The 72089-nt window shown below is 45.3% G+C and overlaps 1 long non-coding RNA gene across 1 annotated transcript; it reads right to left on the minus strand.

Annotated features, from left to right (window-relative positions):
- Positions 1-21444: 21444 nt before the first annotated feature.
- On the minus strand, positions 21445-39929 carry LOC137438489 (uncharacterized). The gene is made up of 2 exons (XR_010986725.2): positions 39815-39929; positions 21445-21710 (listed from the first exon to the last, which is right to left on the minus strand). It is a non-coding gene; the product is annotated as an uncharacterized LOC137438489 (long non-coding RNA).
- Between the last annotated feature and the right edge of the window lie 32160 nt (positions 39930-72089).

Genomic DNA, 72089 nt, shown 5'->3' on the forward strand with positions numbered 1-72089 from the left:
CTATCTATAATTCCAGTAATCTCTGTCTGTCTGTCTGTACGTTTGTTTGTTTGTCTGTGACCGCTGTTTCTCGACAACTACCGGTCCGATATACTTGAAACTTGCCAGGTATATTGCTGGGGACCCGAGGATGTGCCTTTTCAAGGTTTCATATTAATCGGACAATTACTTACCGAGCTATGTCCAAAAAACGATTCAACCAATCAGAGAGCAGCGAACGATCGCGTGTGCCGAACGTGGAGGACACACTCTGCCTCGGATGGCACATTTGAGAGCGTATTCATTTATTTCACGTTTGCAAACTATGTTGGCGTTAAACTATGTTTTACAACTAATAAAAACGAATTTGCGTTTCATTCGCTTTCCTGCGCGTTTGTGCACGCGATGGCGATTTCTTTACCAAACTCCGGAAGCCGTTCGCTTTGGACCAAACCATTGCATGTAAATAGAGGGGGGGGGGGATTGTCACCGTACTCGCAAGCCGTTCGCTTTGGACCAAACCATTGCATGTAAATAGAGGGGGGGGATTGTCACCACTCGCAAGCCGTTCGCTTTGGACCAAACCATTTCATGTAAATAGAGGGGGCGGGGGGGGGATATAATTTTAGATATAGATATAGTACGGGCATGCCCTAGTACAAATAATTCCATGAAGGCCTGTGCCACGACCACAGCTTATTCGTTTGTGAGGGCATAGGCCTCCGGCCACTTGAAGAAATAGTCCATAACCACGAGGATATACTTGTTACCTTGACTGGTGCGGGGTAGCGGTCCCAATATGTCCATAGCCACCTGCTGAAGGGGGGCCACTACCTGATGTAATTGAAGAGGGGCCCTCATCCTCGATGCTGGTCCCTTTTTAGCAGTACAGGCGTCGCATCTCCGAGACCAGTCCTGTATATCGCGCCCCATATTCACCCAATAGAACCCCCGGCGGACCAGAGATGTTGGCTTTGGTGGATACCATGCACCTGCTGTAAGATTGTGGTTTTGAACTGTTCCGGGATTATCACCAGCCAGGAAGTTTTCTCAGAGGGAATCTCTACCCACATGCGATACAAGATGTCTTTCAATTTGAGGGTCTTCCATTGAGCCCATTATGCCTATGTTTGTGCCCCGAGGGGGGTGACCTCTTCCCCACCAAGTATCTTTCCCAATCGAACCCATTCGTACACCGGTCCCAGTACAGCATCCTCCCGCTTGGCAGTGCTCCAAGCCAAAGTTCCGAATTGCTCATCAACGTTTAATAGCAAGATTGGCCCTCTCATCCGGGCTGCACGAACTACGGGAGCAGGGGTGGGTTCTGCCAAAAGTTCCCTGTCCTGTGTCTCACGCAGAATTTACAGTTTTCCCCCAGACGGACGTCGAGAGAGTGCATCGGTATTCCCATGGACCTTACCGGCCCGATGGGTCACACTGAAATCGTACTGCTGCAACTTTTCCAACCACTTTGCAATTTGGTCCTCGGGTTCCTTGAACTGTAGGAGCCATTACAAGGAGGAATGGTCAGTTCGAACCAAAAATTTCCACCCGTATAGGTACGGGTGGAAATGGTTTATGGCAGACAGCATAGCCAATAACCCTTGACGAGTGACACAATAATTTCGTTCGGGCCTACTCATGGCCCGACTAATACGCGATCACTCTCTCCATGCCCCCCTGTGTCTGGGACAAGACCGCCCCCAATCCCTCCTGGCTTGCATCGTGTCCAGGGTAAACGTCCCATCATCGGTGGGGTAAACTAGAACGGGTGCATATGTCAAACACCCCTTCAATGCTAGGAAGGCCTCATTGCACTCCCTTGTCCAATTAAACCTCGTCCCCTTCTCCGTAAGCCGGTGAAGGGGCCTGGCTATCTCCAAAAATTTTGCCACAACGCGCCTGTAATAGGAGCAGAGTCCCAAAAACCCCCGTACCTCTGATGTTATGAGGTGCAGGCCACTCCTCTACTGCTGTAATTTTTCCTGGGTATGTTTTTACCCCCTCACGACTCATGACGTGACTTAGATAGGCCACCTCCTTGGCGAAGAAAGTGGATTTGGCCGGATTCAACTTCAACCCTGCCTGTCTGAGGAACCCAAACACCTGGTCCAAATTAGCTATGGCCTGGGGAAATGTTTTAGCGTGTACCAGGACGTCATTCACGTACACCAGGCATGATTGCCATGGCATGCCCCCCAGCACACACTCCATCAATCGTTCTAAGGTGGCAGGGGCGTTCACAAACCAAACGGCATCACAGTGAACTGATACAGCCCCTTACCTGTGGAAAATGCCGTTTTCTCCTTCCCTGCCATATCCATCTCCACCTGCCAATATCCACTCTTGAGGTCCAAAGTTGAGAACCAATTTGAGCCCACAACGGCATCGAGGGCATCATCATTTCTAGGCAGGGGATACGAGTCCTTGAGTGTCACGTTGTTCAGTTGGCGACAGTCCATGCAAAACCGCGTGGTTCCATCTTTCTTTTTAACCAACACAACAAGTGACATCCAAGGACTTCCTGAGGACTCAATGATACCCGCACTGAACATTTTTGTACCCGATCAGCTTCCTCCCTCTTGCTCCAAGGGAGCCATCGGGCGGGCTGATGAATAGGCCGGGCCTCACCGGTGTGGATCTGATGTTTCACCAGGCATGTACGTCCAATGTCCTCGGAGGACAAGGAGAAGATGTCCAAATGGGTTTCGATTAATTTGTGTAAGGCCTCCCGCTGGGTCTCTTCCAGCTCGACACTACTCCGGTTTACCATCTCGCAAATGGGATCGGGCCAATTCCTATGAGTTTCTAGAGACTCCCTCCTGTAACGGTTCGGCTGGATGTTCTTGTCCTTCACCTCTGCGACTTCGCTAACTGGGGTGCAGCCGGCTACCTTCGTGCCCCGTCCTATAGTGCGTGGTTCTGTACTAACGTTAATTACCCAGACGGCCACTACCGGCGCGTCTGTTTTGACGACGGTACAGCCCTCGACCAAGCCCGGGACAGACTGCTCTGCCATCGGTTCGACCAGGCCGCAGGACTCCTGCCAGGTTGGGCGAGCCCACCATCGGGCCGGAAGTATTGCCTCGGCTCCCGGGGGAATGGTCACGGCCTCAGAAGCCTCCAGCTCCGTCCTTTCAGCCATGCTCACACCCTCTAATGGCAGCTCATCTATTCCCACCTGCAGGATCCCCCGGCACAAATCGATTTGGTACAAATCGATTTTGCAACCACTGGCAGTCAACAAGTCCAATCCGATTAGGCATGGGTCGCACACCTCCGCCACCCAAACCTCTATTCTTCTTTTAACCGACCCCAACTTGAGGGTCACAAAACCATGTCCTATGATGGGGCCTTTACCCCAGTAGCCAACTGCAAACTATGACTTTCCAGACGCCGGATGTGATCCCAACCGTCTGCACTCGAATCAAGGACCACAGGGCTGATGATTGTGGTGCTTGCTCTGTGTCCACTGAGGCGTCTACCCCCACGCCGGCAATTTTGCATCTAATCGCCAAGCTACCAATGCCAATTTGGCCACAATAAATGACCTGTCGCGTCGATGAGGGCTCTTTACCATCCTTCTTTGCCGAACACAGCCCTGCATGCTCGGCACCTATTAGTTTCACGGAGCCTGGCGGGAGTGCGGTGGGGGGGGGGGGGGGGTTTGGGGTCGGCTAATCCGATCCATGTGGGGCTGGTGGTTCCAAGTGCCAGGGTCCATCCCCTCGTGGGGCTCTGCAGTCCCACGAACGATGACCCAACCGGCCACAGTTATAACACCTCACCTGGTAAGGTGCATGCCTCCGAAATTCCGAATTACCCCTCCTGTAGATCTGATTTGAGGTATTTGGTGATGGCCTACTGCGTGCCATTGCCGGAGTGCCTGCCATGGTCCGGGCCCCACAAATCGCTGGCCCACTAGCCGCCGGACCATGTCCTCCAGGTCCGGGCCCCTTTCAGGGGCGGACCCTCTCAGGGACCCGCCACTGGGTACGGGCCCAACCTGCCTCACCCACCGCTACCGGGTGGTGCTCGCCCCCCCAGGCCAGGGGTCTCGCTGCTTCCCAACGGACCGCAGTGCCGGCGGCCTGGCTCAGGGTCTGTGGGCGCCACATGGCCAGCTGTTGCCGAAGCTCAGGGTCCGGAAAGGCCTGTATAAAGTGGTCCAGCGCCAAGCTTTCCTGGGAGGACGCTGCCATGTTTACGTGGCGAATGTCATAAACCAATTCCCCGATGATTTCTTGGGGTTTCCGTTTTCGAACTGTGAGCTGAGCTTTAACAAGCTCGCTCTGTTGTTCCACACCAAATCGATTTATTAGGGCCGAACGGAGGTCTGACAGGGTGATAGTATCCGGTGGTAGAGCAGTCAAGACCTCTGCCGCCACACCACACAGTGCTGCTACAAGGTGCATCCCACCTTCTTCCGGTCCCCAAGAGTTACCTCTACACACATGGTCGAACTGGGCCAGATAAGCCCGCAAATCGCTCTTACCGTCGTACGGCTCCAGCGACACTGTGCGGGTGCCATAGGTACGAATATCGCACGCCGGTCCTTGCGGGACCGACACGGCACCGAAACCTTCAGGTCCCCACAGTGCACAACTTATTTGGGGGCACGCATCCCCTATCTGTCCCACTGACCATTACCCCAGTCGGTGTCAATGCCTGAGTTGTCTGATTACACTTCGCACCCCATTCCATACGCGCACATCCCTTTCACACACTCTGTACCATGTACACTGGGCCCTCCACAAACCCCCGGGTCTGTCCTTACCCCAAAACTCATCGAACACCCGATCGGACCATACACATTCCCGAAATCATCGCCACTCACCTCGGGACTCACCTTCTCCTGGCTCTCTTCAACAACCTGTAACCTTTTTATTTGATTACCAAGTACCTCATCATGCTGTGAGCACCACCCTTGCATACATTCCATCAATTCCTCCCACATTTCATTCCCCATCTCCCCTTGTCTCTTCTTAATATCACTAATTTCACTTTCCACATCCTCCATTTTTTCTTTAACTTTCGTTATTTCTCGATGCGCTCCCGATATCTCCCCCTCTAACGTTACCTTGGTCGTCTCCATTTGCATTTTAATTTCCCGTTCCTTTGTCCCCATCGTCTCTATTACATCACCTCCCTCTTCGTCAGCTCTACATGTACCATTTTACATTCGTTTTTTGTTGCCACAACTTCCTTTTTTTATTCCTTTTGAGCTGCCTTTAGCCCTCCGATGATATCGGTATTCCTACTTACTTGTTCCCTTCATTCATGTTGTCCCATCGTCAGTTTCTCTACCTCTCCCGTCAGTCCTTCTATACCCCCACACAGTCTGGCCACGCTCTCCTTCAACTCTCGCTGGATGCGTATCTCACACCGCTTCACCTCGTCACGCACCACCGCGACTTCCTCGCTCATCTTTCGCCCGATCTCCTCCCCCATTTTATCCATCCGATCACCCATTTTTTTCATTTCACCGCTTGATTCTTCCCTCATTTTTTTCATTTGCACCTCCATGTATGTGCTGAATTGCGTCATAAATAAATCCATATCGAACTGAGCCTGCACAGCGGGTTCAACAACGGCCGCCGGCCCCAACCGGGGAGCGTCGCCATTATTCCCACTCCCTTTCGGCACCCTCATTAACTCCATGGTCCATCTGCACGTTTAGGTCCTGGGCCATTAATGCATTCTCCTGCTCATAGTTTACACTGTCTACACCCACTGGAACCTGCCGGTCTTGGCCTGTCATCGTCCGAATTTTAAAAAACAACAATTCTTTAAATACATTTTTCACCACACTCGTAATTTTGAGGTACGTGGAACGTACCCCATGCCCGAATCCGACACTCCTGACACCAATTTTGTTGCAGATCCCGGGTATGTTGATGTACTAAGGGTGGGGTTAAGACCCCGTTTCCCCACAGACCCCGGGTCCACTGGCCGTCGACCGCAAGACGAAACTCACGGCCGGCGGGTTGCGTAGCAACTCCAATTCTCAATCCACCAATCACGGGTCGAAGGGTTATCGATCACGACTCGAATACCTTCAAGACCAAGTGGCCTGTAAGGCCGGGAATTGAATCCTTCGCGATTCCACACCTTTTTCCCAATCAAGTGCGCCGAGCGGATTGCGTGGTGTGAATCACAGTTTTATACTGCATGATCTACGGACCTAATCGAGCAGCCGAATTCGGTTTGAACGATGCTGGGCCAATGGATTAAAGGACGCACACAAGCAGGTTGAATGGAAACAAAATGTACACGTCTTTTATTTACAATGGCACAGAAAAAAGGACGAGAAGCAGACCTAACAATTCTTACCTATTTAATCTCAACATAGGCGCCCGGCACACTCATACACACACAGGGAATGAATCACACACCGGTTGGACCTGTACCGGTGGACGGGCCGACGATGACCTGGGTCCGGCAATTCCCGCGAGTGGCACAAGGATCGATCCGACAGACAGTACGAAGGAGGATGGGCACGGAGGATGATCCGCCGCTTGAAGGTCAGGTCAGCATGGATGACGAACCAGCTCAAGGATGAAGGAGCACAGCATGGACGAACCAGCTCGTAGGACAGCCAGCTTGAAGGATGAACGAGGAGAGAGAGAGCCCAAAGGGCGATGGGCATGGACCTTTATCGGGTGGTGTCCTTTTCTCGAAGATTCCACGGTCTCCCATTGGTCACTTTTAGTCACTCAGCCCTGCCTCCCTCTGGAATGTTCCACGACCTCCCATTGGCCGAGGTTTGTCACGTGTGGTCATTCCCCCCACCTTTTGGAAGGTTTCATTCCCTGCCTCCTTTCGGAAGGTTTAATTTCCACTGTCGCGGTTGATCACGTGGACCGTTTCTCCCCGCCCACGAACCAACATCTTCGTTCAACCATACGAGGGGTTGGAATCCTGCCTAACTCAACGCATATCTGTATTAATTACTACACAATGGGAAGGGAGCTAAACTTTACATTTAATAAGAAATAACTGACTACTACAGGCTACATGTTGTCATGTAATTAACTAGAGGGGTGTCCTTTATTGCAAAACTGTAACAATATATTACGCAGTAAAATAGCTAGCTACTCATGACAACCGAAATCTCCAAGATTCATATTGAAAGAATTGCAAGATGATGATTTTGCACTTACCGCACCAACGACGGATCAAACGAATCACATTGGGAGCGGTTTAACATTCACGTTTTTAAACTTTTTCATTCGAGTTTGTGTGTAATGGCGTGATTACATGCTCACAGTCGTGTGATTTTGGGCTGACAGACCACATGGTGTATTTGGATTTCCTCCATGCCCCTTACCATCACATCCCAAATTATACACAATCCACGTCCGCTTTTATTAAACTTTTTGAACATTGAAGATTTTATTTTTTATTTTTTATTAACAGGAAGAATTTCTGACATGTATTTTATCGTTATTTTCCCCTCCCATCACATTTTTTTTCAATTTACTCCTGATCCTCTGCCATCGATCGAACCTCTATACACAGGATTGTATTCGTTTCTGGTGAAAAATGAGTTTTGATGCTAATTTCATGTCTTTTTGTGTCAATCCACACACAAGGCGAAGATGATTCCCATGATGCCCCCACCCTTTGTGAGAACAATTATGTGTATCTTATTCAGAAATCCTGCTTCGTAGAGTTCTGCACTTTTTTGTGTTTTGGCGAAATGAAAGGATTTTTAACAACTAATCATTTTCCATCCCCAACTTGCCCTTCTTTGCCCATCTTTCTTCACAATTCATATCGAATACATGCACAAAGACTGGAGTATTTGACAAGGTTTTGTGTTGCTTCTTCAGGATTTCTTTTTAGAATTTCGATTTCGAATTTCTCTTTCACTCCATGGTGGAATGAATTGGTTGCTGGGGTGGCTCGGCAGCCATTAAAAAGTCGATTTATTTTCCAAAAGCCCGGCCGAATTTGCTCTCTGGACACTGCCATATTGGGCTGGCAGGATAGCTTGGAGGTATGCGCACTTCACCTGCGTTGGAGTTTTGGCCCGGATACCAAAACGGTCACCCCGGTGCGATTCGTCAATGTGTGTGCCATCCATCAGATGGATGTTTAACAGGGCATCCCTTATGCTAGCTAGAGAACAAACTCCCTCACTCTCTTCAATCCCACTCCTCCCTCCAGGTCTTTGAAACAGCTGTTCACCACCATCTCTTACCTTCCCCCATCCAAAACCTTGACCTCTTCTACCCCCGTTAATTCACCCAAGATCCACTTTTTTTTTTTGAAATGCCGACTTCTTTCTTTCCTGGAAGTTCTAGCAGTATCCATGTGTTTTATACCTCGATCGCCTTCCCATTCCTCCCCCTCCCCAAGCCCTCTCCCTCCCACAGATCTCCCGATGTCCATGTTCTCTGCTGTTGTACTTGTGTGCTTCCCTCTCTCTCCCCATCTTGTCTCCCGCTCCCTTTATTGTATGTTGTGTGTGTGTCCGTTTGTTGTTGTTTTTTTTTGTGATGTCAGCTCTTACACGAGCTTCGATCTTGTATACAAAAAATTTTAAAAAGTTCATGGATGTTTAGAGGATCTTTTGTGAAACCAGAAGCCTCGCTATGCTTAGGCCTTTTAGTTCGTGAACATTAGTCCCTCAATTTTGGGATAACTTTATCCTGAAATTATTCTGTGTGCTGAACGCTGGAACGGAACGTTCACCTTATGTTTTAGATGGCGGATGTGCGGTTCTGCGTTCTGCAGTTGCTTTTTTCCGAACAAACTCGCTTGGCTTTAAATCACAAGTATAAGAATGAGTTTTTTGGGATGGAGGACATGGTCCTGTATGGGTCCACCATCTGGACACCACTTTAATTCCACCGTACATGGTGTCCTACTTAACTGCAGTCCAATACCATGAGCGGTTCTGTGGTATTTTAATACATGGGCAGTATTGAACATTTCCAGACACGTCTAATGGCATTAAACAACTTATTGTTGGTTAAACATCACTCGAAAAGCGAGACCTTGATGTGTGTGTGTATATATATATATATATATATGAGTAATCTATGGGGGACTTCCCCTTCCCATTAGTGACCACACTGTGCATCATCATAGTACCAAGGGAAAAAACATCCAGGGTATTCATAGATGCTTTCGGACACGAGTCATTGCTTAACAAACCTCTCAAAACATCCTGTTCATATTTACAACCTTTTGCAACCCCGAAAACACGACTGGGACAGATTCTCTAAAATAAACAAACTCAGAGCAGAGGAGGGAAGAAAAGTTTATCATGCGAAATAAAATAAAATTCCTGATAAAAGCAAATTACAAACGGAGATCGATGGAAAAGTTATCGGAGTGAGATGGGTTTTTTTGTATACATAGTCGAGGCTTGTGGAAGAATTAGTATACTGAGCGGATCAGGAAGTAACAGACAAAAACAGGATGCAAAACATGCATGCATTGGGTGGGCAAGATGGATACAGAGGATGCATGGAGTGGACAAGATGGATACAGAGGATGCATGAGTGGACAAGATGGATATACAGAGGATGCATGGGGTGGAGAAGATGGATATACAGAGGATGCATGGAGTGGACAAGATGGATACAGAGGATGCATGGGGTGGAGAAGATGGATATACAGAGGATGCATGGAGTGGACAAGATGGATATACAGAGGATGCATGGAGTGGACAAGATGGATACAGAGGATGCATGGGGTGGAGAAGATGGATATACAGAGGATGCATGGAGTGGACAAGATGGATACAGAGGATGCATGAGTGGATACGATGGATACAGAGGATGCATGGGGTGGACAAGATGGATACAGAGGATGCATGAGTGGATACGATAGATACAGAGTATGCAAGGGGTGGACAAGATGGATACAGAGGATGCATGGGGTGGAGAAGATGGATAGAGGATGCATGGAATGGATAAAATGGATACAGAGGATGCATGAGATGGACAAGATGGATACAGAGGATGCATGGTGTGGACACGATGGATATGCAGAGGATGCATGATGTGGACAAGATGGATATACAGAGAATGCATGGTGTGGACAAGACGGATAGACAGAGGATGCATGGAGTGGATAAGATGGATACTGGGGATGCATGAGATGGACAAGATGGACACAGAGGATGCATGACATGGACAAGATGGCAAGATGGACACAGAGGATGCATGACACGGACAAGATGGCAAGATGGATACAGAGGATGCATGGAGTTGATAAGATGGATACAGAGGATGCATAAAATGGATAAAGAGGATGCATGGGGTGGATAAGATTGATAGAGAGGATGCATAAAATGGATAAAGAGGATGCATGGGGTGGATAAGATGGATATAGAGGATGCACGGGGTGGATAAGATTGATAGAGAGGATGCATAAAATGGATAAAGAGGATGCATGGGGTGGATAAGATGGATATAGAGGATGCACGGGGTGGATAAGATTGATACAGAGGATGCATGGGGTGGATAATGTTATATCGGTGGGTAGGGCATACATAGATTTAGGTAGATCTGTATAGGTATCATGCTCCGGTTGTCGTGGGTAGCTAGAACCATCTTGATGTCAATAAGTAGAGGACCTGTCTAGACCGGTTGTCGGATAAGTTGGGTATGTGTCCCCGCCACGAGGGGGCGGGGCTTGTTAACTAGCGTAGGGATTATGCCAATTCCATTGTGTGTCGTTCCCTCTGTGAACATCCCTTATGTCCCTTATGGCAATACATCCCATAGACATTAGATAGGCCCATTAACACAACACATTAATTAATCCCCCGCCACCACAATGACTGACCGAAAAGACCAACAGGAAGCAGCCGCGTACAACGGCACCATGGTGATCAGATATAGAGCAGGCAGGCTGAGGCCACGCCCACCTCACAATAGATTGACACCGATGGTTTGGTGGGCGGATCGCACGACTGGTGGGAGCTGACTCGTGGATTGGTAAGAGGATCGGATGACGTCAGAGTGGCCCGGACAAGATACTTGGAGCGGCAGACATTTTGTCTCTTTGGTCCGGACTTTGGTGGTGAACGGTTGTGTGCCGACATTTTCTCTCTTGTTCTGGATGTGAAAGCAAGTGGTCGGAGATCGACATTTGCGCTCTTCCCTTTGTCCTTCTCGCTTTGGTTTCGTTCCTGCCCGGACCTTCCTTCTGCCCTTGCCTTTCGCCCCGTTTGAACCTTTTTCTTTTGCGAATCACGAATTACCTGCTGGACGACGGACGTTGGAGCAACGTTGGAGCACCATCGATTCTCCTCCCTGGCGTTCACGTTCAAGCTAAGCTTGCCGCTGGAGCGGGCGTGACTGGGGCAAGCGAGTGGCTCAGTGGCCTATCAGTGCGCGAAGGGGGCCTTATCGAGGCCTAGTGGACAAGGGCGCACCGAGGCCTACTTCCCGCCAACACCGGAGCCTGAATGAACCTGACGACTACAGACGGATAAGATGCACCACAGAACACAACAAAACATTTATTTCCATATCCTTTCCATTTGTCGTGTCGTCGAAGTCTGTGTGTAAGAGCGCTCAATAGGGGGTTTAGTTTTTACCGGCGCGTTCAAATCAATTGACTTGATAATTTAACAGCAATTGAATAGTGCATCACTGAATTAGGAAACCAACTATTTTCAGGTCAAAAGATCAAAGGTCAAACTTCTAAATCATCAATATCCATCTGAAAAATAATCACTTTTCATCCGATTTACCTGAGCTTTGATTAAGATCGTCACTTTTAATCTTAATCCATGGCAACTTTTATTTGAGGGTGGGGTCGTGGATTTTGCAAGTATTGTGCTCTGCACGACGTCTTTCTTGTTTATTTGTTTGTTTGTTTTTTGTCTGTCTGTTTGTTTGTTTGTCAGCGAGCAGAATATCTCAAAAAATTTGTAGATGGATTTTGACAAAACGTGGTGTGGTTGTGTGACAAGGAGGAATTGATTCGATTTTGGTGATGATCTGGATCTAAATATGAGAATTTTAATTTTAAATGATTCTTCACCATTGAGTGATGTGGCCAAAAACGATATGCAGCATGATATCACAAAAGGTCGTGTATGGATTATGACAAAATTTGATGGACGAGTTGGTTAGGCGACAAGAACTAGCCAATTAGATTTTGGTTCAGGTCCGAATCCAGATCCAACCAATCACTGGGATATACAACGTAAAATATTCAGCATGGCGGAGGTATGCGCTCTGCTGAGTGAGATTCTAGTTTTCAGCATATAATTACGTATAATCATCTTTTTGTTTATATGAGGGGCCCTTCTAGTTTTGAGTAAACTTGTGAATTATAAATGATTACTTCAACATGCTGACTTTGGTTTATTTTCTTTTTCAGATCAGTCGAATATAAACATGGAGGACAAAGGTAGTTGATCTCACAGGCTGACCACTGAGAAGCATACGTTTGTTTGTTTTAAGGAGGAAGAGTAGCCGAGCTATTTTATTTGTTATTTTTTGTACACAAGATTGATAATAATAATAAATAATAATACATTTATTTTATATAGCGCTTTTCAAGAAGCCCAAAGACGCTTTGACAGAGTACAAAAAAACAAGTGCAAAAAGACAAAAATCAATAGGTAAATAATTAATCAAAGCAAAAGGAAGGAGAAGGAGAAGAGATAGACAGGGGTTAAATACTGTGGGTTAAATGTTGAATGCAGTGTTGAACAAGTGGGTCTTGAGTGATGTTTTGAATGTGGTGAGTGAGGAGGAGTCTCTGATGGTGTGAGGTAGTGAGTTCCAGAGGGTGGGAGCAGCGATGGAGAAGGCCCTGTCCCCCCAGGATCTGAATTTGGTCCGGATGAGGGGGGGGGGGTCAGGAGGTTGGTACCAGCAGAGCGGAGGTTGCAGGTGGGAGTGTGTCTGGAGAGGAGGTCAGCCAGATAGGATGGGGCCAGGTTATGGAGGGCATTGTAGGTCAAGAGGAGGATTTTGTACTGGATTCTCTAGGAGATAGGGGACCCAGTGAAGCTTGTAAAGGACGGGGGTGATGTGGTCACGGGTCCGGGAATGGGTGAGTAGACGGGCAGCGGAGTTCTGAATGTATTGGAGTTTATTGATGATTATTGAGGGTGAACCAGAGAGGAGGCTGTTGCAGTAGTCCAGACGAGAGGTGATGAAGGCGTGGATGAGGGTTTCTGCAGCCGTGGAGGAGAGGGATGGACGGAGACGGGCGATGTTTTTCAGGTGAAAGAAGGCTGACTTTGTGATCTGTTTAGTGTATTTGTCGAAGGAGTGGGTTTGGTCAAAGATGCAGCCAAGATTCCGGATGTGAGGGGAGGTGGATACTGGGAAACCGTCGATGTTGAGGGCAAAGTTATGGGTGGACTTGGTGAGCGTTTTTGGGCCAATGATGTTTATTTCAGATTTATCACAGTTAAGTTTGAGGAAGTTGATTTGAAGCCAGGATTTTATTTCAGTGATGCAGTTTGTCAGGATAGAGTGGGTGGCGGTGGAGATGGACTTAGTGGAGATGAAAAGCTGGATGTCATCGGCGAAGCAGTGGAATTGGAGACCATGACGGCGGATTAAGTGACCGAGGGGGGACAGGTACAGGATGAAGAGGAGGGGGCCAAGAACTGAACCTTGGGGGACACCTTGGGGGAGGGGAGCAGTGGGGGAGGGGAGCAGTGGGGGATTTGCTGTTATTGATGGAGATGAACTGGCGTCTGTCAGAGAGGTATGATTTGATCCAACAGAGGGCAGTGCCGGTATTGCTAAAGTGCCGGGCAGTGCCGGACGCTCGTGTAAGAGCTAACATTAATGACAAAACAAACAAACAAACGGACATATAAGACATAATAAAGGGAGCGGGAGACAAGATGGGAAGAGAGGGGGAAGCACACAAGTACAACATTAGAGAGCAGGGATATCGGGAGATCTGTGGGAGGGAGCGGGCTTGGGGGGAGGAGGTGTAGGAAGGGGAATGGGGGGTGGGGGCGGGGGGTGGGAGAGGTATAAACACATGGACACAGCTAGGACTTCCAGGAAAGGTCGGTATTTCAGAAAAGTGGCTCCGGGGTGAATTAACAGGGGTAGAAAAGATCAAATTTGGGATGGGGGAAGATAAGAGATGGTGGTAAACAGCTGTCCTAAATACCTGGAGGGAGGAGTGGGATTGAAGAGAGTGAAGGTAAGCAGAGAGTCTTGATTTTGGCAGTTTCACAAGAAGAGGGTTGCTGGCAGATCTTGTGCGACCTGAAGGAATATTAGGAGGACAGAGCACAGACAGAACTGGGGGAGCAAGGCTGGAGAGGAGTTGGTAGAAGACAGAAAGACCACCAACCTGCCTGCGGTGAGTGAGTGAAAGGCCCTCGGAGTTAGCTTCATCGCAGGAGATACCAATGATCCTGAAAGCTTTGGTTTCAACAGTGTGAAACCGAGCAAGAGTCAGGCAGGAGCACCAGCCCAGAGCGGAGAGCAGTATTCCATTGAGCTGCGGATGAAAGCCTTGTATGTGGTGAGGAGCTCAGGTGTGCCAAGGAAGGACTTCTCATGACGGAGGATGCCCATTCGGCGACTGGCTTTGGAGGCCAGCTTGGAAATGTGGTTTTCCCAGGAAAGATCCTGGCAGATTGTGAGACCCAAGAGCTTGAGTGACAGAACGTCTTGGAGAGGATTGTTGAGAACGTGGATGGGAGGGTTGTCCATACAGTCTTTTCGAAGAGACATAGTGAGAGTGTGAGATTTGTCAGGATTGAAAGACATGTTCCACTTGTTTGACCAGTCTGTGATTTTGTCCAGGTCTGCAGAGAGTGAGGAGGCGGCAGACTGTCGATCTGAGGGATGAGGTGTGGAGCGGCAGAAAGTGCAGTCATCATCAAAGAGATAGAGAGGATTTTCCAGAGAGTCGGAGAGATCATTGATGAAGACCAGAAAAAGCACAGGCCCCAGAACACTGCCTTGGGGAACTCCAGCCTGAACAGGAAGGGGAGATTAGAGAAATCCATTCAGGGCCACACGTTGACTACGACCAGAGAGGAAGTCCGCAAGCCATGCATGGAGATTTCCATGGATGCCATAGGAGGAGAGTTTGGTGAGCAGAGTGGGGTGCCAGACCGTATCGAAGGCACGTGATATGTCAAGGGAGACAGCTCTAATTTCCTGTTGGCATTGAGGACCTCCATCCATTGTTGAGACAGCAGAAGCAGCAGGTCCAGAGTGGAGTGACCTGGTTTGAATCCAAATTGATGATCAGAGATCACGCCATTGGAGAAGAGGAAGGATTTGATATCCGAAGCAATGATGGATTCCATGAATTTGCTGATAATTGGGAGCAGGCTGATTGGTCTGCAGTTGCAAGGATCTGTTTTAGCACCTTTTTGTGTAAAGTGGTAATGTTTGCTGATTTCCAAGATGCTGGCAGATGACCTTGAGCAAAAGAGAGGGTGAAGAGAACAGAGAGAGGGTGTGAAAGAGTGGCAGAGCAGGATTTTAGGACCCGTGGGCTGATGCCGTCTGGTCCAGTTGCAGAATCAGAGTCGAGGATTGACACAAACTTCTCCACCTTGTCAGGAGAGAAGGACACAGAGTCCATGAGCAGATGGGTACGACTGGGTACGGTGGGTACAGAGAGGGACGGGTTTGGGACACAAGATTTTGAGGCAAACACAGAGTTGAGGCATTCAGCTTTTTCACGTGAGGAGTCAGCTGTGTAGCCGTTTGAGGTAAGGGTGGGGATGGAAGGAGAACAAACAGCAGAAACAGATTTGACCAGATGCCACCAGGATTTGGAAGAGGGAGGTTTGAGAGTTCACTCTTGAGAGTGGAGAGATATTGTTTCCTGGCTCTCCTGAGGGTGGACACACACTTGTTCCGGGCTTTGTGAAAGGAAATGAGATTGCCTTCTGTTGGATTTGCCTTCCAGGAGGCGAAGACAAGTTGTTTTAGGGCAACTGCCTCACCGCAAGATTCCATGTACCATGGACGGGAGGAAGGGTATGACAACTGAAGGCGGGATGGGATAAATCTGTGCATGAGAGAGAGCAGTTTACTTTGGAAGAATTCCAAGGATGAGTTGATGTCAGAGGCAGTGGAGATGGGAGACCAGTCCAGATGATTTATGGCTGCTTGAAGACCGTGCCAGTTGGCCTGAGTGAAATGTCAGAGTCGTCTATGCTGTGGAGGCTCTCTGAGAATGGCCAGAGAGTTGTCCACTTTAACAAGCATATGGTCAGATGAACGAATTGGAGCTGAAGAAGAGCAGCAGATATTTGCAGGGAAGTTTGTCATAACCAAGTCGAGAAGAGAAGATGCTCCGTTGACTGAGATCCGGGTCGGGAAATTGACAGATTGTGTCAGTCCCAGTGAGTCGCAGAAGTCCTTTGCTGAGGAGCCATGGCTAGTGAGAGAGGTACCCACACCCAGCCAGCTGGCATGATGACAGTTGAAATCACCACATATGAGGAAGAGAGAGAGAGTTGGGATGAGTCGATAGAAGTTGGTCCATGTTATCAGACAGTGAGATGTAGATGGAGTCATCACTGTTTGGTGTACGGTACAACACACATATGAAGAAAAGGTGGGAGTGAAGGGGAAGCAGTAGCCAGAGGTACTCCTGGGGGTGAGGTGGAGAGAGGGCAGTGCAGGGAGAGTGAGGAAGAGTTTTTTTTATAAAGATAGCAACCCCACCTCCAGGACGAGGCTCAGGTCTATCGTACCGGAGGAGGGAGTAACCAGTAAGAGATATTAAGGAATCAGAGACATCTTGAAGGAGGAAAGTTTTCTGTTCAGCAGATAACATCTGGTTTGTCAGAATCAACCTGTATGGAGAGATCAATCAGGTTTGAGTGAAGACTCCACACCGTTAAGGAAGAGGTAGGGGGAGCATCAGATACAGGGGAGGGGAGGGGGGGGTAGGGTAAGATGAGGAAGAGGAGGAGGTAGGGAGAGCTGTTGATAGTGTGTCAGAGATTTCAGAAGAGCTAGGAGAAAGGGAAGGATGAGGAGGACAAAAGGTTTGATGGTGATTGGATGAGGCGCAGTGAGGTGTTGTTTGAGGGGGAGCAGAGCGAGGAAGAAGGTTGGAGCAGATGGAGGTAAGAGATGGAAGGGAGAGAAAGCAGAGAAGACGCTTTGAGGAGAAGGGGTGAGAGGGGAGAATTGGAGAAAAAAGGAGGATGGGGAGATTTGAAGGGGAGGGGGGAGTTTTGAAATGGAGGGGTGAGGGGGGAATTTAGGAGGAGAGGGGTGAGGGGAGGGGTGAGGGGGGAGTTTTGGAAGGTGTGTGTGAGGGGGGAGTTTAGGAGTGGAGGCACAAGGGGGGAGATTTGAAAGGGATGGGCGAGGGGGTAGTTTAGGAGGGGAGGGGTGAGTTTGGATTTTAGAAAATGTTGGACGATTAATGGAAGACGAACATTTATTGCAAAATGAGTTTCTTGTGATTTTCAAGTCGGAAATCCGTTGTTTGAAAACGTTGGAGGAGGGGTGGAATGCAGGTGAGTTTAGGGAAGGTAGGAAGAAAGAACTGTAAGAGATTGAATTTTTATTTGAAATGAAGAGATTTGGTGAGCAAATAGAAAACAATCTTTTAAAGAAGAAGAAGAAAAGTGTTTTATAATAAACAACATAATACAACACTTCAGGGGAAAGTTAAAACATTTTTAAACTAAACCGTGAAAATTATCTTGGGAAATTCCCTAAATGAGGACATGAAGGATTCCTAAGGGGGAATAAGGAATCCAGAACAGGTTCAGAAGCTGGAACAGAAGAATAGGAGATTGACAGAAAGGAGAGCAGAGAACGAAGGAACAGGGAGGTGTATAAGCAAATGTGTTCGTATGGGAGGAGAGGTCTACTTTTTAAATTATTCGTTAATTTGTTTTTTTGAAGGATAGGTGAAAGTGGATCAGAGGAAGAAGGATAAAGTTGAAGAAGTATGGTGAGAACTGGATTTGGAAAGGTGTCGGCTGGAGAGGATGGAGTTATGAAGGCAGGAGAGAAAAAAAAACGGGTGGGCCGAAACACGTGGGCGAAGAACGAATGAACACGGGGAGAGAAGGAAATTGGATTATTTTTTTGAGTTTTTTTTTTTGGAAAAAAGACTTTAAACAAAGGGTAAGATGTTCGGGAAGTATGGGGTCAAAAAAAAGACTGGAAAAAACAGTGAGAGGACGAAAGTAAATGGACCACAAACGACTGCCAAGAGGAGACAACAATGCCTCAAGGCCTGGAAAACCAGGCCTGCAAAACGCGGCAGGAACCAACCGACGATAATACACAGGCATGCACAATTTACACCGAGATCTAACTGGAAACACACAGTAGGCACTCGCACCATAAAATAAAAATACAGTTTCAAACAAAAATACAATTACCAGCACCCTGAACAAATTATAAATTTCTGCTCAAGCCTACAGGGGGCACTGCATCAGCTGCAATGCCACTCCTTGAACTAACAATAATGCAAATCCTCAGCCATATGATGCGGATGAAAGAACAAACTGACATATCCGTTTATTTGATCATTGGTCCACATTCTACGGTGTCTAATTATTCAAATAAATTTCATGTAACTTTCGTGGTTGACAACTCGGAATGGAAGTTCTAAGTTGGCTCGCTCTGTCACGTGACCTCGATGCTCATTATCTCTGGACATGAAGGCAGTGACGTTATTTTGTTTTTGAGGAACGTTTATGTCACAATATTTAAATCAAATTATATACCAATGTTTGAAACATGTTTATACTTTCTTATGAAGTTGGACTCGTCGAAAAATAAATTGCAGGATGTTGACAGAATTATATTATGGCATTTCGTGTCTGTGCACTAATTTTGATCACAATGAAAAACTAGAAAGCATCTGAAAATGCAAAACCCGTCCGGTCCGTTTATATTCAGACGTCGTCTTCTTCTTCCATATACTGTACTCAAAATAATGAAGCAAGTTTAAAAAAAATGAAAATTGATGATTTTATGCAACCTTCACCTTTGAGCTTTAAATCTATAAAAATAATCAGCTTCTAGCTTTTGATTGGTGAACCAATTCTATGACCCAGTATGCAAATTCTTAGAATTTCAGGTCAATTGGACGGAAATTGATGATTTTATGTGACGCTGATCTTTGACCTTTTGATATAAAACAAAAACAAAAAACAATCGACTCCTACCTTTTGATTAGTAAACCAATTCGGTGACCCAACATGCAAATTTTTTTAATTTCAGGTCAATCAGGTGAAAAATGGTGATTTTACACAACCTTGACCTTTGGCCTTTTGATATTAAAAAAAAAAAAATTAGCTTCTACCTTTTGATTGGTGAACCAATTCTGTGACCCATCTATCTATAATTCCAGTAATCTCTGTGTGTATGTGTGTGTGTCTGTGTGTGTGTGTGTGTGTGTGTGTGTGTGTGTTTGTCTGTGACCGCTGTTTCTCGACAACTACCGGTCCGATATACTTGAAACTTGCCAGGTATATTGCTGGGGATCCGAGGATGCGCCTTTTCAAGGTTTGAAATTAATCGGACAAGTGGTTCCCAAGGTATGGTCACCGTACTCGCAAGCCGTTCGCTTTGGCTTTGCGAATGGACCAAACCATTTCATGTAAATAGAGGGGGGGGGGGGGGTTCTGTGGTCGTTACTGCCACGTGCAAGCCGTTCGCTTTGGCTTTGCAAATGGACCAAACCATTTCATGTAAATAGAGGGGGGGGTTCTGTGGTCGTTACTGCCACGTGGTTTCAAAGTTTTTTTTTGTTGTTGTTGTTTGCACGCATGTTTTTTTGCACCCACGTACGGGCAAGCACGTACGGGCAAGCACGTACGTGCGGGCACGCCCTAGTTATGCAAATTCTTAGAATTTCAGGTCAATTGGATGGGAATTTATGATTTTATGTGACGCTGATCATTGACCTTTTGATATAAAACAAAAACAAAAAACAATCGACTCCTACCTTTTGATTAGTAAATCAATTGAGTGACCCGACATGCATATTTTTTAAATTTTAGGTCAGTCGGGTGAAAAATGGCGATTTTACACAACCTTGACCTTTGGCCTTTTGATATACAAAAAAAAGAATCATCCTCTACCTTTTGATTGGTGAACCAATTCAGTGACCCAATATGCAAATTCTTGAAATTTGAGGTCAATATGATGAAAATTGATGATTTGTGATGTTGACCTTTGACCTTTTGACCAAATTATTAATTTGCCATCTCCACATTCGCATAATAAAGCTTTGTTGAAAATTTGATGACAAAACTCAAATGGTAAATTGAAATTTCAGGTCAATTGGATGAAAATTGAGGATTTTATGTGATGCTGAGCTTTGACCTTTTGACAAATTTATTAATACCATAATAGAGCTTTGGTGAAGATTTGATGACAATAGCCCAAGTGGTAAAAGAGTTACGGCCCAGACACGACACAAATATGTGAACATATATGTGATATGTGACCTCAAATATTGATGTACTGGTGAGGTACCCGTGCTATGCACGGGTGGGAGGCCAGAAGCAAAAAGACAATGCAGATACGGCGAATGCTAAAGCATGAAATCAATAAATTCCACATTCCTGTAGCACCTTCAGTCGCACGTCAGACATGGACAGCAAGTTCGTGAAGGACTTCCATGAAAAATGTACCCGTTCGCAAACAAACGGGTACGTTTGTTCCATACCCAATCAATGGCGAATCTGCATATGGTGATCCGCGAATTCACGTTTAGAAAGTAGAAACCATCACGGCATTCCGTCATTCACTTGAACTCGATATCTCTTTTTTCATTCCAAACAGCATAACTCCAACCACAAATTAAATAGCATTATTTTAAAAAATAAACTTTTAACAACATTCGTGACATAAACAAGTATTTAAATCCTGATGTGAAGTTCCGTACGGTTGGGTGAACACAATTACGAATTCAAAATCGTAATTGTATTCACTCAATTCAATCATCAATTGATACTTTAACAAAATGATTAACATGATTAACGTTTAACGATTTAACATTACGATTGAATGACGGTTGTATTGGGATATTATCAAACCCCCGCATTGCCGTCATATGTCTACTTCCGCATTCACGGCAGGTTCATAATTGTCATCAAAATCTAAACAGTATTTGTAGAATTTCAATAAAAGCCACATCACTGTTCATATCGGTAAATATTATTCCATCGCGTTTGGAAAAACTGGAAAATTGGAAAACTTGGAAAAACAATATAGCCTATTTTACTCCCAAGGGTCCCAGGATTACCCACCCAAAACATCGTTGCGATCGGTTGAGCCGCTTTTGCGGTACCTTCGAACGGACAGACAGACATTTGGTGAATTATAGTAATATTGGCCCGGAGACACACACACACACACACACACACACACACACACACACACACACACACACACACACACACACACACACACGATTGCAAAACCCCGTCTCCTGCTGTGCAGTCTAATGAATCCAGGGGAGGGACTAATAAGTTTAATTTTTTAGCAACACGAGTTGATTTTGTTTTATTTTTTATTTTTAAGGATTACATTCATCTATCATATGTCGGACAAGTCCGTTAAAAGATATCCGTGTATTTTACATTAATTGCAAGGCCACGATTAAAAAATGGACAAATCAACATAATTATTGCATACAGGATTTTAACCTGGATTCTTAGCATCATGAACAGTGGAAGAGTTTCATACATTGAACGGTTCAGGATGCGCAACTTGCTCAGATGGGGACACCAAACAGGCCAACCAATGTTCTGTTTCCACCTGCAACCAGTTACAATAAATGTCTGAAAGGGTTTATTTGGCCTCTCCATTATCCAATCATACTGTCGCCAAACATATCAAAACATGACCTCAAATTTTGATGTATTCATCTGTCAAATGTATTTTAAATGGGATTTCATTATAAATTATGTGTTGTTGGTATTCTCATAGATACCCAGTTTTCCTGTGTACTGGGGCACTGTGTTATCTTCCCCACATCCCCACCTTTCCAATTACCCACCTTTACAGGTAGACAGATCGGTTTCAATATGTGCTGCCCTCTTCGAGCATGTCTACAATATGGAAGGACATCATGGATGGCATTTTTCCTACTCTTCTCCCCCCTTCACTCCCCAAAAATGGAAAAGTTCAAAAGTGCAGCAACGTGGGTTTAACTTTATAGGTTTAACAAGTTCAGCATTGAGTAGTCAAGAAGTTCATCACTATTCATCACATCACGTAAGTTCATCACACCCATTCCACAATAATGTTGGGTAAAACACAATGCACTCCTTCATTCCTTCGAAAGGTTCAATCAGTCTGAACAAATGTAAAGAAAAATAATTTGCAGCTGAGACAGTTTCTGGATACGCACAGGATGTCTATATTTAAAGTAAGTGCCACTTCATTGAAGGACCAGCACTTACAAGATGGCCGACAAAATGATGATGGATCTCCTTTCTTTTCAGGTTGATAAGCAGTTTATTTTTAGTGCAGCAGATCACAACGTAGATCAAGAGAATCTTGTGGAAAAAAACAAACTGAACGGAGCATTTTTGTACCATGGAGAAACAAAGGACGGAACATTTTGTAGATGGGGAGGACGCGTATTGCTCCTCTTCACTGAGATAAGGAGTGCGTCTCAGGTGCAACAACGATTCAGACCTTTATGTGGGACAACAAATGGAGACCATGCATAAACATAGTTCTGACTTTTTACCCTGCGCTCGCGAAGCGAAATACATGGTTAAGCGATCGGTTGCGTGTGTACGTGGGGTGTACGTACTGTACGCTCCATTTTTAAAATTCATTATCTTGGCAGCCGCTGGTCCATTTGACACGAAACTTTCACCATAGGAGCCCTTCCACCCGTAGAATATATTTTATTCATCATTATGACGTCATAGGTCACGTGGTATGGACGCCATCTTGGAAAAACGTTACACCTCTATCTCCGAAACCGCTCAATTAAAAAAATTGAAGCATGGCTCATTGTCAAGTACTCCCCATGGAAAATAAGATATGTTAATTATGATATCATTATGACGTCATAATTCAACAAGTACAATGCTTGATCCAATCAGTACGTATGAAAAAAATATTTTTCTCTGCAACGGTTAGTCCGATGGACACGAAGTTTTCACCATAGGAGCGCCTCCTGCAAATTCATATAATTATGACGTCATAGCTCATGTGGTACATGCGTCATCTTGGAAAAAACGAAAAACGTTGCATCAGCTCTTTCACGAGCCTCGATTCAGTAAACAAACAAACAAAAAAACCAAAAAAAACCCCTCTATCTCCGAAACCACTCCATGGAAGAAATTGACACATGGTACGTTGTCAAGTACTCCCCATGGGTTGTTGTTACACCCAGTCAATGGCGAAAGTGTAAATGGGGAATCCGCGAATGTCACAGGATGGAAACCCTGACGTCATTTCCTCATTCTGCTTTCAACTCAATATCTTTAGCTCTTTCACGAGCCTCGATTCAGTATACAAAAAAAAAAAAAAAAAATCTCTATATGTTCATTCCAAACTATCATTCATCATTCCAATTTCAAATTAATACTAAGGTGTAAATATATCAAAATATAATGTTAAATAACGATTGTATTTAGATTTTATCAAATATTTGAAATATTACCAATGTCGATCACATTTCAAAATCATAATTGTATTGAGGAATTTCTGAAACCTCCTCCCTACCTCACGACACCAGCTGGGACCCCAAAACGTTCCACAGAAGGTTTGTATTTTTCCTTTAATAAAATATGTTAACTGTAATGGTTACCAAATGCTGTCTCCCTGTCATGTGACCAGATCCTCAGGTCTGATTTCTGGACATTTGTGAGGGACATGCATATGGACAGACAAACGCTGTTCTAGACAGCATTGCTCTACGCCTACGGGCTTCGCCGTAAAAATTGATGACATGACCACAAAGGTAGAGTGCACTTACTAAAGCAACAACACCATGTGTGTGATACACCAGGGTGATAGGTTATAGTTGGGTACCAAACCCAGAATAGACAACTCAAAGGCTTGTGCGCTACCTCTGAGAGATCCAGTCAATGTACAACAAATGTTTTAATACCAACCTCAAATGAAAGGAAAACTGTCCTCAATTCCTGGGCAAACGGATAGTAATGTAAACTTGTTATATTGATTAATTTCCCGGATGATTCTCTCATATTGAAAGTAAACGTTGTTAAACTGCGACATGACAAATTACGGTTACACGGATAATTATATCTGGAATGTACCTACAGTCACGTGAAAAAGTAATATCACCCCATGTAAAGTTTTGACTTTTTCAACATATTTCAACATACAGCTATTTGATCTTCATTTCAACAATATTGATAGATAAAGGTGATATAATATAACAAATATCATGAAACATTTACATTTTGTAGTCCATTGTATAATTTAAATAAACATAAATGCAAATTTCGCATGTGGAAAAAGTAAGTACACCCTTGGCCCTAATAGGTGGTATCGCCCCCTTTGGCAGAAACAACCTCAAGTAAGCGTTTCTTATAACTATCTACCACTCTCTGATATCGACTGGGAGAAATTTTTGCCCACTCCTCCATGCAGAATTCTTTCAGCTGTGCGATGTTTGAGGGGTTTCTTGCATGCACAGCTCGTTTCAAATCCCCCCACAACATCTCGATGGGATTTAGATCCGGGCTTTGACTTGGCCATTCCAGAACCCTCCATTTCTTTCTTTTCAGCCATTCCTTGGTGGATTTACTGGTATGTTTAGGGTCCTTGTCATGTTGCAAGGTCCACCTTCGGTTGAGCTTCAACTCTCCGACAGATGGCCTCACATTATCCTCAAGCACCCTCTGGTACAATGAAGAATTCATCGTGGATTCTATGATGGTGAGCTGCCCAGGCCCTGATGCAGCAAAGCTGCCCCAAACCATAATATTTCCACCACAATGCTTTACAGTTGGTATCAGGTTCTTGTGGTCAAATGCTGTCTTTGGTTTTCGCCAAACATGTCTTCTGGTACGGTGGCCAAATAGCTCAACCTTTGACTCATCTGTCCAGAGCACATTGTTCCAGAAGTGCTGGTCTTTGCCTCAGTGTTCATTGGCAAACTTTAGTCTTGCCCTGATGTTCTTTCTGGACAGCAAAGGATTCCTCCTGGCACACCTCCCATGTAGATCAAATTTGTGCAGTCTCTTTCTAATGGTAGACTCGTGCACTTTGACATCAACAGTGGCAAGAGCTACCTGTTGGTCCCGTGTTGACATTCTGGGGTTCTTAGAGACTTCTTTCAGCATCGCCGGGTCTGCTCTCGGGCTGAACTTGCTGGGGCGGCCTGGCCTGAACAAGTTGGCAGTTGTTTGGAATCTTCTCCACTTGTATATGATCTTCCAGACAATCGAATGATTGATTTCAAATTGTTTGGAGATCTTTTTAAATCCCTTCCCAGACTCGTAGGCATCTATAACCTTCTTTCTGAAGGCCTCAGAGAGCTCTTTTGATCTCGGCATGGTGACGCCGCACACTTCAACAACAAATAGCAAACCAAACTAAATGTCTGAGGTTTAAATAAGAAAGGTTCCTCCAAGATCCTCTCTAACGATGTTCTAATCATTTGCACCTGAGCCGGTGCACCTGATTCTAATTTTAGGTATTTGAAGTGGTGATAAATGTCGGGGTGTACTTACTTTTTCCACATGCGAAATTTGCATTTATGTTTATTTAAATTATACAATGGACTACAAAATGTAAATGTTTCATGTTATTTGTTATATTATATCACCTTTATCTATCAATATTGTTGAAATGAAGATCAAATAGCTGTATGTTGAAACATGTTGAAAAAGTCAATACTTTACATGGGGTGTACTTACTTTTTCACGTGACTGTATCTCGTACAAATTAGTAAAATCACAAATAGTTTACATTCGTTACATTAACAGACGAGGAGTCTCCTGACGATGCTGCCTCTGCCTGAACCATATGCAACGGTTGGCCATATTGTGCATTAGCTCATTCTGATGCAGCCTCCATCTAAGATTTGCTGCACAGGGTTTGCCCTGCCCAGTCAAGCCTAAATCGGTTCTCTTTAAGAAGGCTGCTGCTACAGGTTCCCTGGGAGCTGCGATAGTGCTCCAGGGCTGCGATGCAGCTGATTGGCTCTGGCAAGAGAGCGCAAAGCACAGGTATGTGGGCCAAGAAGCAGATACATGAACAAAAGGCCCACAGCCAGAACCTATCTGATAGATGCCAGAAGTGGATGCATAGCAGGCAGGTAAATGGCATGCAGCATGGGAATATACCGAAATAGCAGGCAGGTACATGGCATGAAGCATGGAGGTAGACATACATAGCAGACAGGTATATGATATCGATGAGGAGGAAAGGGTCAAATTAAGGCAGCGATTACATATGACAGCAGAATAAAATAAGATACACAAGGTTCAAGTGTAGAGAATGTCACTTGTCTTGATAAAACACACACACACACACACCACCTTCCCCAATCACCCTGGTATTCTCAACCCCATCTTCCATCTACCGCACACCTCTCCTCTCTCCCATTTAACCTACCGCCATCACTAAAGCTGCATCCTCCTCACTCCCCATTTCACACCATCGAATATTTTGTTGTAATTGCAGAGTTTGATTAAAAATTTGTTATGGTGGAGCGCATGCTGAGGGCAGATGACCCAGATTGATTTATGCTGAGTGTAAAACATGAATTTAATAATGCTGTACCATCGTCGTTTCCACTCGGGAATGTTAAAGAGCAACTGTGTATGAGGTTCACACCAAGGGACACTTGCGCTGGACCAAGACCTTGTTAATTCTCTTCTGAAGTAAAACAGCGCACAATCAATTGTTGTAATACGCTCCACATTGATGGTACATTAAGCAATTCCGAATGCATCCTGATCAATAAAAAGTTTTTACCCTGCAGTCCCGAGGCCCAGGTGGTTGTCGGCAGGTGATGTGCAGAGACGGAGAGTGAGGTTTGCCAACTTGTTAATGATTGTGCTGACTCCGCTTGGCTGACATCGTTTGGTGCATGAATGAGTCACTCGCTGTTCAATTCTCGCCAATTGAGTGAAATAATGCAGAGTGAGCAATGAGTGGTCAATTGCTTTTATACTAGTGGGGTCACCACGGGCATGGAGGTGTATCGTTGCGATCGGTGCAGCCGTTTTTGCGGTACCTGGGAACGGACGGACAGACAGACGGACGGACATTTGCTAAATTCTAGCAAGATAGTGAGTGCAGAAGCTGCTGGCCAGACAGCAACCACACTCTCACATAGTAAGCATGAAGCCTCCAGGAAGATCGGACCACTGTTAGACACAGTTCAGGGCATAAATTTTTAATTTGTTCAGGATGCCAGCGATAACTCACCTACTCTTCAAGAAGGACATTCTGGGACCTTTGCCATCCATTAACGAATGCTAAGAGACATTAAACCGAGTTTAAGGTCCATCCGTGGACGGAGCGCACGTTGATGCATCGCCCTGCCTGTGACACACCAGGATGATAGTTTACAGTTGGGTCGACCTTCCAACCCAGCCTAGACAGCTCATAGGAGAGTGCACATAACTTGACACATCCACACACAAATAAGTACATTGAAAAAATTAAAAAGCATTGGCAAATATTTATTTAAACGACGTGAATATCTCATTCGTATAACTTTTTTGAACTACCCTCGTATACATATTGATAACTTTGGTTGGGGAATGTGATGGGCATAAATTTTTTTTTTTTAACTTAAATAATTCTCTCAAATAGTATGTTTGCCATCGCGGTTCATTATTATTTATAGCCATCACACTTTTCATGTGTTTTTTAAAATGCGTGTTAGTGCAATTCAAAGTGGATCACAATTTGAGAATTAAAAATCGCAATCTTAAAATGCAGACAGCATTGGCACTCCCAATGAAATGGATTAATTTGCATGAATGAAATTTCATTGCATTTCAGAACTTATTGCTGTTACATAATTAATGGATGGTCTCATTTATAAGAAACTTTCCAAATATCATTGCCATATAACAGAGTTATAGAGCCAGATGGCCTGGGGTAATTCAGGAAGAAAAGAAAAAATGGCTTAAGAGTAGCACGTCTTTGATAAGATTCGGGTGTAATTGGAAAAAGCAAAAAAAATCCGTGTCCTGCACGAGAGGAAGCTGTGCTGGAAATGCCACTGCCTTTTGTGACTTTACAGAGGAAAATACCACGCAGGGCGTAATTATCCCACTGCTGACACCAGTTCTACTCCGACGTGACAGCGGTTCCCGTTCGAAAACGTCGGGCAGAGTTTTGATGACAATCAAACCGAATTAGATTTGAATGATTAATGAAAAGAAAAACAACATTTCTATTTCCTGAATGTCCTCTGGAACTTTATCTGTCCTAAGAAGTGAAATGACGTTTACTTTGATTATCTAAATAAGCTTTGACTATCCCAGGTGTACGAATGATGCGCGAATAAGACAGGCACGAGTGTGTACCAGATGGTGCCTTTGTTAGGTATTACTCTCACGCCACTTGCTATATTCTACCGTAGCGTCTGCAAGAACAGAGAACAATGCCATTATTCACAGATTATTGTTCGCATCTCTTACAATATATTTTACCAACATATCTCCTGAAATGAGAGATTTTTGCGGCTACCAGAAGGAATCCTTGAGCCGCTGTGGCTGTGTGTCGAATAAGTGATCACCAGGGGAAATGCAGCTTTAAGCTGCTGTAGTATAGATTGATGGAAAGAAAATGGGCTGCCTCAGTAGAATTAGCACTTTTTTCACACATAAATTGTCATGATGCAGAGAACTGAAATCGATACTGGGAAGCACGTTTATATATTAAAGGTGGTGTTGCTTAAGAAAAACCTGCAGATCCTGTTGGTTGGCTGGAAAGGAGAACGACTTTCATGGGTTTGTATAACAGCATGAGATTGTTTTTAATTACTTTTAAATGAAACAATTACTTTCTAGTTTGCAGCAAGTGTTTATAATGTAAACAAGCGTTACGCTTAGGTCCCCGGGCGGTGAAGTGATGTGAGTTGACAAAGTGGAAGACGCAATGCGACCATCTTGGATTTTAACGTGGCGACCCAATTTTCAACAGCGTTCTTCCTTATGCGTAGATACACCCACACACCAGATTAGAAGTTCGTAATTCGCTTATTTTTCAAGATATTCCGCTCAAGGTTCAGACATACATGACGGCGGCCATCTTGAATTTTGACGTGGCGACCCAATTTTCAATAGGGTTCTTCCTTATGCCGAGATACACCCACACACCAGATTAGAAGTTGGTACTTCGCTTATTTTTCAAGATATTCCGCTCAAGGTTCAGACATACATGACGGCGGCCATCTTGGATTTTGACGTGGCGACCCAATTTTCAATAGGGTTCTTCCTTATGCCTAGATACACCCACACACCAGATTAGAAGTTGGTACTTCGCTTATTTTTCAAGATATTCCGCTCACAAGGTTCAGACATACATGGCGGTGGCCATCTTGGATTTTGACGTGGCGACCCAATTTTCAATAGCGTTCTTCCTTATGCCTCGATACACCGACACATCAAATTAGAAGTTGGTACTTCGCTTATGTTTCAAGATATTCCACTCACAATGTTCAGACATACATGGCGGCAGCCATCCTGGATTTTGACGTGGGTTGCACCCACACACCAAATTTGAATGCGGTCCTTCGCTTACGCACGCATGCACGCACGCCCGCACGCATGCACGGACGGACGGACGGACACACTGACGGAGGGGAAAACCATAGTCCCCCTTTCGCTCCGCGGTCCTGTGTATTTGTATTCCTATTCAGTTTCCATTAACAGTAGGCAAAAGGCAAAAAGGTCAAATGGCCCATTCCCACAACCAGCCGGTAGCGTAAGCTCGCCAAGTCCTTGCCATCTGTGTTGCCTTACACAGCATAAGCCACGCCTTAATGAGGGCAAATGCCATGAATAATTTTATTGGCTTGGCTTTCAATACCAGGAGTGGTGATCTTCTTCATGATGCCTAAAAACTTGGACAACGATTGATGTACATATTGATAGAAAAAAGGGGATGCATGTTGTGAAAGGGCAGAGTTCCCTTCCCAATGTTGGTGGACATTCACTCATGTTTGGATTATCTGATCCATGCTTGTAATTACTGCTTGGTCAATCATGCCTTTGATGCTGGTGGTGTTTCCAATTTGGAGGTCACGATTAGGATAAGAACAGTGACTGCATGGCTTCTTCATGGAGACATTAAGGCATGTCGAAAACTCAAGGGTGCAGTGGGTAAACGTGGCCTTTCTGATGCATGCAATTCACTTATCTTCCATTAATGGTGGTTGCCTTGGGCAAAACACCACTGGATATGAAAAATGATTGTTTGCCATCATATTCCCATGGACTGCAATGGTTCTGGGCATGTCCGGGTGGGTCAGTTGTTGGTTTTTTGCAAGATCAGCATTCAGGTTTGGAAATGGGAAATATTTATTGGGGGATAAAGACTGTCAAATACCCAAATGTAGGCTGACTGCTCACATCCACTCCTTTGTGCTCCTTTAGTTTTCTTGTCTTTGGAATGCCTCTCTGGGTCCACACAAATGAAAAATGAATGATCGTTTTAAGGCCATTTTTTCCCCGCTACAGCAGGGGTTAGCCTTGCGGGCTCCATGACCTCATGGTTCCCTGTTTGAGGCAATGTTTTTACGGCCGGATGCCCTTCCTGACGCCAACCCTTAGTCGCCTCTTACGACTCGCAGGGATACGGTGTACCTATTCTAAATAGGGATACACACCGGCATCATTCATCCCAGCAAGCTGGTACTCAATTTGCCGACCTCGGAAGGATGACAGGCTGAGTCAACCCCCCTGGCGTTAATTCAGCGATCGACCGGAATTCGAACTCAGGGTCCCAGGATCCCAAGCCGGCACCCTAAACGCTAAGCCATCACCAGGCTTCTGGGTCCATACAATCAGCTGAAAAAAAAGGATTGAAGTGCGACTCCCATGTCACGATATAGCAAACTCGACAATATAAAGCTTGCCTCTTGAACTTTTTTAGTAAATGACTTTTTAAATGCCTTGTAGATTATTTGGTGACCACAACGATGCTTTCAACTTTTGCCACTGTGGAATAATAAATATTCACATATATTGACAGTTGTTAATATTGCTAAATTGCATCTCAATGTGATCTTGTGTAAAATGTGCTTTATTGTGCAGTCTGGTAAAACTTTGGAGCCGAGATGATAAGGCAGCATCTGTTAAATAATCTTTGTCCCATAAATGGAGAACACCAGGCTCGAGTGTTTTACTTGAGCCAAAAGGTGGAGGCATTAGTCAGAGAGCGTAATTGTGTAGGACAGAGAAGGTTGACATAGGCGGAGATAAGTGACCTGTGGTATGCCTTGAGTATCGGATAATGTAGAACAGATATGCGTTCTGGTGCCAAAGTTCTGAGTTCGGTGTTGATCCCTGGATTCCACTGCCACTGATATCACATCAAAGGAGCTTCTTGCTATTTAACCACCATGCTCCGAGAAACTGAACTGGTGATCGGAAGAAGCAGGAGAGAGAGCAGAAGGAACAGACGCGACGCGCGACGTCGCGTCATGTGTTTTATTTTAAAGTATAACTATATTTTCGTGTAAATATTCGTTGCAAGAGTTTAATAAATCTATATTTAAACTGAGTGAGTTTTCATGAGTCTCATTGAGTTTTAGCTGAGATGTGTCCAAAAAGGTCACAACAAAGTTTCCCGACACCACCTTCTTTTTTTCTACTTTACAAAATGATAGTTTCTCCTTACAAAACAAACCGATAGTTTGTCCTTACAAAACAAACTGATAGTTTGTCCTTACAAAACAAACCGATAGTTTGTCCTTACAAAACACGTTAGTTTGTCCTTACAAAACAACGATAGTTTATCCTTACAAAACACAACGATAGTTTGTCCTTAGAAAACACAACGATAGTTTTCCTTACAAAACACAACGATAGTTTTATCCTTACAAAACACAACGATAGTTTGTCCTTAGAAAACACAACGATAGTTTTCCTTACAAAACACAACGATAGTTTTATCCTTACAAAACACAACGATAGTTTTATCCTTACAAAACACAACGATAGTTTGTCCTTAGAAAACACAACGATAGTTTTCCTTACAAAACACAACGATAGTTTTATCCTTACAAAACACAACGATAGTTTGTCCTTAGAAAACACAACGATAGTTTTCCTTACAAAACACAACGATAGTTTTATCCTTACAAAACACAACGATAGTTTGTCCTTAGAAAACACAACAATAGTTTTCCTTACAAAACACAACGATAGTTTTATCCTTACAAAACACAACGATAGTTTTATCCTTACAAAACACAACGATAGTTTTATCCTTACAAAACACAACGATAGTTTGTCCTCACAAAACACAATGATAGTTTTCCAAACAAAACACAACGATAGTTTGTCCTTACAAAACACAACGATAGTATGTCCTTACAAAACAACAATAGTTTGTCCTTACAAAACACGATAGTTCTCCTTACAAAACACGATAGTATGTCCTTACAAAACAACAATAGTTTGTCCTTACAAAACACGATAGTTCTCCTTACAAACCAGCAATAGTTTGTCCTTACAAAACACAGCAATAGTTTGTCCTTACAAAACACAGCGATAGTTTGTCCTTCCAAAACACAACGATAGTTTGTCCTTCCAAAACACAACGATAGTGCAGCTTTCCAACCATTAATAGTATAGTGGTGCAGTTTATACGAGTTTGTCCACAGGAAAATTAGCGACCACTCGCATTTAACATGTTAATTTGCACTGCTAACGGTGGTTGAACGACGTAACTTGTATTTGTTACACAAAAATAATACACTTCATTGACTAAGTTTTTGCAAAAATCTTTATATTCCTCACACATTATTTTACTGTCAACAACCCAGCATTAATTACCCCTTGCATGCGAAGCAAAAAGCAGGTTTAAGTAATTGTTTCATCTCCATCCGTCCGTCTGATCAGTTTATGATCGAGGAAAAACGTATATCTATATCTATATAATCTATATTATATATACTAGGGCATGCCCGTACTATATATAAGCTAGGACGTGCCCGTACGTGGGTGCCCGTTCCTTGCCAAAAAAAAAAAAAAAAAAAATTTGTGTAGGGGTGTGTGTGTGTAAACATCCTAGGGCGTGCCCGTACGTGGGTGCAAAAAAACATGCGTGCAAACAACAACAACAAAAAAAAACTTTGAAACCACGTGGCAGTAACGACCACAGAACCCCCCCCCCCTCTATTTACATGAATGGTTTGGTCCATTCGCAACGACCACAGAACCCCCCCCTCTATTTACATGCAATGGTTTGGTCCAAAGCGAACGGCTTGCAGTGTTTGGTAAAGAAATCGCCATAGCTCGGTAACTACTTCTCCGATTAATATGAAACCTTGAAAAGGCACATCCTCGGGTCCCCAGCAATATACCTGGCAAGTTTCAAGTATATCGGACCGGTAGTTGTCGAGAAACAGCGGTCACAGACAAACATACACACACACATACACACATACAAACACACAGAGATTACTGGAATTATAGATATATATATATATATATATATATATATATATATATATATATTTTTTTTTTATATATATATATATATATATATATATATATATATATATATATATATATATATATATATATATATATCGTTAGAGCAACAGTCTAAAAAAAAAATTGAGTGGTATAGGCATTAATAAATTATTGTAACTAGCGTGACGGCGCGCTCCGCACGCCTCACCACACGTCGTTTCAGAGGGGTAGGCATCTTTGACCATTTCGGTGTCTTTTGGGTCTTCATGATGTTTTGGGTCTTCAGGGTCTTTTGGATCCTCTGGGCCTTCAAGGGTATTTTGGGTCTTTGAGGTGTTTTGGGTCTTCAGGGTCTTTTGGGTCTTTGGTGTCTTCAGAGGCTTTTGGGTATTAAGGGTCTTCAGTGTCTTCAGGGGCTTTTGGGTCTTCAGGGTCTTTTGGTTCTTCTTGGTCTTTTTGGTCTTCGGGGTCTTTTGGGTCTTCAGGGTCTTTTTGGTCTTCGGGGTCTTCGGGGTGTTTTGGGTTTTCTGTGTGTTTTGGGTCTTCGTGGTGTTTTGGGTCTTCGGGGTGTTTTGGGTCTTTGGGGTGTTTTGGGTCTTTGGGGTGTTTTGGGTCTTCGGGGTGTTTTGGGTCTTCGGGGTGTTTTGGGTCCTCGGGGTCTTTTGGGTCTTCGGGGCGTTTTGGGTCCTCGGGGTCTTTTGGGTCTTCGGGGTGTTTTGGGTCTTCGTGGTGTTTTGTGTCTTCAGGGTGTTTTGGGTCTTCAGGGTCTTTTGGGTCTTCGGGGTCTTTTGGGTTTTTGGGTATTCAGGGTCTTTTTGAGCCTCGGGGCCTTGAAGGGTATTTTGGGGTTTTTGGGGTGTTTTGGGTCTTTGGGGTGTTTTGTGTCTTCAGGGTGTTTTGGGTCTTCGGGGTCTTTTGGGTCTTCGGGGTCTTTTGGGTTTTTGGGTATTCAGGGTCTTTTTGAGCCTCAGGGCCTTGAAGGGTATTTTGGGGTTTTTGGGGTCTTTGGGGGTCTTCGGGTGTATTTTGTGTCTTCAGGGGTCTTGGTGGTCTGAAGCGTCTTGGGGGAATTAAAGGGTCATCAAAGGTCTGAGGGGTCTCAGCAGTCTTAACGCAATTAAGAGGGTTAATTAAGAGGATGGTAAATTTATTTGAAGAAGAAGAAGAAGACGTTTTATTCGCATATAAACATAGCGACAGACATAGCGACATAACGACATAACCATATACGTTTGCTCTATTATAATAAGATTGGATAAAAGATAGTGTCTTCGACAGTGACTGAACAAACTTGACAAAAAGTTCTGTTTCATCATTATTACCGCACAACATACATGTTGAAAAATATGACGTCTGGTTCAGAAATCAGCCACATGGTACTTGGGATGTGGCGATTTGTTCTGGCTGGATCTGGTTCACACCCAGACAAGTTCCAAATGTTTTCGTAGAGTCCAGGCAATAATATAGAGGATAAAATGTCAGAAAAGGAGAAAAATATTTGGTTTGCCGAGAACCAAAAACAGATGATTTCGTTTTCAGTCTTGTCAGTGTTATTAGAATGATCCCGTTGACATTGTGGACTAAACCACTGGTTTCCTTCTTGCAATTAGAATGGCATGTCAATCGAAGGCGATGCAAATTTTGCTCTTTCAAATTTTTCAGAAAGGACAAAGAAACATGCAAGAAATTCAATTCTGCCGAAAAAGGCACCGATTGCCTTTTAATATATCGCAGGGGTGGAAGTGGGGGGGGGGGGGGGGGGTGGGTGGGGTTCACAGCACTACTAGAGGGGTGGAAGTGGGGGTGAGTCACAATAAATTATTAGGAATTGTAGTTACGTATATCATTACAACTAGCCGCATACCTGTCTACAATGGCCGTTCTTTTTCTAATCTGGTGCATTATTTGAAACACTGACCATTAACTGGCAGTTTAAAGGTGCCCCCCACACCCCCTCCTCCCCACTGGCATGAAATGTTTTACCTTATCTCAAGCGAAACCTAACTGAACTTGGTGATTTTGAGTTTTCCCTGACAGGTGAGAGGAAGTGGGAGTGGGGGAGGGGGGCTCCCAGCCCCGCTCAGATCTCAGTCGTACATGGTCTGGTGAATGTATGTAACTGGTGAGATATCCGTGCTACGCACGTGTGGGAGGCCAGAAGCAAACAGGCAATGCAGATACGGCAAATGCAAAAGTATGAAACCAATAAATTCCACATTCCTGTAGCACCTTCAATCGCACGCGAGACATGGACAGCAAGTTCGTGAAGGACTTCCATGAAAAACGTACCAGTTCGCAAACAAACAGGTATGATCACGTATAGAAACATCGATCATAGGACCGTGGCGAATCTGCATATGGCGATCCGCGAAGTTCACGTTCAGAAAGTAGAAACCATCACGGCATGTCGTCATTTACTTGAACTCGATATCTCTTTTTTCATTCCAAACAACATAACTCCAATCACAAATTAATCACACAATAAACCTTTAACAACATTGTTAACGTTTCCTTCATTGTAAAAACTACCAAGTCAACAGTTAAAAGGATTTTGAGCCAATAGGTGTTATGGCCTTGGCAAGATCAATGGAGACAGCGATCTGTTGGCATATACACCGCCCAAATAGCTGTGTGGAATTCTCTCATTTGGAGATTAAACTCACGTCGTTTGAACTTTGGTCGAGGTCATTATTTACTTTTAATGATGTTTATATACGAATCAAAAAGAACACCCACACACCAGATTAGAAGTTGGTACTTCGCTTATTTTTCAAGATATTCCACTCACAAGGTTCAGACATACATGGCGTCAGACATATATGGCGGTGGCCGTCTTGGATTTTGCCGTGGGTTACACCCATACACCAAATTAGAATTCGGTCCTTCGCTTACGCACGCACGCACGGATGCACGCACACACGGACGGAGGGGAAAACCATAGTCCCCCTTTCGCTCCGCGGTGCGACGGGGGACAATAATTGGTTTTGGGTTGTCCTTTCCGCATATCTCGTGGGATTGTGAGTTTGAGAGACGACGGTGATGGCGGGGAGGGGGTTGTCATTCTCTCAAGCAGGGATTCAACTCATGTCCTTATAAAAGGTCTTTGTCCGAGGTCACCGAGTCCGATCGGTGCAGCCGATCGGTGCAGCAGTGATCGGTGCAGCCGATCGGTGCAGCAGTGATCGGTGCAGCCGTTTGTGCGGTACCCGGGAAAATAACGTTATGTGGGTGTCCAAATCTGAAAATGCTGGAGGCCAAAGGGGAAATTGGAAAAACAATATAGCCTATTTTACTCCAGGGGATCCCAGGATTGCCCACCCAAAATATCGTTGCGATCAGTTCAGCCGTTTTTGCGGTACCTTCGAACGGACGGACGAACGGACTTTTGGTGAATTATAGAAAGATGAATGCGATGGTAAAATAAAAAAAATTCATATGTTAATTTGTCTGATTATTGCCTAATTAGTTATGCAATATGTACATGAACATATACAAAAATTGCAGTTTTTTAGGACATGTGACTACTAATTGTCACGTGACACCTGAACGGTATGTCCGATTTGGACTATGTGGTTTCAAAATGTGTGTAAGACCCTCAAGAAAAAAGTCATGACAGGAGAATTTGTAATCCTCAAAGGTTGCGGAAAAAAAATTAATAATCTATCTATAATTCCAGTAATCTCTGTGTGTATGTTTGTATGTTTGTATGTTTGTATGTATGTATGTATGTATGTATGTTTGTCTGTGACCGCTGTTTCTCGACAACTACCGGTCCGATATACTTGAAACTTGCCAGGTATATTGCTGGGGACCCGAGGATGTGCCTTTTCAAGGTTTGAAATTAATCGGACAAGTAGTTACCGAGCTATGGCGATTTAGCCGTTCGCCGTTCGCTTTGGCGTTGCGAATGGACCAAACCATTTCATGTAAATAGAGGGGGGGGGGGTTCTGTGGTCGTTGCGAATGGACCAAACCATTTCATGTAAATAGAGGGGGGGGATTGTCACTGTACTCGCAAGCCGTTCGCCGTTCGCTTTGGCGTTGCGAATGGACCAAAACATTTCATGGACCAAACCATTTCATGTAAATAGAGGGGGGGGGGGATTGTCACCGTACTCGCACCCACGTACCCACGTACCCACGTACGGGCATTGCACCCACGTACGGGCATGCCCTAGTAATAATAATTGAGGGAGGCCTCCCAGCCTCGGGTTAATCCCAGGGCAGGTCGGGTCTTAGCTCTTTCACGAGCCTCGATTCAGTATACAAAAAAAAAAAAAAAAAAAATCCATTTAAAAAAAACGCAACTGCCTCTCTTATAGGGTAGAGGGTAACCCTCCTCCCCTCCCCCCACCTCACATCCTGCCTTCAGGTCCCACAATTGATATTCAGAGATCTGTCAAAATTATCAACCCCACGCCCTGTCAATACTTTTATGTCGGCAGGGTAGAGCAATATCTAGAGCCAGGTAGATCTGAATAGGTAACATGCTTCGACTATTGCGATAGGGAATCTACCTGTATTAAGTTCTGTGTTAGTCTGGTTTGTCGGGTTAAGATGTATTCCTGTGAAGATACCAGGATGTTCGTGTGCTAGGTAGTTAGGGATTAAGATAAACCTCTGTGTGTCAAACCTGGTAATCAAACCTTTGTCCCTTATGGCAATGCACTCATTTAAACGCTTAGCTAGGCCCTTAGTACAACATTAAATAATTCCCTTCCCTGACGGTGACTTCGGAAGGAACAAGCAAGGAAACCAGTTCGGGGCACCGCCGCATGGGCCGCAGCCAGCTACACCTCCGGCAGGCCTCAAGTGGCATGAGCTATGACCACGCTACAGGCCTGTGATTCGGTGGAGGGCACTGATTGGGTGGCGCGCCAAGGCCGACGTCACCACCGCAAGGTTAAATAGGGGCGCGCCGAACGACATTTTCCCTCTTGCATTTCAGCAGTGCGGTCTTGCACATCTCTCTTCTTGCTTGCACAGCTTCCTCTGGCAGCTTGAACTCCCTTTCACACGTCCTTCCCTGGCTGTCTTGTGCTCTCTGCACTTTTCCTCTTGTTCTTGAGAGGTCCTGGTGGTCTTGGCTCGCCATCTGCGTGGTGCTTGGAGCGGTGCTTTTGGTTCTTTGGGGCCTCATGTGCGATCGGTGCTTCTGGGGCTTGGAGTGGTGCATGGACCTCGTGGTGTGCGACCGATTGGAGCTTGGAGCGAGGCCTGGTGGCACACGAGCGGGGCCAAATGGAGCCGTGTTTGGACGGCAGACAATACAAGACGACAGACAAGATAAGGCCGCACCCACAGAACATTTTACAGTACACGACGTTTCTTTTTATTAATTCATCTTCCCTTGTTCGTTTCTGAAGTCGGTGTGTGGGATCCCAATTTAGGAATTAGATTTATCGTCGCGTTTCCCTGTCCCGATTCTTATTACAATAAACCCTTTTATTATTTCTCATTCCCTTCCACTCTGGTGTCCGTTTGAGTCGTTTCCCTTCCACTCTGGTGTCCGTTTGAGTCGTTTCCCTTCCACAGGTATGTGCTCCTGCTTCTTCCTCTTCCCTTCTTCTCTTCCCGCATTTGATAGTAAAATCCGTATTGATCGTCGCCTCCGTTAAAGCCGTTCTGGTCTTCCGTGGTCCCTGGTATTAACCGGAAAGGTCCGCGCGACAATACCTTTAACAGGAGACGTGTTGATATTGAGTCGTGTTTTTGTAACCTTAAAAATGGCTCAAAACCTATGTGAAGGTGTATCCCCCTCCCCGGCAACCTCCATCCTCCTGCGCCTAATGGAGGAGGTGAACCGCATAAAAAAGAATTATTGCAGCCATGACATTACCAGGTCTGAGACACTTGTCGACGTATCACATGGGTCTCTACATCGAACATTTTCCAAGTTTACTTCACACAGACAAACAGAAAGACTTCTACAAAGTAACGACCCATGGCTCATGTGTACCAAGTAGCTCCTAATGTTTCTCCATCGGTGCTTGAACTCTGGTGCACCCATGGAGTCAGCATACGTGTCTGCCCATATATCCTGCATCTCATCTCCTTATCAATACCCTTCCTGCTCTGTACAATGGCAATACCAACACCTTGCACCTGGCCCTGAAATTCTGAAATGCACTACTGCCCCCCTCAACCCCACCACCCTGCCTCCAACCATTATTCCACCTGTCCATTCACCACACCTATATATCTCTACAGACTCCCAGTAATTTCTAATTCTCTTATAAACCAGTAAATTGTACTTACATCTGTTACAGGTATCGTGCTCTATCAGAGACGCACGCACCTATAACTTGGCTGATCAGCCCATGACGATTTTCAATGCTGCTATAACAAGATCACTGATGAAGCAGATGTCACATCTTTCATTCAATGACCTTTCTTCCACGCAGATTCACTGCAACAAAACAAAACGCACTAAGTTCCACACATGAGACACACAGGTCAGCATGGCTTACGGTGTTGCATGATCATCATAACAATATAGACCTCACATACTTCTTCTTCTTCTTCCAAATCACTCATTATTAAATTAACATACAGACATATGACACCAATGAGTCGCTAAGTCCCGTAAGGGCGAACACACACTGTCAATGCACAAAAGCTTGTAATATGCTCTGCAAATATTAACAAACCCGGCATAATAGCCGGCAGAGCCGGTGTTGTGAATGAACGCGTACCTATTATGTTGAAAAGCCAGATGTTGCTGGATCCTTTGAGAATTTCGAAGTTTTGACGCACCAAATCGCTCCATGGAGGCCGCCATCTTGCGGATGCGGAAGTATGCATAAAAAATTGCGAAAACGTTCAATAGGAGTTTGTTTCACCCGTCTATTTTTGATTCACAATCTTTTGTTGAAAAGCCTGATTTTGCTGGATCCTTTGAGAATTTCGAAGCTTTGACACACCAAATCGCTCCATGGAGGCAGCCATCTTGCGGATGCGGAAGTATGCATAAAAAATTGCGAAAAAGTTAAATAGGAGTTTGTTTCACCCGTCTTTTCTCGATTCACAATCTTATGTTGAAAAGCCTGATTTTGCTGGATCCTTTGAGAATTTCGAAGCTTTGACGCACCAAATCGCTCCATGGAGGCAGCCATCTTGCGGATGCGGAAGTATGCATAAAAAATTGCGAAAAAGTTAAATAGGAGTTTGTTTCACCCGTCTTTTCTCGATTCACAATCTTATGTTGAAAAGCCAGATTTTTCTGGATCCTTTGAGAATTTCGAAGCTTTGACACACCAAATCGCTCTATTGAGGCAGCCATCTGGTGGATGCGGAAGTATGCATAAAAAATTGCGAAAAAGTTCAATAGGAGTTTGTTTCACCCGTCTTTTTTTTATTCACAATCTTATGTTGAAAAGCCATATTTTGCTGGATCCTTTGAGAATTTCGAAGCTTTGACGCACCAAATCGCTCCATGGAGGCCGCCATCTTGCGGATGTGGAAGTATGCATAAAAAAATTGCAAAATGGTTCAATAGGAGTTTGTTTCACCCGTCTTTTTTTGATTCACAATCTTTTGTTGAAAAGCCAGATTTTGCTGGATCCTTTGAGAATTTCGAAGCTTTGACACACCAATTTGCTCCATGAAGGCCGCCATCTTGCGGATGCGGAAGTATGCATAAAAATTGCGAAAAAGTTCAATGGGAGTTTGTTTCACCCATCTTTTTTTGATTCACAATCTTATGTTGAAAAGCCATATTTTGCTGGATCCTTTGAGAATTTCGAAGCTTTGACGCACCAAATCGCTCCATGGAGGCCGTCATCTTGCGGATGCGGAAGTATGCATAAAAAATTGCGAAAAGGTTCAATAGGAGTTTGTTTCACCCGTCTTTTTTGATTCACAATATTATGTTGAAAAGCCAGATTTTGCTGGATCCTTTGAGAATTTCGAAGCTTTGACGCACCAAATCGCTCCATGGAGGCCGCCATTTTACGGATGCGGACGTATGCATAAAAAATTGCGAAAAAGTTCAATAGGCGCCCGCGGAACTACGTAACTTCTTAGTTACGGGGCTAGTGCACCCTTCGCGACAACAGTCGTGACTCTGGGGCATTTTCGAAATTTTTCTCTTTTTTAGTGGTAGACCTAAAAAGTTGAATTAGGCTTCAATCCCATGCTCCCATGCTCAGTAGGTTTGTCTGATTTATGATGTCCTGCACCGACCGGTATAAGCGGTTTACATAAAGAAAGAAAGCTCGGTTTGATTAACGACAGTCACACATTGCCGTTGAAACGGCGCTATCGTCTGATCTGTGGGCACTGATCTTACTGCAAGCTAACTTCTTCTGGTGGAGGAAGCCGCAGTGCCTGCAGAGAACCAGTCCCGACAGCGACTGAAGTTAGAAGACCACACACATACTGTGAAAACGTATGTTAAGCCCAGTTAAAATTTCTTAAAATAGGCCCTAAGCTAGCACATCGCATAGTTACTTCCTTAAGCTTCTTGTGACATTTATTGTATGTAGGTATTGGGGAGGACTGTCTGCCCTTCTCTTTTACCAAGTCTTACCAGGTAAGGCAAAGGGGGGCATTAAGCTCCAGGGGGCATTAGGCTCCACTACATTGTAAATGCATTATATTTAGTATTTACCTTCAAGATTTACAATGTAGTGGAGCTTAATGCTCCCCTTTGCCCTACAGTACCTACTACACCTAGATACTACCAACTACCTAAACTACTTATGCCATAATGATGGGTAAAATAGTGGCAAGAGGCTTTGGCTTCGCCGGCTCATTGCGGATTTGCAGTAGGGTACTAGTAAAGAACATACCAAATAAACCTCGTCCCAACATCAGGATAGAGACGTGGGTCACACTGATGAATCGATCATCAAAATATATGTATTTACAAGATGGCAACCATTTTAGGGTGATGGAGCGAAGATGAAACAGTAAAATGCAGTTCACACAGGGACCGGATTCATAGCCGGCGAAGCCGGTGTTGTGAATGAACGCGTACGTATTATGTTGAAAAGCCAGATTTTGCTGAATCATTTGAGAATTTCGAAGCTTTGACGCACCAAATCGCTCCATGGAGGCCGCCATCTTGCGGAGGTGGAAGTATGCATAAAAAATTGCGAAAAAGTTAAATAGGAGTTTGTTTCACCCGTCTATTTTTGATTCACAATCTTAGGCACATCTAATTTGTAATTAAAATACTTTAAGACCAACCTCGTTCCCCGGGCCCGCACGGGCCCTGGTTATCTTCAACGAAAATCGTCACCAAACACGGGAACCAATGAGATTCGAGCATTTGAAAAAATATTTTTAAAAAGCTTATTACCGCATTTCGGAGGCTGAAAACGGCGTCAAATATTCTAAAATTGACGAATAATTATTTTTTAGAAATCTCGCGGCCGGAGGGGATAGTTTTTCACGGCCGGAAATATCCGAAGTTGAGACGGAATTCACCGAATTAATCAAGAAAAAAAAAAAAAAAAAACACCTTTAGAGGCCATTTTTCCCCGCAAGCGGGGGTTGGCCTTTTTCGGGAACTGTGGTTGTTGTTGTTTTTCGGTCCCCTTTTTGAAGCAATGTTTTACGGCCGGATGCCCTTCCTGACGCCAACCCTGAAGAATTAATCAAGAAAGAAATTTGATAAATTTTAATCTCATCCAGAATGCAAATGGTGTCATTTTGAACTAGGTACAGTACCTACTACACCTACCTACTACCAACTACCTAACCTACTGATGCCATAGTGATGGGTAAAATAGTGGCAAGAGGCTTTGGCTTCGCCGGCTCATTGCAGCTTTGCAGTCGGGTACTAGTAATAGTTGCATCATTTGGCAACAATAATAACGAATGGGAACGTTTTACTCTTTCCCCCTGCGCCCAACCCCAAGTCCCAACTCCCGAGCGGCCGCGCCTGCCCTGGCCGAATCACATGATCCAATCATTGTGACGTCATCGTGCTCAGTGCTACTTCGAAGATATGCTTTGGTTGTTTTCACCGAGTGACTAGTGTATGAGTGCACTGCAAAGCAGCTTGAAATTGAAAAAGAGCACCACACCTTGATGGAGAGCAAAGTAGCCCAATTTTTGATGAGGCACGGCAGGCAAGTCCAAAGGAGCCCAATTGGGCATCTTAGGCATGGTCTTGGCAACCCTGATGGCGCAGGGTCATAAGAAACAGGATGATTGGCTGAGCGAAACACGTGACATATAGCAGCTCCGCGAAACAGCAAATGTGAATAGGAAGTTTACAGATCATCAAGTACTGCTGTGTTACCGCAACAGCGAAAGTTACGACTTAAGCCAGGTGAGTCAAAACGTGGAAGGATCAAATCCAGGCTGATGTGCAAAAGCGCTGCAAACGGCAACAACAACATCCAATACTATTCCTCGCAGGATATTCCACAGACTACCACAGTTTTACAATTGGAAACCGCAGTTTAGTCAATAATTTTGTAGTGAAAACCATACAGTGCGGTTAATACACCAGTGTGGCTTATACTTCGCCTAATGGTAGAAAAGAAAGTAGAACCACCTTTAGCGGCCATTTTTCCCCGCAGAGTAGGGGTTCACCTTTTTTTGGGCACCGTGGTCCACCTTTTAAAGCAATGTTTTACAGCCGGATGCCCTTCCTGCCGCCCGCCAACCCTGTTAGTCGCCTCTTGTGACACAGGGAATTACCAGTGAACTGGTACTCCATTTGCGGACCTCAGAAGGATGACAGGCTGAGTCAACCCCCGTGGCATTAATTCAGCGATTGACCGGCATATGAGCCCAGGATCCGAGGATCCCAAGCCGGCACCCTAACCGCTAAGCCAACACCAGGTTTCACTTCGCCTAATTGTGTTAATTTGTTTTTCTACCACTATGTTACAATGGAATCCTTGCGAACAAGACATGTCTGCCACAATGATAATTGTCTATGGTCTTTGCTTACTCATGCCCCACATATTGTGTATCCGATTGAAATTTGATATGGTCCTTTTTATTCGCATCTGAAGAGTTTTTTTATTTTTGTCAATGATAAAATGGGTCTTTCCGGACACATGCTGGTGCGAGAGGACTGAAATCACGAGTTTCAATACTATAACTTTCATCCGATTAGGGCTGGACAGTTTTGGCCAAAACTGAGCTTTGAAAAATTTCTGATTGGGACCGAAACCGAGTTCAAATTTCAAAACCATCCATCGATACCATCCTACATCTGACATCCGATATGTACGTTCCAAAAGGATGTTTCCTACATCCAATATGGATATCTGAGATGGATGTTCCAAACACGGTGGAAACTCCGAAAGCATGACGCCCGTTTACAACTGGTTTTAAGGTAAAAGTAACAGAAGTGGCAAAATCAAAAGGAGGTTGAATAGCTGAACAAGAATTCGATGTGGATGAAAGCATAATTTGGCGAAGGTGGATTTAGGAAGTAAATCTCCAGTCATTGCCTCGCCGCAAGAGGCTAGGCCAACCATGGAAGACAGTGCCGACATCCATCGGGCAAGACCTTGTTGTGTGGCTTAAACCACTCCATGACTCAGGACGTGACGTGTGCACCATACAGATAACAATGAAGGCCATGGATCTTGTTAAAGGTCACAAAATCGAGAACTTCACATCAATAATGTGCTGTTACCGTTTCATGAGAGGTCATAAGCTCAGTGTCTGAAGGAGAACAACTGTGGGTCAGAAACTGCCTCAAGATTGAGTGGAGAAAATGACAATCTTTCAAGATTACATGAATAGATTAATCACAGAGAAGGCATTCCCCCATTTCAAAGATTTGCAACATGGAAGTAGTGCCATGAACTTTGATGTCCTGCCAAATCACACGATGATGAAAGCTGAGGGGAAAAAAAGTCAGTCAAAGTGACAACAACCAGCAACGGGAAGACTCGATTAACAATTGCGTTATCCTGCCCAGGTGATGGTAGCAAGTTCCGCCCATGGTGATGTTTCGACGACTAACAATGGCTCGGGAAAACCTGCCAAGGTGTATCATTGTCCACTGCAACCGCAAAGGGTCACGGTGGATGATAGAACTGATGAAAGAGCGGGCAGATCCAGAGAAGACATCCAGGTGCACTCTTCACCTCTGATGCAGCTCTCGGGATGGACAGCATGTTAGCTCACATCACTCCTGGCCTGCAAGAGCACTTCCAGAAGGAGTTCAAGACTGACCTGAAAATCATCCCTGGAGGACTCATTTGCAAATTACAGCCACTTGATATGGGAACGAATCACGTTTTCAAAATTCACCTGCGTCAAGAATGGGAAAATTGGATGCAAGACGGAAGTGAATCGTTCACAACATCTAGTAACATGTGATGGCAATGTTTGCTCTTGGGTATTGAAATGAATGACCGTTTTAAGGCCATTTTCCCCCGCGAGAGCAGGGGTTAACCTTGTGGGCTCCATGACCTCATGGATTCCTGTTTGAGGCAATGTTTTTATGGCCGGATGCCCTTCCTGACGCCAACCCTGTGTCGCCTCTTACGATGCGCAGGGATACGGTGTACCTATTCTAAATAGGGGTACACACCGGGATCATTCATCCCAGAAAGCTGGTACTCAATTTGCCGACCTCGGAAGGATAAGAGGCTGAGTCAACCCCCTGGCGTTAATTCAGTGATCGACCGGGATTCAAACTCAGGAACCTAAGATCCCAGGCCTGCACCCTAACCGCTAAGCCAACACCGGACTAATCTTGGGTATTGAAAGCATGGGGAAAAGTTACCAAAGGGACAATCATTAACAGCTTCAGGAAAACTCTTGTCCGCTTCTGATGGCACGGATGAAGAAGAAGATGACGATGGCGATGAACCAATGGGCCGAGAACTGTTGGAGTTATTTCACTCTGAGTCAGAAGAATCTGAGCTTGAAGGGTTTTCCCGAAAATAATTTGGTAAGTTTTACCTGAGGACGTTATATCGGCCAAATCGGCCAAATCGCCGGAAAATTAGCAACAGGAGGTGTTTTATAGATGCGGTTTATATTTGAGTGCGGCTTATACAAGTTTATTTTTCAGGAATATCAAAATTTAGGGAGTGCTGGTTATATCGGATGCAGTTTATAATTGGAAAGTTATGGAAATTCCAGTGTGCTAAAAAAAAAAAAAATTCTCACCTTGGAAGAAACAGCTAAAGTTAATTTTGTTCCATAAATGTATTTTTAGCAAGTTTATCTCTGTTTCTTAACGACACATCATTGCTTAATCCAGCAGAACAACACAATGTGCAGGCTTTGCACTCTTTTGTCTGACACCAGGTTTATTTAACCGAGGGATGTTTACCATATTCAATGTAGATAATTTACGTGTTAGCAAGTGACAATTAATAAAACATTACCAAGTGTCATGAACACAATCCCATAGCACTAATTCTGGAACACAAGTGCTGCTCAGAAGAGGCCCTTGTCCTGGTTTAATGGTGCATTAAAAATCGATGCATCCTTGGGGGACTCATTGGTGCAGAAAGCACATCATGCGAGCAAATTGTCCAATTTTTATCTGTGTCCCTCAAAGGTAGTGTCACTCTATCTGCTGCACGTCTGCCTTTGGAGACCAATGCACAGTGTTTCAATGAACTCCTGGGCAGTGCCATTTGCAAAAACATCCATTATATATTTCTTAAACATTTCATAGTAAACACTGTAATTTGTCACAAAAAATGCAAAACAATATTCTGCAGTTTGAACACACAAGATTATTTGTCTTTCCTTTCAAATTATGTTTTACAGAAAGTTGCAGGGGTGCATTTGGCTTTGAGATATAAAGTCTGGGTTTGATATAATCCGGGGGTCCCATATAATGGCATCAATTGCCGGCGAGGCATCAATTGCCATCTTGCCGGCGAGGTTTCCGTTTTTTCGAAGCTGTCCACGCTCTCCACACTATCGAAGTTAAGTAATAGTTTCCATTTGTATTTTCGTCAAAACTATTTATTTTATGGTGTGTGTACGTATAGTGTGCCCCGAGGAAGATTCTCAGTGTTAATCTTTCATACCTGTTTAAAATATCGTCGGTTAATTAGTGTCGTGTTTTTTGAGGCCTTGTACCTTGTCTGACCTTGAGGCTTTGTTTTTCTCTCAGTGGTCCATCTATTGTGCTCCAACTACTTTCGTTCTCTGTTTTTTCCCAGTCTTTTCACCCCATACGTCCTTGTTTAAAATCTCAACACAAAAACAAAAAAAACAAAAAAAAATATTTCCTTCTCTGTTCTTATTCGTTGTTCTTATTCGTTCGTTCGTTCTTTGTTCTTCGTGTTTCACCAACATTTGCCCAGATAGTTTTCACTGTTAAACTTTAAAATGTTTAAACTTTCCCCTGAAGTTCTGTATTCTGTCATGTATTATAACACCTTTTCCTTCTTCTTCTTTAAAAGGTTGCTTTCGACATGCTCACCAAATCTATTCATTCCAAAAAAAAATTCCATCTCTTACAGTTCCTCTTTTCTACATTCCCGAAACTCTCCTGCTCTCCACCCCCCTCCCCCCCCCCCCCCCCCCTCCAGCGTCCTCACACGTATTTTTGACTCGAAGGTCACAAGAAACTCATTTTGCAATAAATGTTCGTTTCCCATTAATCGTACACTTTCCAAAATCCAATCTCACCTCCACCCCCCCCCCCTCCTAATCCTCCCCTCCAAATCTTCCCCATCACCCCTCCCCTCCAAATCTTCCCCATCACCCATCCCTTTCAAATCTCCCCCCTTGCCCCTCCCCTTCAAATCCTCCCAATCACCCATCCATTTCAAATCTCCCCCCTTGCCCCCTTCCCTCCTAAACTCCCCCCACACCCTTCCCCTCCAAGACTCCCCCTCACCCTTCCCCTCAAAGACTCCCCCCTCACCTCTCCCCTCCAAATCTCCCCCATCTCCCATCCCTTTCAAATCCCTCCCCTTGTCCCTTCCCTCCTAAACTCCCCCCTAACCCCTCCCCTCATAAACTCCCCCCTCGCCCCTCCCCTTCAAATCTCCCCACCCTCATTTCTTCTCCATTTCCCCCCTCTCACCCCTCCTCCTCAAATCGTCCTCCCCACTTCTCTCCCCCTTCCAATTCTCACCTCCATCTCCCCCAACCTTCTGCCTCGCTCTTCCCCCTCATCAAATAACACCTCACTGTGCCTCACCCAATCACCATCAAACCTTTTGTCCGCCCCATCCTTCCCTTTCTCCGAGCTATTCTGAAATCTCTGACACACCTCCAACAGCTCTCCCTACCTCTTCCTCCTCTTCCACATCTTACGCTACCCCCCCCCCCCTGTTCTGTATCTGATGCCCCCCCCCTTCCTCTTCATTAACGGTATGGACCTCAAACATCCGGGGCCTTCGTTCAAACTTAACTGATCTCTCCATACAGCTTGCTTCTGACAAACCAGACGTGATCTACTTAACAGAAACTTTCCTCCTTCATGATGTCTCTGATTCCTTAGTATCTCTCCCGGGTTACTCCCTCCTCCGGTATGATAGACCTGCGCCTCGTCCTGGAGGTGGGGATGCTATCTTTATCAAAAACTCTCTTTCTCACTCGCCCTGCACTGCCCTCTCTCCACCTCACCCACAGGAATACCTCTGGCTACGGCGTCCCCTTCGCTCCCACCTCTTGTTCATATGTGTGTTGTACCGTCCACCAAACAGTGATGACTCCATCTACATATCGCTGTCTGATAATATGGACCAACTTCTATCTACTCATCCCAACTCTCTCTTCCTCATATGTGGTGATTTCAATTGTCACCATGCCAGTTGGCTGGGTGTGGGTACCTCTCTCACCAGCCATGGCTCCTCAGCAAAGGACTTCTGCGACTCACTGGGACTGACACAATCTGTCAATTTCCCGACCCGGATCTCAGTCAACGGAGCATCTTCTCTTCTGGACTTGGTTATGATTAACTTCCCTGAAAATGTCCGCTGCTCTTCTTCTGCTCCAATCGGCTCATCTGATCATGTGCTTGTTAAAGTGGACATCTCTCTGACCATTCTCAGGGAGACTCCTCAGCGTCGACGAGTCTGGCATTTCACTCAGGCCAACTGGCTCGGTCTTCAAGCAGCCATCAATCATCTGGACTGGTCTCCCATCTCTACCACCTCTGACATCAACTCATCCTGGGAATTCTTCCAAAGTAAATTGCTCTCTCTCATGCACAGATTTATCCCATCTCGTCTTCAGTTGTCATACCCCTCCTCCCGTCCATGGTACGCGGAATCTTGTGGTGAGGCTGTTGCCCAGAAACAACTTGCCTTCGTCTCCTGGAAAGCAAATCCAACGGAAGGAAATCTCATTTCCTTTCACAAAGCCCGAAACAAGTGTGTGGCCACCCTCAGGAGAGCCAGGAAACAATATCTCTCCGTTCTCAAGCCCGAACTCTCTTATCTGTCTCCCTCTTCCAAATCCTGGTGGCGTCTGGTCAAATCTGTTTCTGGTGTTTGTTCCCCCCTCCATCCCCTCCCTTACCTCAAACGGCTACACAGCAGACTCCGCACGTGAAAAAGCTGAATGCCTCAACTCTGTGTTTGCCTCTAAACCTTGTGTCCCAAACCCATCCCTCTGTACCCACCATACCCAGTCGTACCCAGCTGCTCCTGGACTCTGTGTCCTTTCCTCCTGACAAGGTGGAAACGTTTCTGTCAACCCTCGACTCTGATTCTGCAACTGGACCTGATGGCATCAGCCCACGGGTCCTAAAATCCTGTTCTTCCGCTCTTCACTCCCTCTCTCTGTTCTCTTCACCCTCTCTTTTGCTCAAGGTCAACTGCCATCTGCTTGGAAATCAGCCAACATCACCGCTTTACACAAAAAAGGTGCAAAAACATATCCTAGTAACTACAGACCAATCAGCCTTCTCCCAATCATCAGCAAAGTCATGGAATCCATCATTGCTTCGGATATGAAATCTTTCCTCTTCTCCAATGGCTTAATCTCTGATCATCAATTTGGTTTCAGACCAGGTCACTCTACTCTGGACATGCTGCTTCTGCTGTCTCAACAATGGATGGAGGTCCTCAATGCCAAACAGGAAATTAGAGCTGTCTCCCTCGATATATCACGTGCCTTCGATATGGTCTAGCACCCCGCTCTGCTCAGCAAACTCTCCTCCTTTGGTATCCAGGGAAATCTCCACGCATGGCTGGCGGACTTCCTCTCTAGTCGTAGTCAACGTGTGGCCCTGAATGGGTTTCTCTCATCTCCTCTTCCTGTTCAGGCTGGAGTTCCCCAAGGCAGTGTTCTGGGCCCTGTGCTTTTTCTGGTCTTCATCAATGATCTCTCCGACTCTCTTGAAAATCCTCTCTATCTCTTTGCTGATGACTCCACTCTCTGCCGCTCCATTCCTCATCCCTCAGATCGGCAGTCTGCAGCCTCCTCACTCTCTGCAGACCTGGACAAAATCACTGACTGAGCAAACAATTGGAACATGCCTTTCAATCCTGACAAATCTCACTCTCTTACGATGTCTCTCCGGAAAGACCGACTGGACAACCCTCCCATCCACTTTCTGAATAATCCTCTCCAGGAAGTTCTGTCACTAAAGCTTTTGGGTCTCACTATCTGCCATGATCTTTCATGGGAAAACCACATTTCCAAGCTGGCCTCCAAAGCCAGTCGCCGAATGGGCATCCTCCGCCATGCGAAGTCCTTCCTTGGCACACCTGAGCTTCTCACCACATAAAAGGCTTTCATCCGCAGCTTAATGGAATACTGCTCTCTGCTCTGGGCTGGTGCTCCTGCCTGACACCTAGCTCGGTTTCACACTGTTGAAACCAAAGCTTTCAGGATCATTGGAATCTCCCGCGATGAAGCTAACTCCAAGGGCCTTTCACTGACTCACCGCAGGCAGGTTGGTGGTCTTTCTGTCTTCTACCGACTCCTCTCCGGCCTTGCTCCTCCAGTTCTCTGGGCTCTGTCCCCCAAATATTCCTAAAGGTCGCACAAGATCTGCCTGCAACCCTCTTATGGTTAAACTGCCAAAATCAAGACTCTCTGCTCACCTTCACTCTTTCATGCCTCTTTTCTCCCGCCTCTGGAACAAACTCCCCCACTCCCTTCAATCCCACTCCTCCCTCCAGGTCTTTAAAACAGCTGTTCACCACCATCTCTTATCTTCCCCCATCCCAAACCTTGATCTGTTCTACCCCCGCTAATTTCACCCCAAATCCTCTTTTTTGAAATACCAACTTCTTTCCTGGAAGTCCTTGGTGTCCTTGTGTTTATACTTTTCCCACCCATCCCCCCCCCCCCCCCTTCCCACGCCGCCTCCCCCCAAGCCCTCTCCTTCCCACACATTCCCGATGTCCCTCATAAATGTTGTGTTTATGTGCTTCCCCTTCTCTCTCCATCTTGTCTACCGCTCCCCTTTTTATACACTTTGTTTGTTTGTCTGTTTGATTTGTTTGTGTGATAAATGTTAGCTCTTTCACGAGCCTCGATTATGTATCCCAAAAATTTTTTTTTTTAAATTGGCCGGTGTTAAAGATCCCAAAATGTGACTTTTGCGAAGAGGAAGCGAGTCAACGCCGTCACCATAAAGAACTTGAAATTCCTGCCCAAATGAAATTGAGTCCAATACCAGATGTGCCATTTCACTTTGCCGGCAAAATCAACTTGCCAGCCAATTCGTGAAAGACTTGGGCCGAAAACTTCCCCAGCTCACCCCACAAGAAGGTTCGATTAATTAAAGTAGTAGTAGCCATAGTAGTAGAGGATTTATTTTTAAATGCGAATTGTCTGCATAATGTCAACATTGAATATATATATATATATTGTTACAGACACGACTTTGATGTTAAAGTGGGCCGAGCGGAATGGCCGTCGTGTCCGCACAAATTACCCGACTATACTCGACGTTGACGAGCCGCGCTATGCTGGCTCAATAGGAAAGAGAAGACACCCGGCTGGGTTATAATGACACAATACGACACCAGGGGTTCAGTTCTCAAGTATATTCGTACGGAAAAAGGTTAGATTACAGGGGCTAGAGGTATATTACAGGAAGACAGGCACTTAGACACACTCTTATATTAACCCCGGACAGACGACAGACACACGGGACAACGGCTGACTCACACGGGGGTTTGATGGCTAGGAAAGGCAGGCAGTCGATGGCTCAAGGTGCACTCTTGGCTCAAGGCAGAATCGACTCGGTCCGGTCCAGAGATGCGGGGAGGTATCGTCGCGCTGGGGGTGGCGGTGGCTTCTCTCTCCAGTCTCCAAGCTGAGGCGCATCTGACGTCACATCCGGCGCGGGGCCGCGTATATCCGGCGGGGAGTGACACGCCCTCGGCTCGTTAGCTCCGCCTCGTGGAATCGGCACGTTGCTTCTCATTGGGTGCGTGCGGGGGGGGTTACTGGCTCCGCCCCTGACGAGGAGCTGACAGCCAGCCCCTTCGGGGTAACCCCGTGGAGCGCATGGTCTGGAGCTAATCGAGCCGGTGTGAGGACGCATCCTCCCCCGCTCCGCCGCCATCTCCTCTGTTGTTGTTGTAATTGTTGTTGTAGTTGTTGTTATTGTTGTTGTTTGGGGAAGAAGATGGGAGGAGGTATGGGAAAGGTCCTAAACTCACTACTGATGCCATATAATCACATTCTGGTGCAACGAAGAGTCATAATTAATGGAGACGAGGCCTTAACTGACATAGAATAAGAATAACTAGGAAGATGTCCGAAAGTTGTCTACCTGTGGTGCGGTGGACCTGGGCACGACATTTAATGGGGGAATAAGGGGAAGGTCGGCTCTACTGATTGTTATTTACATGCAATGGGACTAGGGAATGGGGGATCGGGGAAAGTTGGGGAGTATTGGAGAAAATAGGGGAATATTTACAAGCGGATATGGAGGCCAAATTCCATATTCGCAACATTGCACCCTTCTCTACCCTCGGGGCGTCCCGACCCGATAAATTTTTACCTACTTTAGTGTGGCACGCAATGTAGTTCCCTCTACTATTAACTCTACCCTGAGTGCGACAGTTTTACAGATATTCACAAATGAGTAAATATGTCCCCCTGCGACGTTGCACCCTTCTCCTCACAGAAACACACCCACAGGATAACCGAATCCGGAAAGAATTCTCAAACTACACATACAGCCGGTAGGGAGCATTATTTACAAGACTACGCTGCTATCTACACTACGATCCAGGACCTGTCTTTGGAGGAACACATGCAGATGTTATGCATAGAGAGAGCGCGCTTGCCAACATCGATACACCAACCCACGAGTGCTCTGTGGCCGACGGCCTTTAATAACGTGCAGAGCACCCTTCCCGAGCATCAAAAGCACCACCCCACCACACAGTCAGCACCATCCGGTGCAGTCACCATTGTTCATTGGTATAAAAATAAATGCGACAACCCCTAACCCTGCAGGTGTCTCTTGCTCTTCTTGTGGTGCACTTGGTGGTAACTAAAAGTGGTTCACCTGTATGGCATAGGTGCCACGTTGACCCATAGGTCCATCCCCGGGTGGTGCTTGGCCGCAAACGAACTGCGGTCCATTGTGGGTGGCCACAAACATTGCGGTCCATATGGTGTATCGATCCCGGCAGCAAACAGCGAAAGTGCAGGCCCACAACTGCGCAGCCAGCACCTCTCTCTCCTCTCTCTCTACCCCAAAGCCAGATCCTCGGAGGTGGGAGACAAAAGAAGAAGACAAGTGAGTAAGGTGGTAAGGGCGCAAAAGTGCACGCAATGTAAGGTGATGCACACTGGGGGCACATGGGAACCAGGTGAGACAGGTACGTTCCTATCGTACGCCCCCCCCCCACCAGGTAACCTACATGGCCTCTCCCTTACCCCTTACTGCATCCACAAAACACAACACTACCCATAAACATCTACTTTACAAATCGACAAACATCCCTACTGTCTTCCCCGTTCCTCCCATAAACCAAATTCGTCTTCTCTCCCTCCTAACCAATCCAATTTGCCATTTTCAACTCTCATCAAAATTTGCCATCTCCAACTGCACATCAAAATTTGCCATCACCAATTCATCATCAGTCCCTCCTAGGGAGGGAGAGATGGAATCACCCCAATGTCTCATCCACGTCGTGATGCGTCTCACAAATCCACAGCAATTCTCATTTCTGCAACACAAACAAAGAAAACACAGGTGTGGAGTCATCATCATCACCACAGGTAAGTGGCTGCGTATGGTGCGACAGGTTCTTCAATCCTAACTATTTCCTAAATGACTTTAACAACTTTACACTACCCGGGGTCTTCCTCCGGCCAAACCATTGGCCCTCTTACACTATGGGTTCTAAAAACCAATTCCCATTGGCCAAACTGTGGTGCTCTTCAATTTGGGGTCTCACTCCCCCGATTCATCTCCCGGTGCCCTCGCACAATTTCTGGGCTGCGGCGTGTACCTCTCCCAGTGGGTCTACCCACCTGCACACCTCCACCACTGCAGTTGCCTCCGAGCTTACCTGCTCCTTACCCTAACCTAACTACCTGGGGAAGGCCCTCTGGCACTCTCCCCACTCGGTGCCCTCTCTGGCACTGGGCTGCCCGATCCACACCCGGGATCCTCAGGCACCCACTCACAACTACCGGCTCCCAGAGCCCACCTGCGGCCTCACCTGGCCGACATCCTCACAGTGGTGGAGTGCCCAACCAACTACACACACTAACAGGCTACACGCCCAGCCATTTCCACAACACTAATGCACCCATCCACAACACCATTCTGCAACCGCACCACAAATGCCAATATCCAACCACAATTTACCTGCACCCTCTACCTAACACTTACACTACCCGCCCCGGGTATCCGTGATGGGGGTCCACTCTTCCCCCATCCACACCTTCGCACCATGCACACCACTCCGTACCACTTACTCCAACTTTCTCCACACACCTGTACTTGCACACCTGTGCTCTCACACCTGGTGCCACCTGCACCCTTCTCTCCCCAAGCGCATTCGCGCTGATCCACACACTCACTACTCATACACTGCTCCACACACCTGTCCAGTTGCACACCTGTGCAATCACACCTGTTCAATTCTCACACACACACGGCATCATCTCAGCTAACTACTCCCTTCTGAAACTTGCGCTTCCCAGTCGTCCCTTTAAACTATTGCGCTCCCTCGTCATTATCATCCATACTAATCTACCTGCGTCCCCACTACAGGTATCAGTCACTAACTAAACTTAACGTTACCTAATGTCATCTTCTAGATCCCTACACACAATATCCTAACCCACCCGGGCTAGTTTTCACTGCCATACACCCCATAAGCTATTGCTCCTTTGCCCCCACTCATGGGAAGGATGGTGGATTTGCCATCCCACCACATCGGGGGTCTCTCACTACCAATTTTGCACATCAAATTTCAACAAATCAAAAATTTGCCAATCATCTGCCAATCACTGTACCATTACCAATCATCACTCTGCCAATCCTTTGCCAATCATCAAATTTCGCCTTTTTCTAATTTCGGGGCCAAAACACTAACCTCATCACCCAGTCTACTCACTACTGCCTCTCGGTGCGCCAATTCCTGTCCAAAGCCCGGCTTCGTAAAGCCAAGCAATGGATGCTGGTTGTTTTGTGCCAGCGGCTGGATGCGTCCGGCACTCGGTGCAGGGACGGGGGCTTACCCGGGCCGAGATCCCACGCATCACCTCGGCGTGGAGCCATCCAATGTCCCGATCTCGACCTGCCGGCACGTCTCACCAAAAAGTGGTCGCCATGACGACCCTTTCTATCGGGCTGCCAGCTCCGCCTAGTGGAGCACGGACGCGGCCGTTCAAAGCGAGGCCCGGCACGCACCGAGGGCCTGCTTCGGCTAAAAGTCGCTCTAACCTCTAACCCGTGTAACGTCGATGCTTCACCTGGACGCTTACACCCCGCAGCCCGTTCCTTGCTCACACATCCAGCCGTGCCCATGCTCCTCGTACCTTTCCTTACACACCCAGGTACACTCATTCCACTCACAGCCTTGGTCACACACCTGACCACCGAACACTTTGGCACACATTCGTCGCTCGCACACCTCACCAATACACCTCTTCGCGCCCCCTCCTCGGTCACCTCCTCTGTGACAATCACAGGTGTGCTCTCATTCGCACACCCAACCACGTGCCTCACCACCAACTCCAGCGTGCATTCCCACTCACGCTCTACCATTCCAGGTGTGCATCCTTCCATCCCAGGTGTACATCCTCGCTCACCTGTCACAACTAACTCACGCTCCATGTCACTCTCACTACTTTCACCTCCACTCGTGACAACGCACTCACCCTTACTCTTGACAGCACACTCTTTCCCCATGCACCTGTCCGTCACACACCTTTCTCGCGCACACTCTCCCGTTACACCCTCTGTAACACTCACCACAGGTGGACACTCTTCCTTACTTCTGACAGCGCACTCTTTCCTCATGCACCTGTCCGTCACACACCTTTCTCGCGCACACTCTCCCGTTACACCCTCTGTAACACTCACCACAGGTGGACACTCTTCCTTACTTCTGACAGCGCACTCTTTCCTCATGCACCTGTCTGTCACACACCTTTCTCGCGCACACTCTCCCGTTACACCCTCTGTAACACTCACCACAGGTGGACACTCTTCCTTACTTCTGACAGCGCACTCTTTCCTCATGCACCTGTCCGTCACACACCTTTCTCGCGCACACTCTTGCGCACACTCTCCCGTCACACCCTCTGTAACACTCACCACCCCGCGCTTCCACGTGCTCCCTCGCACACGCGCTACGACCGACTCACTCTCGCCAGCACACTCACTCCTTGGCACGCACTTTTTCCTCACACACCCCAGAGTCGGACTTTCTTGCACACCTCCTCTTTCGCACACCAGACCTGTCACACACCTCACCAACGGCCTTTCACGAACACCCGGGTCCATCTCGACCCCCAAGCTTCTTAAATCCCCTGGCGCATCATACGCACGACCATATTGGTCACCACTTACACCGGGTCCTCTTCCTCTTCGCTTCTCCTCCATCACCTGCGAATCCCTCATCCGGTTAACGAGCACATCACGATCCAAACACAGACTTTGGACCAATTCTTTTATCTCCTCTTTTATCTCTTTCTTATCCCCTCTCCGTCGCTTCTTAATTTCGCTCATCCCTTCTTCCACTTCTTCTAGTTTCTGCTTCACCTCTTTTATTCCCCGGTACGTCTCCTCCAGCTCGTCCTCCAAGGCTACCTTGACCGTTTCCAGGTGCGTCCTCACCTGCCGGTCCTTCGTCTCCATTACCTCTATCACCTCGTCCAACCTCGTTGTCAGTCCCTCACGTACCATCTGACATTCCCTCTTCGTCGCTACCAAGTCATTTTTTAGGTCATTTTGTGTCGCTTTTAACCCTCCTATTACCGCTGTGTTCTTCTTTACCTGGTCCGTTAGTTCTTTTTGTCCCTCTGTTAGCTGCTCCACCTCCTGCGTCAGGTCCTCTATGCCCCCTTGTAACTTTACAGTCCCCTTTCTCACCTCCTTCTCCATGTGCTCCTTACAGTGCCTCACCTCCTCGCGCACTCCTCCGACCTCCTCACTCACTCCTCTCCTGATCTCCTCTCCCATCACTTGCATCTCCTGCCCAGATGCCACCCTCATCTGCTCCATTTCCTCCCTGTGAGCATCCAGTTTGGCTTCTACCCCCATTCTGACCCCCTCTATCTGCTGCCCCATTTGGTTAACTTCCCTTTCCGCTTGGTCCCTCATGTCCCTCAATTTGCCTTCCATACTGTTTTCTAACCCCTCTAACCCTTTTTGCATCCCTTCCATTTGATTCTCTTGAGCGGCCATTCTGTTTTCTACCCCCGTTAACCCATGTTTCACTCCCTCTATCTGATTCTCTTGAGCGGCCATTCTGTTTTCTACCCCCGTTAACCCATTCTTTACTTCTTTTATCCCGTTGTCTAACTCCTCAAAATTATTGTCTAACTTCCCAATTTTCTTGTCTAACTCCTCAAAATTATTGTCTAACTTCTCACTGGTACCCCTCGCTTCGTCCCTCATTACCCCCATTTGGTTTCCCAAGTCATTCCTCAGGTCTTCACTTGTCTGGACCATGAGCGCCTTTATTTGTTCCATAAATAGGCCCCAATCCATCGGCGGCGCTGCTACGGTCGCGGGCGCGGTGACCAGCGAGGCGCCATTTTGTGCGTTTGCTACCCTCGCTGCTTCGCTCTCCTCATGTCCCTCATGTCCCTCAATTTGGTCCTGGACCGACCCTGCTTCACTCTCCCCTACCGGACCCCAGCCGTCTTGATCCGCCATAGCGCGACTTGCAAAATTCGAGTTTCGTAAAACAAAACAAATTTCGGCCGCTCCAAATTTTGACCAAATTTTTTTTTTTCCTCTATTCGTTTTTTTTTTTTTTTCTTCAAAATTTGGTCGGGCCTCGAATCCCACTCCTGACACCAATTGTTACAGACACGACTTTGATGTTAAAGTGGGCCGAGCGGAATGGCCGTCGTGTCCGCACAAATTACCCGACTATACTCGACGTTGACGAGCCGCGCTATGCTGGCTCAATAGGAAAGAGAAGACACCCGGCTGGGTTATAATGACACAATACGACACCAGGGGTTCAGTTCTCAAGTATATTCGTACGGAAAAAGGTTAGATTACAGGGGCTAGAGGTATATTACAGGAAGACAGGCACTTAGACACACTCTTATATTAACCCCGGACAGACGACAGACACACGGGACAACGGCTGACTCACACGGGGGTTTGATGGCTAGGAAAGGCAGGCAGTCGATGGCTCAAGGTGCACTCTTGGCTCAAGGCAGAATCGACTCGGTCCGGTCCAGAGATGCGGGGAGGTATCGTCGCGCTGGGGGTGGCGGTGGCTTCTCTCTCCAGTCTCCAAGCTGAGGCGCATCTGACGTCACATCCGGCGCGGGGCCGCGTATATCCGGCGGGGAGTGACACGCCCTCGGCTCGTTAGCTCCGCCTCGTGGAATCGGCACGTTGCTTCTCATTGGGTGCGTGTGGGGGGGGGTTACTGGCTCCGCCCCTGACGAGGAGCTGACAGCCAGCCCCTTCGGGGTAACCCCGTGGAGCGCATGGTCTGGAGCTAATCGAGCCGGTGTGAGGACGCATCCTCCCCCGCTCCGCCGCCATCTCCTCTGTTGTTGTTGTAATTGTTGTTGTAGTTGTTGTTATTGTTGTTGTTTGGGGAAGAAGATGGGAGGAGGTATGGGAAAGGTCCTAAACTCACTACTGATGCCATATAATCACATTCTGGTGCAACGAAGAGTCATAATTAATGGAGACGAGGCCTTAACTGACATAGAATAAGAATAACTAGGAAGATGTCCGAAAGTTGTCTACCTGTGGTGCGGTGGACCTGGGCACGACATTTAATGGGGGAATAAGGGGAAGGTCGGCTCTACTGATTGTTATTTACATGCAATGGGACTAGGGAATGGGGGATCGGGGAAAGTTGGGGAGTATTGGAGAAAATAGGGGAATATTTACAAGCGGATATGGAGGCCAAATTCCATATTCGCAACATTATATATATATATATATATATATATATATATATATATATATATATATATATATATATATATATATACATGTATGTATGTATGTATGTATGTATGTATGTATGTATGTATGTATGTATATATATATATATATATATATATATATATATATATATATATATATATATATATCTATATATGTATATATATACAGTGAAACCTTGACTTACGAGTTTAATTCGTTCTGTGACCGAGCTCGTAACTCAATTTGCTCGTTTCTCAAATTAAATTTCCCCATTAAAATGCATTGAAATGCTATTAATCCGTTCCAGCCCGCCAAAAACCACACCAATTTTTTTTCAAATATACAGTATATATAAAAATATCTCGCGCTTTATATTTCACCTGTATGCAGCATACAAGTTGGCAGGATGGCCTGGACTGGAGGTACGCACACTTGACTCTAAACTGTCCAGCCTGGGTTTGAATCCCGACCCAGCTATAACCTGTCATGTCGGTGTTTCACAGGCAGGGTGATTCATCAATGTGTGTACCGCTAAACTGGGCGCCCCGTTTGCGTCCCATTAGTTGTTGGATGTTAAGGATCTCATCGTGTCTTCCACAAAGAGAAGGCGAGCAATCGCCGGCACTCTGAACAAGTTGTGGCCTGGCATGCTCTTCTCCTCTGCCGTTATATACGTCCTCCTCGGCATCTTTTTCCAGAAGAGCCCTGTCTCGTCACAGTTGAAGATTTGCTGGGGGATGTATCGTTCGGCTTCTATCAGTTCGGCAAAAGTTATAATAAAATCTTCAGCTGCCTTCACATCCGAGCTTGCTGCCTCACCATGCCTGACGACGGAGTGAATGCCGGTCCTCTTCTTAAAATTATCAAACCATCCCCGACTGGCTTTGAATGACTCTTCCGATGCCTCGTCCGTTGATGTTCCCGCCGTCTGGTGCACCAAATCCCCGTAAATGTCTCGTGCCTTCTCACAGATGATGCTCTCGGTCACGGTATCTCCTGCAAGCTGCTTCTCCGTCAACCACACAAACAACAACTTCTCCATCTCTTCATGGATAGAGGTCCGGAGCTTTGAAATAATCGTAACGCCCTTGGCTGGCGTTATAGCCTTTATCGACTCCTTCTGCTTCAAAATCGTACATATCGTAGAAGTACTACGATCGTACTGCCTCGCCAAATCGACAACATGCACACCTCGCTCATGTTTTTCGACGATTGCGTGTTTTATATCCAAGCACATCATCCTCTTCTTCTTCTCAGTACTGCCCTTGGCACTCAATTTCTTAGGACCCATGGTTAAAACTAAGAAATTTTCCAAAATAACCAAAATGCGAAAACAAAGCAGCAGCGATATACGGCAGAGATGCTTGCACGGCAAGATAACCACGTGACCGGAACCCACCTGGTGGCGGGTGGCGTAAGCTCGTAACTCAGATCTCGGCTCGCATCTCAAAGCAAAAAACCGCCCGAGCGACGGCTCGTATCTCGGAAAACTCGTAAGTTGGTGCACTCGTAAGTCAAGGTTTCACTGTATATATATATATATATATATATATATATATATATATATATATATATATATATATATATATATATATAATTGTTACGGATTTCTCCGTCGGCCTTTTTCCCCTTAGGGGGGGATCAATCCCCTTGTTCGCGACTGACCGACATGAGTCCTGGGGGTCCCAACGCTCCTCCCGGTCAGGAGCAGCCAGGGTATTTGGTCTACAAAAAGTCCCAAGGACCTGAATGCCGCTCCTGACCGCGAGCAGGGGAGGGACTCCCGCTCGAACCCCGGTTTTAGATGTTATAATTGCCGAGCGGTGTTAGCAACACGACGTTCGAGCCATTACCAAAGACTAAACCCGATCCTGAAACGTTGGCCAAATCGCGCCACAGGTTTTCAATGGGGAAATCACTAAAGCGACCGGACGAGCATGAAGTAGAACGAAGGTAGGAAATACAAATATAATTTATTACCAACTATTATTTACACCATCAAAAGAACCAAGGAGAAGGAAGGATAAGAAAATAAAGAAAGAAAGAAGCCAGGAGACACAGTGCAAATATTAGCTTACCTATTGCAGTCTTACTTAAACCCAGGGACAAGACAAAAGACAGACTACAAGCACACTTACACGGGGGATGATGACAGGAATGGCAGGAGGTGGATGGCTGGAGGGAGAGGAAGGTTCAGCTGGAACCGGAGCACGGTCGGGCCGGGAATGAGCAGCCGCCGCCCTTTCTCGATCGGCGCGTTCAGCAGCCACCGTTCCTTCGTGGCCACGGTCGAAACTGCCATCAAAGCCCCGAAGCTGCAGTGGTTCAAGCTGCGATCGTTCAAAGCTTGGATGGTTCCAAAGCTCCTGCGTGCTGGTGCGTCGCGTGTTCTCCAAGGACTCCTCTCAAAATCGTCTCTCGCAGCTCGTCTCATCTCATCTCATCTGGGGGCGTCCCGCCGTGGGTTTTATGCCACGCCTTACCAAGCCATACCCACCGAGCCTGTGGTTGGTCGTTCGGGGCTCCACCCTTGATGATGAGGTGGGGGCCACGCCTTTCTTCCCCGAACCGACCGCGTGCGTAATGGAGGATGAATGCAGTTGGCAATCGAGGCTTTGCACTTGACAGGGGATTTGCAAGGGGATCTACCTTATTTTAATTCGGTGCAATGCAGTGTCAATTAATGGAAGACACAGCCTTAAACTAATACACTTAATAAGGAATTAACTACTGAAAAGGGAAATCTATGATTTGCTACGTGATTGTATATGGACTAACTAAGGGACGACCTTTTGACCTTTACACTACGGAGGGTGATATTTACACACAAAAAAAAACACAATTCTCAAATCCACAACAATATATATATATATATATATATATATATATATATATATATATATATATATATATATATATATATATATATAGCCAGGGATAGATGGTATATGCAGTATGTATATATACCTGTCTATATAAGGTCTCACAGCTGACAATGCATATCAGAGCAAAAACCAAGCCATGAGGTCGAAGGAACTGCCTGCAGAGCTCAGAGACAGGATTGTGTCGAGGCACAGATCTGGGGAAGCCTACAAAAAAATCTCTGCTGCATTGAAGGTTCCCAAGAGCACAATGGCCTCCATAATTCTTAAATGGAAGAAGTTTGGAACAACCAGGACTCTTCCTAGAGCTGGCCGCCCGGCCAAACTGAGCAATCTGGGGAGAAGGGCCTTGGTAAGAGAGGTGACCAAGAACCCAATGGTCACTCTGGCTGAGCTACTGAGATCCTGTGTGGAGATGGGAGAAACTTCCAGAAGGACAACCATCACTGCAACACTCCACCGATCTGGGCTTTATGGCAGAGTGGCCAGACGGAAGCCTCTCATCAGTGAAAGACACATGAAAGCCCAGAGAATCTTGTTTCTCACAGTCTGAGAGTCCTTCAGGTGCTGTTTTGCAATCTCCAAGCGGGCTTTCATGTTTTAAGGAATTCGAACACTCGGTGTTCCAAGGTTGCAAGTTCGACCCCGGCTGAGGGCAAATTGCGCCCAGCATTCCGATTTGAAATTTTTCATAGTTCCGGGTTGTCAAATTTTGTTGCAGTAAATCGGCGTCGAAGCGCAACATGGCGTTTTCGAAAATTTTTAAATATATATTCTTTTCCTGAGGTAAAAATACTGCTTTCTCACCGCAAATGGCAGAAGCGAGTGAGATGGCCATGCAGGTTGGGGATGCTGGAGAATTTGGAAGTGAGCCAGGGATAGAGGGGTATGAGAATAGGAGTGAAACCTCCCCTGTCCCGAGTATTAGCCCATCCCCCTCCCCCATGGGGGAGCGGGGAACAATGGGAACGGCTGTGATACCCAACCATGCCTGGATGCAAAGCTTAATGGAACGATTGGCTGAACAAATAAGGGGAGATATTAAGGGAATGAGTAACCAAATTAGGGAAATAAAAGAGGATGTTAATAAAAATGGGAAACAGATGGGAGAAATGGGTGAGAAAATTAATGCTCAGAATGAGCGCAGTGAACGAATGGAAAACAAAATTGATGGGTTGAAGGGAGAATTGGAGGGGCAAATTGATGGATTGAAGGGGGAATTAAAGGAACAAATGGATGGGATAGAAAACAAATTTGATAAAATGGAGAAAATAACAACAACTGGGGGAACGAATTGATAACATAGGGGAGAGTGCAGAATCAAACTGCGGACAGACTGGGTGAATTTGAGGTCAAGGTGGAGACTAAATTCGGGGAAATGGAAAAGTCCAAGGGAGTAGAAATTGAGCTTAAATGGGAGGAAGTACCATTAAAAATAGAGGGCTGTCCGAATGGGGGAAATGTTGGAAGAGAGAATAGGGGCCACTAACACCAGAATTGATAAAGTCAATGAAGACCTGGAAGGCTATCGGGAAGACCTGGAAGTGGATGCCAGAATGTGGCAACAGGTAGAGGAATGGGGACTCTTCAAACAACAAGGGGGCGAATTGGTTGAGGAGGTAAAGGGGTTGGAAGCCCACGTAACAGAGCAGGAGCGGGTGTTTATTAATAAAGGCCTGTGGGGGCCACAAATGACTGATGAAAGGGTGAGTGATTTGATGCAGGAGCAACTGGAGACCTGGGAGAATACCATCAAAGGAGAGGTTGCTCGGGTCCAAGAGAGCCTGAGGGAAGAGGTGAGTCGGTCGGTTAAGCATCTCCATGATGGGATTAAGGTGACCCAGGGGATCCTCACCACGAGCCACATTTGGGCACCAGAGACTGCGAAACTGAATACCCAGTTGGGGGGGGTGTTTTGGCCCCGGGCTGGATTCGGACAGAGAGGAGTCGGGGAATAGAGTTCTGGAAAGGTAATTCCCCTTGTACATTTTGATGGGTCAGGGAGTTTAGAGGCTTTCCTGACATAATTTGAGATGCACACGATATGCACTTTCTGGAGAACTCTGGATGATATGCACTTTCTGGAGAACTCTGGATGATATGCACTTTCTGGAGAACTCTGGATGATATGCACTTTCTGGAGAACTCTGGATGATATGCACTTTCTGGAGCACTCTGGATGATATGCACTTTCTGCAGAACTCTGGATGATATGCACTTTCTGTAGAACTCTGGATGATATGCACTTTCTGGAGCACTCTGGATGATATGCACTTTCTGGAGAACTCTGGATGATATGCACTTTCTGGAGCACTCTGGATGATATGCACTTTCTGGAGAACTCTGGATGATATGCACTTTCTGGAGCACTCTGGATGATATGCACTTTCTGGAGAACACTGGATGATATGCACTTTCTTGAGCACTTTGGATGATATGCACTTTCTGGAGAACTCTGGATGATATGCACTTTCTGGGGCACTCTTGGTGATATGTACTTTCTGGAGAACTCTGGATGATATGCACTTTCTGGAGCACTCTGGATGATATGCACTTTCTGGAGCACTCTGGATGATATGCACTTTCTGGAGAACTCTTGATGATATGCACTTTCTGGAGAACACTGGATGATATGCACTTTCTGGAGAACTCTGGATGATATGCACTTTCTGGAGAACACTGGATGATATGCACTTTCTGGAGCACTCTGGATGATATGCACTTTCTGGAGAACTCTGGATGATATGCACTTTCTGGAGAACTCTGGATGATATGCACTTTCTGGAGCACTCTGGAAGATATGCACTTTCTGGAGAACTCTGGATGATATGCACTTTCTGGAGAACTCTTGATGATATGCACTTTCTGGGGCACTCTGGGTGATATGTACTTTCTGGAGCACTCTGGGTGATATGCACTTTCTGGAGCATTAAACTCTAAATTGTATGCTGAACAATTTTATGCTTTATGCTGAGCATAAAGTGAAGAGGCTGCACATCCCATCTTTTATTTTTAAAGTCTTCAGTATGACTGCTGGGATCATAATTGAACCGCTGACCTGCCAGACTCAGAGTGGACCTTCCATTAATGATTTTGAGTCGTCATCGAAGTTTAAAATATTCATTTATTTGTGACAAACATTCCTAAGAAGTAACTGTTCGGGTTAGAATATCATACAAAAATTATTGCAAAAAAGATGTTCATGCGTAAATAGGAAGAGAAATGCCAGAATATATTTATATGTTAGAGGGGGGAGTTAGTGGGGCAAAGGAGAGGAGGCGTGTGTAAAACTGAAAGTTGTAAGTGTATGGGAAATGATTAATTAAATTCATATATGGCGAAAAATGACATTCCCAGACCAGGAATCGAACCCAATTCCTGGTCTGAGCATGTAATTTCCCCCAATATATCAATTTCATTATTTAATCCTGTTCATTAAAATAATTAATTGCAGTGACATGGGGGATATATGGTGTGTGTAAGGATGTATAATTCATAACCCAGTTACACCATAGTCTGATGGTAATTGATGTGTGATATGCAGGCATATATATATATAATTCCATTTGAGAATAAAAAGGCAAAAGGCATTCTTTTCCATGCAATTTACAGAATCTGGATGCAAATCTACACCCTCGCATTTTAAAAAGTTTCATTCTGTTTTATTCTTCTGCGATTACTGTGTCGCATCCAACATGTATTATAGAAGTATTAGCCTGCGCTCTTGCCTGTTAATCCCTAAGGTTTCATGCGATTAATTAACGCGTGCGATTCATTAGTGAAATAAAGCACGATTCAATATTAGAGTGAAAAAGTTAATAACAATAAAGGATAACATCGTCACGCTGGTATTACACTTTAAAAGTAGCTGAATATAATGACTTTAAAAACTTATTCATTCTTAAGATTGATGAAATGCTAGAGGATTTGTCGTATGTTAGAGACTGATTTGTGACGTTTTGGCATTGGTAAACATGCATCATTCTTCAGAGCCATTAATATTTATATATTTTTTTGTATAGAGAGTCAAGGATCATGGAAAAGATGTAACATTGAATGGAACAGGATGCAACAGAACAAAAATAACACCAGGGAGAGGGAGGAAACATCAACAGGAGGGTTGAAGGACAAAATAGAGGAAGACTTGGACAAATAATGGATGTGGGGAGGAATGAGGGGTGGTGGAGTAAGTATATGTTAGGATTTGCCATATGTTTCATGGGGTGGAAAAGATGGATACAGAAGCAAACCCTCAGTAAGCAAAAACTGGGCTTGGGGTAGGGCGGGGGTTAACGGGGGTAGAAAATATTATAGTTTTGGATGTGAAATGATGTGAGATGGTGTTGAGGAACTGTCTTGAAGACCTGGAGGGAAGAACGAGATTGAGGTGAATGTGGAAGTTAGTTCCACAGGTGGTAAAAAGTGGAAAGTGGATGAGTGGAGGTGAACAATGATTCTGAATTTTGGGAGTTGCAGCAAAGTGGGGTTGATAGTGGACTGCGTGCACCCTGAAATAACCTGGGGGGAAGGTAAAGCATGGAAATAGCAGAGGGTGCAAGACCAGAAAGGAGGTCGTAGAAGACAAAGAGACCACCGACCTGTCTGCAATGAAAAAGTGGTAAGCACATAGACTCAGCTTCATTGTGGGAGATTCAAATAATCCTGAAAGCCTTTCTTTCCATGGATCAAGCTGAACAAGATGTGAGGCAGGAAGCCAGCCCAAAGGGGAGAGCAGTACTCCATCAAGCTGCGGTTGAAGGTCTTGTGGGTGGACAGGAAGGATATTGTATGATGCATGATGCCCAGTCGGCGACTGGCTATGGAGGCCAACTTTGAAATGTGGTTTTCCAAAGAAAGCTCATGGCTGATAGCCAAAAGTTTGAGTGATTGAACTTCTCTAACAGGATTGTTCATCAAGTATATGTTAGGATTTGCCATGTTCCTTTCAGAGAGATAGTGAGAGAGTAAGATTTGTCAGGATTCAAAGACATATTTCAAGTGTTTAACCAGCTTTTGATTTTGTCAAGGTCTGAAGAGAGGGAAGAGGTTGGATCCTACCTGTCTGAAGGATGTGGTGTCCCACAGTTTCGGGTGGAGTTATCACAAATAGATAAAGAGTATTTTCCAGAAAGTCAGAGGGATCATTGATGAAGATTAGGAATATGACTGGGCCCAGAACACTGCCTTGTGGCACTCCAGCCTTGACAGGGAGAAGAGATGAAAGAATTCCATTGAGAGCCATAGGTTGGCTATGGGAGTAGACTTCATTAACTCAAGAGTGCAATTGGCCTTGGATGCCATAGGCAGACAGTTCGAAGAGCAAGGTGGGATGCCATAATGTATAGAAAGCTCGAGATATGTCAGGAGAGATGGCTGTGATCTCACGTCTGACATTGAGAGCCTCCATCCATTGTTGGAAGAGTAAGAGCAGAATGTCCAAGGTGGAGTGACCTCATCTGAATCCAAATTTTAAACTGAGATGAGGCCTTTTGGAGAAAACGAAGGATTTCATATCAATTGTGATGATTGATTCCATGACCTTGCTAATGATTGGAAGTAAGCCGAGAGGTTTGTAGTTAAAGGGATCAGTTTTTTACCTTTCTTTGCAATGCTGTGATCTTGGCTGTCTTCCAAGATGATGTAAGATGACTCGGGGCCGATTTTAGGGTGAAACAAGCAGAAAGAGGATGTGCAAAAGCAGCACAGCAGGTTTTTTGGACAAGTGAGCTGATGCCATCTAGTCCAGTTGTAGAATCAGAGTCGAGGGTTGTCAGAGGCTTCTCCACCTTCTCAGGTCCAGGAGTCCAGGAGAAGTTGGATATAATTACAGTAGGTCAGGTGGGTGCAGAGAGCGAAAGGTTGGAGACACAAGATTTGGAAGCAAACACAAAATTGAGTCATTCAGCCTCCTCACAAGCTGAGTTGGTTGTGGTGCCACTTGGAGAGGGAAGTTGTAGAGGGGGACCATATTCCAGTGGCACATGGAACATGGTGCCACCAGGTTTTAGAGGAGGGAGGCATGGTTGAAAGTTTCAATCTTGACGTTGGAGAGATGTTTTTTGGCTTTCCTGAGAGTGCAGGGTTGTGCAATGATCTTAGGTTGCCTTCAGTCGGATTTGCTTTCTAGGAATAGAAGGCAAGTAGTTTCAGATTGCCTCATCACAGGATTCATTGTACCATGGGATGGAAGAGGGGTAGGATAATTGAAGACGAGATGGGATGGATCTGTGGGATGAGAGAGCAGGGTTCTGTGGAAGAATTCCCAGGCTGAGTTCATATAATGTGCAGTAGATATAGGAGATAGGGTATAGGAGATCACAGGATTCATTGTACTATGGGCTGGAAGAGGGGTAGGATAATTGAAGACGAAATGGGATCGATCTGTAGGATAAGAGAGAGCAGGGTTCTGTGGAAGAATGCCCCAACAAGTAATTATTGGAGAAACCAGAGGGCAGCTCACTGGTTTCCATCCCGAAAGGATTGCATATCCAGTTATTCGGTTCAACTTCTACTGAAGAGTAATCTTCAAATTGTTTCTTGAGAGCAACAAGATGTTCTTCTATGTCATCTATAAAAATTTTTTGTCAATAACCAGTTCATTTGCAAGGCTAAAAAAATTAAGTAAGTGCAGGACCAAGTACAAATATTCTCAATTGTTCCACAACCTTTCTGTCGACCATCTGAATGGAGCTCATGGACCAAAGGTGATCCAGGGACCACAGTTTGAGAACCCCTGTTAACAATCATATACTGTATTACAAACTAGTGAGGCATCCGTGCTACACACCGGTGGGGAGCCGGAAGCAAACAAACAATGCGGAAACGGTGAATGCTAAACCATGGAACCAATAAACTCCACGTTCCTGTGGCACTTTCAGTCGCACGTCAAACATGGACAGCAGGTTCGTGAAAGACTTAGGTTAAAAAAAACGGAGAATGGGAAACCATGAACCAATAAATTCCACATTCCTGTTCACCTTTAGTCGAACATCAAACATGGACAGCAGGTTTGTGAAAGACTTGCATGAAAAACGTGCACGTTTGAATGGTTGTATACCCAGTCAATGGCGAACCTGTGTATAGCAATCCGCGAATGTCACGGTTAGAAAGTAGAAACCCCCACATCAATTTCTCATTCATTTTAACTCGATATCAATTTTCATTCCAAACAGCATAACTCCAATCATAAATTAAATAGCATTAATATAAAAAAATAAACTTTTACCAACACTCGTGACAAACAAATATTTAAATCCGTGCTGACGTTACATTCGGATGTGGAATAGTTCCGTATGGTTGGAAATTAAAAATCATAATTGTATTCACTCAATTCCAAACAGCATAACTCCAATCATAAATTGATACAATAACAAAATACTGTGTTAAATGACAATTGTATTGAGATATTATTAAACCGGCTCATTATCGAATTGTGTTCACTTCCGGATTTGGGGCAGCTTCGTGTGGAGGTAATTTCAAAATCATAATTTTATTGAGGAATTTATGAAACCTCCTGCCTACCTTACAACATCCGCTGGGACCCCAAAATGTTCCACCGGAGGTTTGGTGAAGCCAGCCTAAAAACTGAGGGAGTAGTTTGGGGATGGATGTACAGACGGACACTCCTGTTTTATAATGTTGATTTCGAAAGAAAATAAAAATATTATAAAAATAGGAATTAAATTGAGAATAGCACAATATATATATATATATATATATATATATATATATATATATATATATATACTAGCTGAATGCACCCGGCGTTGCCTGGGTTCTTTTTGAATGAATTTAATCTTCTGTACATAAGTCCGACGCGAGCCCAGTATCAGTTCGTGCTCAATGATTCCTTGTTCTTTCTTCTGTCGGGCCCCGCGAGAGAGAATTTTGAAAGCATGTGTTGCAATCAGTCAGATATTCATATTAAGTGCATAAGTTGTACTTCAAGAGATTTTTGAAAGAAGAAGAAGATTTATTGCGAAATGGGCCCAGCCTGGCTGAGGCGGCGTCGACCGGCCTCACCACCTAGCCTATAACCTTCCCGGGGCCCGTCCCGACATTTTTTGTTTCAGAGGTTTCCTCCTATCTTTCACCGTTCAGGAGATTAGCGCGTGCAGACAAACAAACAAAAAACAAACAAACAAAAAACAAACAAACAAAAAACAAACAAACAAACAACAAACAAACAAACAAAAACTTTTTATATATATAATAAATAAAGATATATAAGATTATATATATATATAATTCCTTTTTTACAACACAGTTTATAATCTTTTTCTTACCAATTACCCTTTTCATAACTGTACACACAAATCAAGTTCTGAGCAATGTTGATGATTTCTTTTTCTGATTTCGTTCCCAGTAGATAAATGAAGAGTCCACATTATCGAAGTACAGAACGTGTAGTGCTTTTTATCGGCCCTTTTCACAGCACAATAATTCAGCCAATTTTTACTGTTTCTCCAAACAAAGAATGCCCGGTTTAAGGTTAAAGATGCTTCCTCCTCCGGTTTAAAGTACTTCCATTTCCCGCATGGCTCGGATATGAATCACATCACTGCCTTTATGGTGAGAGCACGTCATGACACACCGAAGAAGTTTTTGATTTATTAACAGCCATAGGCCTGCGAGCACGGGTAGGCCAAATTTCCTTTTTGGCAAATGCAGTATTTCTTATTTTCATCTCTTTTACACTCTCATATATAGCCTTGTATACGTGTAATTATACTTTACAAGACAATGCTCAACTAGGTGAGGCAGGTACTCATCTTAGAAATGGCCTGGCATCTCTCGGGTACGGCTAATGATAAAATAATGTATGGCATTATTACATGATAATGTGGAATACATCAAGCTCTTATTTTTTCCCTTCCTGCCCCAAAGTCTTTTTTTATGGAGGGACAATTGCACATCGCCAGGTGGAGAGACTTATGTAGCGTATCCTCGGCGTAGCCATATAATTGCCATTCTACACTGGTGTTGGAGATACTGGTGCATTCATGCATCTCACTCCTCAGATGGACAACTTGCGTGGTTGGGATTTGGCCTATAATGGTGCTTCCTAAAGCTGTATATATATAAAAAAAGAAGTAAAGGCTATATTCAGCTCTTCCCCCCTCACCCTTTCCCCCAATCAATTCCCCTGATGTGTCTATCTGTACTGAGTGCCTCTCAA

The sequence above is a fragment of the Myxine glutinosa genome, chromosome 13, assembly GCF_964187855.1.
Source record: "Myxine glutinosa chromosome 13, kmMyxGlut1.1, whole genome shotgun sequence".
Classification (NCBI taxonomy): domain Eukaryota; kingdom Metazoa; phylum Chordata; class Myxini; order Myxiniformes; family Myxinidae; genus Myxine; species Myxine glutinosa.